Here is a 70372-nt window from a genome sequence, read left to right on the forward strand (position 1 = left end):
ATTATTTTGGAACGACCTTTTAATGGCTTCAAGCTGTTTGACAGACATGTACATCTGCAATTGGACAATAAAAAAAATCAACAACAAAAAAGTCCAATAAACGTTTAAATCCCTCACATTTTTTTGACGTTGCTCTTTCATCCTAAGCGTAAACTTACAGCATGCTTGGAAGATTTTCTGTGATTACCATGACATCAGCTGAAAGCTATTAATTACTTAATATCATTCACATGTACAAAGGTCAAAATGCCGTTTTTTTTCATACGTTTTCTTAATATAAGACATTCATAGTTTGATGATGATCTTCTTGAATAAATAGCTCTAAAAAAAATTGTCCATCCACATCAAGCGCATTAAAGTTAAAAATAAAAGAAAATTCACAGCTCCGGCGATTTCATGTGGACAAATCAAGACGTGTGAGTTGTCAAATTGTCAGTGAGGCCTGAATCTTAGACTTAAAACATAATCCACAGTGCAAGGCAGTCCAGTTCTGGATGTAAGAGGTGGTCCCAGTGCCTTCCTGAGCTTCTCGTCTAAACTCTGGAACGACAAGGTGCAAAAATGAGAAGCTGTTAGGAGGTTTAACGGTATAAACAAACATAACTCACTGCGCCATCCAAAGGTATCCAAACTCTTAGCTTTTCTTCCCCACATTGTGTTACCTGACAACCACAAACATCAATGTATTTTGGGAAGGACTTTATCTCATAGACAAAAACAAAGTAGTGCATAATTGTGATGTGAGCCACATATGGGAGAACATGTAGACGAATACGCTCTGGTCAGAGGGGACCTATGTGCTGCAGGACATGGTGGTGGCTGCATCATGTTTATCTGGAGGTAGGACAACGTAGCTGAGAGTTGATGGCAAGATGGATGAGCACTTTTCCAGTTATTAAATGTATATATACCCTATTTTTCACACTATAAGGCGCACTTAAAATCCTTACATTTTCTCAAAAATTGATGGTGAACCTTATATATGATTACTTTTGTACTTATGTGGTACAACGTGCTCACAAATTTTGTATATAGTCTGTATTACATGTTCTGTAAGTTTTTCCTCTTTGTATCTTACTGCTTGTATTTGTTTTGTTTTAGTGACCTGGTCTGCAAATTAGCCATTAGTTAGATGACCAATGAACATTGCATCGGTTGCACTTGTAACAATGTTGTTGTTTTTTTGTTCTGTCCCTATCAAATAAACGTATTAATAAATAGTTAAGTTTATTTTGGCCTTACGTTAGAAACAGGGCAGAGACGGATAGCTCTCCCTATCAGGATATAGCTGTGTGCGCGGAGGGGCGGAGTGATGTTACACACTTGGGAAGAATATTTAATGCGCCTTAGAATCCGGTGTGCCTGACAGTAATACAGTAAATGTTTCCGTTTTCACCCAAATATAAGCCACTTTATTTTGGCCAGTTATGTAAAATCCCAACAGATTGAGCTGTAATGCTAGCTTTAACGTGATAAATGTGTAAAAGTATAAAAAGGTAGGAATACATTTTTCAAGACGCCTTCATAAACCTGTTTATTTTACCTGTTTGGCATTTTCTGACCAGCAGATGGAGCCAAAGCTTCACTTCCTCGCAGCATCACTTTATTTGCAGGCCGAAGCCTCTTCCCATTACCATTGTGTTGTTCCTAAAAAAAAAAAAAATAGAAAAACAAAAAAAAGACATTTACTACTGTGTTTCCTAAGATAACAATTCTATATTTATACAGAAATGTCTTCAGAAGCATTTACCGCACTCTGCCTGCTGACTGGACAGGGTGGCGGAGGTCTCTTCGGGGGGTCTGGTCGCAGCGGCCTTTTGGGGTCCTGCGAGGGTAAAGATGGAGGGACTGGAAGCGTTGGAGACACGGGGCTCGGTCTCTGTCCGGTGCTCTGAGCTGCCTTACAGAGAGGCAGGTATCCCTGAGGAGCCGTCTGCTTCTGAGGAGGACAGGCGACCGGCGGGAAGGGGGCCGGCGGCTTCTTCCTGATTTCTTTGTGGTCGGCTGCGCAGGCGGGGACGGGAGGAGGCTTATCCGCTGGACGCACTATTGCCTGTCTGGGCCGAGCGGGGCACGACGGGCTGGGATGAGGTGTAGACTGTCCGCGCATGAAAGAACACAGCAGAAATCAACGACTAGTACCAAGTAACCCTACTTTACCCTCACATCCCTGTCATGATAGCTTATTGTTTATTACCGCATCCTGCTTCGTCGCACGGAAAGTGCGGTTGATGTGGCCGACGACCTGAGGCTCAGTCTCCATAGGTTTGCTTTCATCCGTTTCTGAACATCTGAGGTTTTGCACCAGAAGATCAACGAACCACAGTGAATACAAAACGGAGAAAAAAAACTTGAAGAGGAACGTGACATGTCAGAGCTGCCGCTGCAAATCCTTTGGATTTAACCCGATGAGATAACAATGAAATGACATACTTTGGCACTGGTGGAGGAGGAAAGCCTTTCAGCGGGCCGAGTCTGTGTTTGTAGCAGAACCAAAGTCCAAAAGTAGCCAGAACCACAAACAGAGCCAGGAGGAGCAGCACTGGAAGTGGAATACCTATTGGAGCGTAAAACGACAGCGTAAACAAAACGATCCAAAGAAGTAGGATCCCGTCGGGTGGCAGCGAAGTTAGACAATCTGGCAACACGGCAGACCTCAACGTGCGCCTCACCTGGACTCTTGGGGGGTCCGCTGTCCACACTTCCCCCTGACCCACTCTGGTTGCACCAGGGAGGAGCCCAGCCTGGCTCGCAGTGGCAGTTCTGGTTGTTGTTGCACAGCTGGAACGAGAAGAACAAGGCTGACCGTCACGGCAAATTGTTCCCCCGAAGAACCGGGCCTACATTCACGACACAGACGCACGTGCCGGCACCTTGGAACGGCAGAGTCCCTATGGTTAGGTCTGAAGTTGACTTAAAGGGCAGATATCGTCCTATTTTAGAGCGAGGTAACCTACAAATCTTAAAAGCATGAAACAAGTGAGTCACTGAGGGCCTTTCTGTTGCCTTTTAGAGGAGATAAGTTTTAAAACACTGTTTTCACACAAACAGAGGTTTTGAAGCAAACTGAAAGGGGCTGTATATGAATGAAGGTGTTTTATCTGGAAGCGCAATATAGGACTACCAGCTGTTTAAAATATAAAACAGATGTTTTTTTTAAATAAATAAAAATTCTAAATGAATTATATTGAATGGATTTATAGGAAGTGCGCACTTTTACTTACCAAATATATATATATATATATATATATATATATATATATATATATATATATATATATATATATATATATATATATATATATATATATATATATATATATATTTATTTTTTACTATGCAGGAAAAGCATAACCTGACGAGCCAGATGAATTTCGTTCCGCTTACCTCTGCCTAGCTTCACTCACATCCATCTGGGACATCTTCCACAGAGAGTGATCTCTTTAACCAATTTTATTGTCTAACCAATCAGGACGCAGGGCTGGATTTTCATAGATGTGACGTAGTGGAGAAGCGACCGTGACGTGAGACTGTTTTGATTCAGACAGCAATGGCGGCTCGCATTGAGGAAGCAAGCGTTAACATTGATGCTGTTATTTCTTCCAATCTACCTAATATTGTTTCATTAAAAGAACATCAGAGAACGGCTCTGAAGGCTTTTGTTGGTGGAAACCATGTTTTCGCCCTTCTCCCGACCGGATTTGGCAAGTTTTGTTTTTTTCCTGCGTCGCTCTCATCAGCGTCACGGGTTAGCTTCGGTGTGACTGGTTGAAATAGCACGTCGATAAAGATGACAGACAAGTGGCTTATCCAATCATATGCAAGGATTTTTGATAAGGCCCAGCCTTCTGAAACGCCATTCCTATGGAGAGGTCCCAGATGGATGAGTGGAGCTAGGCTTTCTCTTCACCGACCAAAAACAACATCTTTGCTCTAAGCCTGCTTTCTGCAGGATAATAAACAGATTACGGTGTTGGTCATGAGTGAACAGTTCTTAGGTAAGAGAATGTTTGTTTTTGTGTGTTTTCTGTCTCAGTCAGTACAAAACCCTTGCTAACCTGAACAAATCAATAACCATCCTGTCCAAACCTCCCTGCTGAATTACACCCACGATGATTAAACCGTCCCCGGTAACACAGAACGACTGCGAGACTTACAGGTGCTTCCGTTCACTGCAGCTACGTTTCACATCACTCTATGGCTTGCTAGAATAAATCATCACTATGCCACAATTCTGGAGTCAGATCCGGAGCAGACGTTCTGTCCACCTGAATGCTGGCACAATTTTATTTTGGTGTTTGAGCTCCATCTGTTGGTCAGAGTCGACCATCTATCACTGTGGTAGGTTACAGGTAGGCTGGGGCTCGCTGCGGAGCGCTTTAAAATTCCTGGGCAGGGCGTCTTTCTGCTCTCTGACACCATCGCTTTAGACGTTCTCCTCCCCAGGTTTCTTTCTTTCATGCTTTTTTCAAACATTACTTGACTTAGAACATGGACATTAGTGTGTAAGGAATATAATCTGCATGTCAACAATGATTTATGCCCTTTCAATGCCAATAAGAATAGACTGACAAGAATTTTATTTTTAGGATGTGTATTTTGTCTTTTCTCTAAATTCTCCTTTTTTCTTTGTTTTACAGAAGTTTGTCAGTAATCTTTACAGCACCGCCTTAAAACTGAATGGTGGTATTAAAAAAGCCACACAGGCCGTCCCAATCCATAAGCAAGCTCGCCTTTTGACACTTTAAAAAATTAAAGCGGCACAATATGAGGAAAATAATAATTGCCATATTATTCCATGTATTTTGCGGGTGAGCTCATAATAGTTTGGGGGTGGGCTTTCAGTATGAGAAATAGCATTTTTATATGATGCAGGTGAGCTCATCACATAAAATTTTATAAGGGAAATAATTCAAATAGCTATTGTGCTCCTGTTGCCAAAGATGGTAGCTTCCAGTAATTACAGGCCAGCCACCAGACATGTCCAACAAGCCCACATAAACCCACTGGGACCTACTCCGTGTCCGTGGCATTTGGCGTTGCACTCATCCGCCCTCAGAAACGATGCGTTGCGGCACTCTCCATTAAAGCAGATCTGTTAGAACAAAAGGAGCGTCGGGAGGAAGGGCGTTAGAGAAGTGGCGAAACAGAATGGAGTCACCATGCAGTGAAGAAAAAAAAACTCTCGAAAGAGGGACTGAAGTCTAATGAGAGGATTTCACATTTCACTACTTCTGTAAATCCCTCTTAGCATATGGTCACACTACTCACAGAGTTGTCGCCGCACTTGGTTCCCGTCATGACCAGGCCCGGGTCCAGAGTGTCCCCCTGCGGCTCCTCGTCCACTTGGCCGCGCCTGTACACGTGCGTCCCCAGGCACACGGTCCTCTTGCTGTTCATTTTCACCGTGGTCTCTATGCGCACCGCGTTGGTCTCGATGGGCTTGGAGGCTGAGGCGGAGCACTGGATTTTACCGCATTTGGCATCCCTAGAGTGGTCAGAACGCAACGATAAAGACATGCGTTAGCGATGGGGGGGGGGGGGGGGCGAGCAAAGGAACGTCTCCTGATGTTTTGATCTTCACCTGCTTCCACAGGTCCTGTATTTTCCTTCTTGGTTTTTGCCACAGTTGCCGAACATGTCGCCCGCTTTATTCACCTCTATGAAACACAGGTCGGGGGCTGGGCGAGCGTCTGCGGTTTGGAGAAAGAAAATCCACAGTAACGATACGGGAAAACACACACACACACACACACACACACACACACACACACACACACACATATCCCTCTGTGAGCAGGGTCCACCTGCTGAGGACCAGATGGTCTTCCTTCTGGTTCTGATCCAGCTCCCGGAGCACATCAAAGACTCTCCAGGGAGACTATAACACAACCTCAGGGAGGGACAACATCTCAAGTAGGGTGCCGATCAGCCCCAATAATTGAAAGCTTTGTAAGATTGTTAAACTGTATGAAGCAGACATAAATAACCAACCGTGTCCAGCATAGATAAGAAAATGTAAGATACATGCTGGTCCTTTAAAATGGTCTTAGACTTTGGCAGTGGCGGCTGGGCAATAGGGGGCGCTCGGGCGCTGCCCTCCCTAGATGTGGAGGGTAAAAGTCAAAATATATATAGATTTTAAAAGTATTATCAATGTCAGTTTTTACTTAATAGTATGTGGCTACATGTAATAAGAATTATTGAAACACTTCTACTAATTGACACTTCTACTCATTTAACAGTGCATTTCCACCAACAGAACGTATCATTTCTCTTCTTCTACACTTTGTGGGGCTGTGACTCAAGTAGCCCTACAAGTGTAGCGAAATAACTAATCGTATACTGTTGCTAGGGAAGATTTATAAATATTTGGCCAATCAGCATCGCCAAAATGAATGGCTTTGGAGCTCCTGGAGTAGTAGCCCTAGCTGCACAGTGATAGGTGCACTTCACGCGTGACGTCACGAGCTACATCCGCGCTACATCCGGGTCACGGTGGTTGGCAAAACACAGCACTGTTTTCGCTTACCAGCGTGACAAAACGGGTGAATTAGAGTGTAGTTTTAGTTTATTTTTGGAATCTAAACAATGCCTACGACTTGTTGTGCTCCCTGTTTCACACGGAGGCATTCCAAATCGTCGGATGTATGTTTCTGTCGTTTACCGAAGAAAGAAGAAAGAAATGGATAATTTCAATGAAAAGGATGCAGGATGCCAATCGACTGTGGGAGCCATCATATCATGACAGAATTTGCAGTCTACACTTTATCTCCGGTAAATACAACTTAATTTTGCACTAGTCATTGTTCTACTTAAATCATTATATAAATAAAAAATTAGGATACATATTTAAGTCAAGACGTAAACGTTTGTTTCGTAATAATATACGTACATGTACAATGTATGCAAACCCTCTGGCATGAGTCTGTGAAAAGGATTAGAGGATAGGACAAAAACACCAAAATAATCCTTTGTGAACAATGTTTTTTTATTAATTAAATGCTTATTGTGGAATCGTAGTAATTTTCCGACTTTTAATTTAAATGCATGTACTGGGTTAGGCAGGGAAATCTATTGGCCAGCCCCACCAAGATTTCTTTTCACCAGCCGCCACTGGACTTTGGTGATTTGGATGTTAGAATACCCTGTAGTTCATGTGTAAGATGATCAGAATCCTAGTAGTTAAATTAGGCATAATCCACCCACTGTTATTTAAGAGTCAGAACAAAAACACTTAATGTTGTATCAACAGTAGCTCTCTTAACCGCAGCAAATACAAAACCTTTCAGGGCCTAAAAGCATACTATATAAGCACATTTGTATCTGAGTAAGTCTAATGGAGCAGCGGTTTTGTGAGCATCTAAGAGCATCCTCTTGTTCCATGGAGACAGACACTGTGAAATAAACAGTTTTACATTTTAAAAACGCTTCAAAAAGTGGCCAACGATTGGCTCACGTTTTAGGACTCCTCAGGACTTTTACCATGAGTTATAAATGTGGCGAGGCACAATCGAACTTTAACTCTGTTTCTTTCTTCAAAACGGGACGGACATCCCAGCATGCCGCTTCGAGTAAAGCAGATGTAGATGTCTTTGCAGGCCAGTAAACGTCGAGGCTGGATCAACGTTGATCTCGCCACTGAGCTGTGAGCACGTAAGGGAGGTGATCAAAAATCTCAAAAGCTCAATGTCAAAGGATGGGCTGACGTTTCTCACCTCTTCTGGGAAAAGTGTGTTTTGCGTACAACAGATTAAGGATCTTTAAAGCAAGAAACACTCCAGATGGGTCTGGGCATAAACGAGGGATGCGTTTGTGGACACGTGTGACTGAAATCTGACGGCCTCTGTCATAAAACGGAAAACGGGTTGCCACTGGGTCTTTTAGCAGATGAGTAGCTCAACTTGGAGCTGAAGCGAGCATAAGAGACGATTCTGTCTGATCTGGAGAGGTGATGAGAAGAGGAATGATCAAAGATGCCCTTCTCCTGTGGCAATATCAGGCTGCATATTTAATTACCAGCAGCAGAGGCTACGGTTGGCGTTGCTTCCATTGCTAAACATATTTTCTCCCATTGTGAAACTTTAAAACTGAACTGAAGTTTTCCAGATGATGTTTACCCACCTTGTCCCCAGAGAGACTGACACTGCTGCTCCAGGGAGAGACACATGCCCGTGTAGCAGTAGGCCCGCCCGTGGGCGCACGACGAGCCGTCCGCCAGGTAGAAGTTGGAGGGACACGACTCCGACTTTCCGTCACAGTACTCTGGCAGATCACAGAGCCCGGAGGTGGCCCGGCACAGCTCTCCTGGGCTCTTTATCTACACAGCGCGACACAGAAAAGACGCTACGATGAGTCAGCAAAAGCCACGCAGGGCTTTCTGCCTCCCGGTTTTTAAAAACACCCGGTGGTCAGGAAGGAAAAAAAAGGAGATTTTGATTCATTAATGACAAATAGGGGAAACCATATTTCTTTCCCGCCTCACCATCCCTTAACCCAGGTGGTGTACAAAAAATAAGGATCCCTCTTTTACTCCTCCCACCCGTCGGGCTTCGGGTCCGGCCCGAGAACAATTTTAGTCGGCCCTGTGGCTAGAGCATTATCATATATAAAAAAAAAAAAAAAAATTTTTTTCCCCCCCCAGTGTCCTGTCTGGCAGATGGCAAATAAGGATGCCACAAAGAGCTCATCAGATTTGACTTTCACAAGTGGACAAGATAAAAGGAAAAGAATGATAAAACAATTATTGAAAAAAACATGTACTTCGTTTAATTGAAAATATGCAGTTCCTATATTGTCCACGAGGGGCGCTGTGTTTTAATTAGCAGATTAAGCTTCAGGTGTGGAAAAATTCAAATCATTTCTTAATTTTTATCTGTTTGATGTATTTTGTCATGCAGGACAGTGTTTTTAAGTTCCAAAAAAATGTGAATAAATGTTTTTCAACATTGTATAATCACTGTGATCAGTTCTTATGCATAATGCACAAGTAAATGTTTAACTGAGTAAAAGTATTGTTGAAATTGCACATACTTTTCTTAAAAACGCTGAGGTTATTCATAATATATTGTGTAAAAGTGAAATTAACTTAATATAAAAATCAACAAGTCCACATTTATTAGTTCTATTTAATCTTGCAATGAGTTAATTCGTGTGGCGCTGTTGAGATCAGATTAAGCTGAATGCGGCCCCTAAACCAAAATGAGTTTGACACCCCTGCCTTAACCTAAAGCCGCATACCTTGCAGTTATGGCAGCAGACTCCGTGGGCGCACTCGGCTCCGGCCTTCAGGGTGCAGTTGTTGGCGTTACAGCAGGGAGTGGTGCATTCCTGGCCGGAAAGGTTGGGCAGAGCAAAACGTCAAAAAAACCACGCGACAAAACGAAACGAAACGCGGCTGTGCACGGACTCCTCCTGACCTCCTCCTCTCCGCAGTCACACTCCTCTCCTTGCTCCAGGTAACCGTTGCCGCAGCGCTGCCCTCCGTACAGCGAGTTGATGTTCGGCAGGTTGAAGAGACACTTGCCTCCTCCGGAGCTCAGGTACCTCTTCAGCTCCTTCAGGTTGCAATCGTTAAAGACGCTGGGAAACGGAGCCCTGCGCAGGTGGAAAGAAGAAGGGGGGACGGGGGACACACACAAGCCAAAACCTTAGGTCCTGCTTCTTTCAAAGCGAAATAACTTGAATTCCCGCTGTTTCCGGTTTGTGCGTCATACCCAGTGGCGGCGGCCATGATGCAGCCACCGTCTTCCGCTTTGGCCTGGCAGCAGCCCTCTCTGTCGTGGTTCATGCCAAAGTTGTGGCCCATCTCGTGTGCGATGGTGGCGGCGACCCCGACAGGCTGTGGCGAGTGGTCCTTGGCACCCCCACATGACAGCAATTAATTAGAACACCATGAAGGCTTGTGGTGGCAATGACAAGAGGTTCATTTCCACTTATTTAAAAGCACGGTTAAAGTCGGCCTCTGTCTCTTACCGTGTTCACGCCACCCGATTGGTATTCGGAGCACATGGTTTTGAGCGGCGCCAGGCCAATGGTACTGCCCTTGAATGCCACGCCCCTGCACGCAAAGAGACCGCCGGTGGCTGGGGTTATTAATCTATAACATACAGCGTAGGCTAAAGACGCCACGGGAACCTAGAAGCAGTTGTCAAATGTATTGTTTCACCACAAACGCATAAATGAACAGAAGCGTGTTAAACAGGCCCATAGTGAGAACTTCGCTCAGTTTGGGTCAGGATGAGCATAGACATCACATACGTAGACGCCTCGTTGGGCGGGGTCTGCCTACGCTGCGGATGAGTCAGAGCGTCCGCCATGTTGAATGTGCCAAACCTGCTGTTAGACTCAGACACTTAAACAGTATCAGAGGGACTTTAATAATATAATACTAATATATTATATTGCTAATATTAATATATCGTAATATTAGGAGTTTATTTCGTATCCCTTTGGCTTCGTTCTCCAGACTTTATTCTCGTAATGAATAAAAATAATTAAAAGAATCTAACCTGGCCCTATTACTCCAGGACTGAAATAGTTCTGCAAACTGTGATAATTCTGGAAATGCCCCCCCTTAGTTCTCATAATATGACGCTTTTCTCATAATATGAGATATTTTGTCGTTTTTTGTTACTTTATTCTGCTGACTTTTTTCTCATATTAGTAATTTTATCTCTGTTCCTAATCTGTGTCTCTACCAGATCTTAAAAGGTTCACATGGTTTTATGAAATAATGAAGATCACAATGTTTAGATTAAACCAATTGATTTTTATATTCATAACACCTCTCTCTCTATATATATATCTATATATCTATATCTATCTATCTATCTATCTATCTATCTATCTATCTATATATATATATATATATATATAATTTCTTAAATATAAAACATATATGCAGGGAACATAGGCGTGAAATGCTTTCTGCCACATAAAATATGGCGCTGACGTCGACGTGCAAACCTGTGCACAATGAGGCGTCTACGTATATATGTCTGTGACGATAAGTACGCTGGTCAAAGAAATTAAAGGAACGCTTTTTAATCCGGGTATGATGTCATCTTAAATAAACTCGTGGATCATTGATCTGGTCTGTTCAGTAGAAGAGGGGAATGTCAATCAGCGTCGGCTGTTTTGGTGGTAATGACATTAACACCAGGGGCAACACTAAAGGGGCAACAAGGAGACGACCCCATAAACAGGGATGGTTTGGCAGGTGGAGGCCGCAGACAAATTTTTCCCTCCTCGTTTTTTAGCTGTTGTTCACTACTTTTAGTAGTGACTTTTCAGTTACAGTCACTACTGTACCAGGACGGAGTGCCTGGACCCTACAGAGGCTGCACAGGCAGTCAAGCTCAACCAGGAAGGTGCCACTGCCAGAACCTTTGCTGTGACTCCCAGCACAGTCTCAAGAGTGTGGAGGAGATTCTAGGAGAGATGGACAGGGCCGTCGGAGGTCCTTAACCCATCATCAGGACCAAAAGCTGCTCCTCTGTGCATGGAGGAACAGGATAACTACTCCCAGAGTCCTACAAAGTGACCCCCAGCAGGCGAGTGCCAGGAATGCCTCTGAGCGAACGGACCTCACGAGGGTGGCCTGATGGACCGGCATCCTCTAGGAGGTCTGCTGCTCACTGGCCCGCATCGCGCAGCTCGAATGGCATTTGCCAGAGACCAGCAGAATCCTGATCTTTTCACAGATAAGAGCAGGTTCACTCAGATGTTAAAAGGTCTGGAGAAGCCACAGAGAACGTTGTGCTGCCTGCAGCATTGGTCAGCGGGCCCAGTTTGGTGGAGGGTCAGTGTTGGTCTGGGGAGGCGTCTCCATGGAGGGACGCACAGACCTGTACAGGATAAACGATGACACCCTGACTGCTGTTAGATAACAGGATGAAATCCTCAGACCCAGTGATAGACCCTAACCCTTCCAGGGGGCAGTGGGTGCTGGCTTCCTCCTGGTGCGTCATAATGCCCGGCCTCATGTAGCAAGCATATGCAGGCAGTTCTTGGAAGATGAAGGAATTGATACCAATGGTCTCCACGCTACCCTGACCTAGATCCAACAGAACGTCTCTGGGACATCATGTTTAGGTCCATCTGACGCCACCAGGTTCCCCCTCAGACTGCCCAGGAGCTCAGTGATGAACCTGGTCAGGATGTGGGAGGAGACACCCCAGGACACCATCTGCCATCTCATGAGGAACATGCCCCGACATTGTAAGGGGCAGACAAACCACTGAGAACCATTTGGAGTTTTTGCAATGAGATCCGAGTTAACTGGACCAGCCTGCCGCACCAGTTTTTCAATTTCACTTTCTCAGTGACTGGATGAAGCCCTCTATGGGTTAATCGTTTTGGTTAAATGAAGTGGCATCCTTTGTTCCTCATACATTGCCCATTCCATATCGGTAAGGATGTCAGGCATGACTATTTTTCAATTAAGATCTGATGTGTTTTATAACTCTGTGCTTAAAACGTAGTCCAGATGTTACACCCCCTCCCCCGGCCTGTCTGTCGCAGGGTTCCTTTGCATTTTTATGTAGAAATTCCTGACCCTCCAGGTCTCAGTGTTCTGGGGGTCTCGGTCTCAATGAGGGCAGGAAGGAAGGAATGGGGGGAAGGGCACAAGGAATGAAGGACAGAAAGAAGTGAATTACAACAAAAGAGGCGAAGATGGATGGAAGGTAAGATGCAAAAAGTGAAAGCAGACAGGAACGTGACTGCTGATGTTCCAGAGCTACGTTACAACACCTCAGCTCTGCTGAGACCCACCGAGTCACATTTCTACGAGCTTCTGTATGCTGAACATTTTTTTTATATTAGGTTTAACTTTGCAGCTATGAGAAGAGGAGAATCAATGATGCGTAAACTTACAGAGTACAACTGCATAGCTAAATGACGGTTTGACACAGCGTTATTGAGAGTTATGTGACTGAAATGTTTTAGCCTTCCTGGTTAAATAGACTCCACAAAGCAAACAAAAAGATCAACGCTAAGAAGAAAACTCACTCGTCCAGTGTTCAGTGATCCTCTGACCATCGTCATTTACTGAAGACTCCAACAGGGCGTTTTACTAAAAACTTACAATTAATAAATAGAATTTCTGTGGATGATGTCTCCAGATAACCATTTAATCGCCTAAATTCTCCCGCAGCTGAGTTACATTTTTATAATCCTGTTTATTTATTATTAATTATACAGTATTATCCTTGTGCCCACTTTCAGATCTTTGTATGTTTTACTAGATTTTCATTTGATTTTTGATCGGCAAATCCAAAGTTTTTTTTTTATTTTTTTTATTTTCTCTTTCTTCTTGCTGCTTATTTTATTGCATTGTTTTTACTCAACTGTTTCAATGGAAATAAAAGCCATCTGAGGTTTCATTTCATCCAGTCTTTGCTCTGTCGCTCAGGGGGGGGGGTTCTTATTCCTTCTTAGTAACAAAAGCTCTAAATCCTCTGGCCTTCATCCAACTAGGTCATTAACCTTTGGATACTGCTGTGTTGGATTTATTTGAAATTTCGTCTCCAAAAACAGTACGCTAAATGTTCAACAGGTGTAAAAAAAAAAAAAAAACGAGATACAATGACCAAGCACTTCTAAGACTTTGCACAGGGGTGCGTTTGGTGAGGTCAGGACTCTTGGAGGAGACAAGGGGAGGAGAGTTCTGAGGAAAGACTGAAGGATTTAAAAAGGAAACACTTGCAGGAGAGTGACAGATACTGACGTGACAAGCTGAGCGTTGTCGTTGGGGAGAGTCTTGAGCATTTTCCGTCTCCAGGACAGAAACGCCGCCAGGGTGCTGTGTGGGTTACTGGACACGTTGATCTTGTCCTGGTCGGTCCACACCTCCAGCCCGATTAAAGCCACGCGGATATTCAAAGAAGCCTTGTAGTACTGTGGGGAGGGGAGGGGAGGGGAGGGGAGAGAGGAACGAGTGACTCGCAGTGGCAACAAGCAGGTGCATTTAACCTAAACCGTAGATCTTGTTCTGTAATGAAGTCTCATACGAGAGGCTACCTTGTCGACCAAGTTGGCCGCTTCCAGTAGCCAATGCTGCGTCTTGTGAAAACTCATTTCGTGTCTCTCAAACTGCAACACAAACAGGAACAGATTCATAAAGCCTCCGCTGCTTTTCTGTTACATCCATTTCAGGAATTAAAGGGGAATTTCTCTGATTTCTAGAAAAGTAAAGTCAGCGGATAAATATACATTCAACGATAGATTTATAAGAAGTGCGAATTACACGTATTCACCACCCCCAACTCCTACGTGTAAAAGGTGTGAAACCACAATTACCATTGGACGGAGAGGTGACCATATTGGGACATTTTACCATCTGCTTCCTCCTCACCTCAGCCCTGTCTGCAACCAGCAGCAGCTCCACATACTTCATATTCTGCATCACTTCCCTTTTCTCCTGCACAGAGAGGCGGTTTAATTAGTCAACAGCGTCACACACGGCCCTGCAACAGCATGCAAACCCTCTTTGAACCCTTTCTTCCTAATTTTATCACTTTATCACCACAAAACATCCGCTTACTTTCGTCAGGGTTTTTAACGTGACAGAGCAACATAAAATAGAACAATACTGTGAAGTGGATGAACACGGAGACGTGTTTTTTTTTTCCCGATTTCTCGAATTATTCAACCCCCCTTTACTCTGATATCGCCATTTGAACTACCTACAAGTCCCCTCGTTAGTACTTACCGAGTTTACCAGTGTTAGATTTAATCTCCTTATATATACAGCTGTATTTATACGGAGGTCTGTTGGAGCACATGGGTGAACCGACAGCACCATTAAGATGAAGCGTCACCCTGAACACACCATTCTCAGCATGGAACATGGGGGTGGTGGCATCATGATGTGGGCATACGTTTCTTTAGCCCCCCCTCAGGGAAGCTGGTCAGGCTTATGTGGAAGACCGATGGAGCTAATCCTGAGAGGACACCTTCCAGCAGTACATATGAGAAGCTGTATTCTCTAGGTCCGCAGAATTGGTAGAGAGTTGGCAGCAAAAGCTCAGAAGAGCGTAGATCGGTGTGCCGCTTTGCTTTGTATGTATTCCCATGAGTCAAGTATTGAGTCACGGAGCCTGAATAAAAATTAACACATTTTTTGAGCTTTTGGTTTGTAAAAAAAACAAAGGAATTCACAATCAGGAGCCACTTTTCGTTGGTACATCACATAAAGTCTCAATAAAAATACATTGACGTTTATTGTTATAATTCAAAAAGGGTTAGGAATGCTTTTGCAGGGACTTTTTTTTTCCTTCTTTCAAACGTGCAATTGTGTCGTCAAGATGGCAACCCACCCTCCCACTCCGTGGCCACGCCGCTCCTCGGATGAAGTCGCCGAGCCCGCCCTGATGCTCCTCGTTGCCACGGTGATGCGTGCAGCTTCCATCGGGCAGATGGAGACTCTCGGCTCTGAACACGGCGTGCTGCCCAGCGTCCGTGGAACCAGGAAGAGGCTCTATGAGGTAGCTAACGCTCGTGTTCAGGGAAATCAGTCCCCTGGGGAAATGACACAACACAGTCGGTTTCCTTCCTGTCACCTTGAGGAAATCAGTTCACGTCAGGTTTTGAGGTTTGTCAACACGGTGGAAAGGAAACAGAGCCAACAATAAACCCTTTTCGTTCTACTACTTTAAGTAATGACTAAATAGGTTTTCAGGCTGAAACAGTGAGAAAAAACAGCTGATTATATATTGTGGGTTTTCTTTTTCACGTTGCCAGCTTTACACGTTGGCAGAACGGAGAGGTGCGCGTCTCGGGTGATTTCCTACAGCTGACAAATGACCATCAGCTGGGACGGTCACAGCCAAACACAATCCTATGTTGTTCTTTGTTTGTTTTGGGTTTTTTTCCCTCCACAAAAGGAACGCGTGCATAAATGTGTGCACACTAGAGCAGGTCACGCAGCTGCAGAGAACATCTGGAGAAGCGGGACGCCTACACGTCGGCGTCCCGCTTCGTTCTGTTTGCATTCCTGAAAAGAATCTAGATGAAGATGTACTCCTCCTCTCACCCTCCAGATGTACAACCCTGTATAAACACTTGATTTATGGTTCCTACTCTGCAGAAGGTCTCTCCAGCGAGCGCCTCCAGCGGGAAGCATCAGCAGCTCTGGAGCCGCCGGAGGAGAAAACACCAGGCTGTACTCGATGAACCGATTCTAGAGCCAATAGCAGAGTGACCCAGCGGACTCCACGGGTATTAGACACACTGTGTGCCGTTAAGAATTTGGCCTCAGTGGAGTTGTGCAGTCTTTGATAAGTAAAATAAAAGTAAAAAAATAAGATTCACAAACAGTCTTCTGGGAAATGTCCTCCGTAACAATATCAAAATGGTCCGTTTTTAAAAAAACAGAGCTAATGACTTACAGTGCAGACATTTATTCTAAGTTAAACGGTTAATAAATGCGCACATTTATAGCTCTTATAAATTGAGTACTATCAGTTTTTAGCACTAAGCATCATTCATTATACATGACCTAAAACACACAGTTGCATCTGGAAGGAAATCCCTAATTTCAGTTTTCCAACAAAAAAACAAATCCAATATCACAGAGAACCAATTAAAAAAAAGGGAAGGTAGATGTCGGCCTAAGGTTGCTTTAATATGGGACTCTAGCTCGTCTGCACAGTTGGTTCTACCGGGTCTCATACACTCTCTATGGGGTTTAGATCAAGTGAGTTTGCTAGATCAAGCATATTGATAGCATGTTATTCAAAGCAGGTGTCAGTACTAAGAGTCTGGGTAAAGGTCTACCACGGTTTTTGTTTCCACTCATCTTGTCATTTAATATCAGAACTAAAATTTCTAGATTTTATCCTGCAGTTATTGCATTTATGTACAAAAAAAAGTCACCTTGAATGGCTTTAATGTCATTTTTTTGGTTCCACAAAACACTATATAACACAAAGCATGAAATGCTGGCTCTCATTTTCAGATTGTGGCATTGCTCTATTTCAAAGCTGTTTTTAGAATCTGGGTTCATTTAGAGCAGCTCTAGTTCAAAACCGTGGTTTTAAATTTTTTAATGACTTGTAATGAAGTCAAAACCTAGAATGTTGAGGGAGAAAAAATTAAAATCAAGGTGGGCCATGTCAATTTAAAGAGGAAAAATACTTCATACAGGCTGAACATGGGATCTATTCTCATGTCTTTGGTACTTTTGCATTTATCATCTTTCATGTTTTTCATTTGTTCAAAGACGTTTACTGTTGCCTTAGTGAAAAACTGCATGTGAATTGATGCTTTGCTACTTTTGTTTCTACTAAAGCAAGGTTTGCAAGGTTTTTTCAACATTTCCGTTGCCAACCAATTTTTTCTTTCCATTAAACTCACATCTTTGTTTAAGTATGACCTGCAGCTTAGGTAGCTTATTTCACTACTCAATTACACATTGGGCTCATGGAAGAGAGACTGGAGAGATGTCCGTCTTTTTCTTGAGCAAATATTTTCATATAGCTTATATATAATAACATGCTTTAAACATTTTGATTTTAAATAACTGTGATTTTACTATTTTTTAAATAATAATAGGCAGTTATCTTAAGTGGGCCGGTCTGAGGCATGAAACTCCAGGGCTGAAAATGAGTCTCTCTCCGTCCCTGGTGACAAAATTCAGATACATTATCACTGCATAATCTGATCTGTTACAAGTAGCTTCCTGTTGTTAGAGGAAGGAAACCGTTTTTTGTTTTTCCTGCCAGCCTCAACTGAGACCCGAAGCATTTCTCATCAAGGAAATAACTTGAAATAATTAGGGGAACATTCAAAACGATACCCGCTAAATGAAGGCAAACCTGAGTCTGCTTTTGTTTCTGAGTCTGAAACTGCCCACAAATAAAATTGCATTGTGCATGTATTTAGGGAAAAGCCCAGGGGAGACCAGAGCTCCACGCAGACTTTGCTGAAAAGGCACTAACATTTTTAACGTCAATAAATTATCTTTTTTTTAATCCACGAACGAATCAGTAATATAGGTGGATTTTTGCAATCAGCATCATGACTTATTCATTTGGGAAATCTGCTGATATGTTTTCTTCCTCAGGTCAGGGCCCAAACAATAACAAATAAGTAGAAAACAAAATCTCTACCTCTTTGATTGCAATGACTCTGTTGTGTTTGTGGCTGAACAGACAGACGAGAAGAGCTGCAAGAAATAGGTGCACGCAGCTCCCATCAACGGCTTTGATGAGCAGGCCTGCTCCTTCATTTATTTAGTGCAATCTGCTTTGTGAATCCAGTGCAGCAATACAACAAACACCAGAAGGAAAACGTCTGTGGAAAAAAAAAAGTATTCGAATAAAGGTTAGTTTCTTTACCTGAGCCCTGAACAGGTGCTGACAGCGACGCTGGAACCTTCCATGCCAACAACCTCGCCATGGTAGAAACAATTTGCCTGGAAAATAAAGTTTCATTTTAACCTGCAGCTTTGCGTGTGCCATCTCACATTTTCTGTTTCTTGGAAAGGAGCTATAACTTCCCCCCGGTGTGGTTTGGGAGCAATAAAACTGTTGCTTTAGACTCACAGAGCTGGCGGGGGGAGAAGCAGACCGGCGAGCTCCATCAGGGGTGTACCAGATTTCCTGATACCCAGGGGCCAGCAGTTGTCTGGAGGCAGTCGACACAAAGAGGATATGCACATTCAAGACACAGCGGAAAAAAAATAAAAAATACAGTAATCGCGGACGTGTACCGGGATGGCTATTTAATAAGTAACAGCTGAGGGAACAGAGATAGTAAAAGAGAACAGGGAATCTCAAGCAGTCCGCAGCACGTAAACTATTCATTCTGGTAGATAACCTCACTGAACCAAACTGCTTTAAAGATTTTCTAAGAAAATAGACAGATAGTAAATCACACAAAGATGCATACGTGTTTTTGAAATCCTGCTTGTATAACAAAAAAAATAAAATAAAAGAAAAAGAAATGATAACTTCTCCACACGGACCGTTTAAATGCCAAAATACATTATTTAGATGGAGCTAGCTATTGATAAATGTTCCCCATCTCTTTCCCTGCAACTAAAACATTTCTCAATCCCTACACAAGCCTGACTCCACCACGGAGGGTGAGAAATCAGCGGAGCTTGCATGCATGTCTGGACAAACATCGGTTTTATTTGGATGGAACATCGCATCTGTCTTGTCCTGCATCTGCGTGTGTATCTGAGCAGGGCCCGTTGGACCCAGACCAGCGTTGATGCTTCTTTTCCTGTAGAGCTGCATCCAAATGTTTCTAAATCCATTCTTCCTGTTTTCATTCATAAACTTTGCCTGCCCTGCAGATGGTTTTCGTTTGCTCTGCCTCTGTCTTGTCTTCTCTCCTTTTAAGATCTAGCTAAGAGATAACCATGAACGGGCGACTAGTGCAGCAAGCTCAAATTAGAGTAAAGGCTGCATTTTCCAAATCAAGCTACATATTAAACTCAGACCTAATAGTGTTATCAGGACTCCATTAGGTGTTGTGATGTTTTGATTTTTTTTATGTTCAGTACGTGTTTTATACAGCAGAACAAAAGATTAAAAAACACTTGTCAATCTCTCATTTTGAACACTTTCTTTAGTTATCCTAATTCATAAAACAACCTAATTTTGGAAATGGACTAGTTGTCCTTTCACGTTAGTTTTAGATAATTCAGTAGCATAGGCAAATAGCTTTAGCATTGCTTAAAGCTAAGCAACTATACATTTCCCCAAAGCTGTAATTCAGTTAAAATATGGAGGCTTCTTTTGTTTATTTTTTTTGTTTTGTAGCACAAGTGTCTCATTTTTACAAAGTAGGCTGACAGATAGGGGGTTTGAGAGAGGGGGAAAACATGCGGGAAAGCACCCGATAAAGGCTTCTTTAAACTCAAGTATAGCCGCTAAGCTCATAGCTGCCTTGCTAACTGGTTTTCTTGCCCTTCTGGTACTTTGTGTCTCAATGAAGCAGCTGTACACTTACTGTACCTTTGTTAAAGAATGTGTTGAGAAATTCAATGTTATCGGTTTGAGTTTTTAAAAGTAGAATAATTGGACTTAAGGAGTTTTTAACCAAGTCTGCTTACTATAATCAGCTATAGATGTTAGCATTAGCATGGTATTGGCATGAAAGCTCAGGCTGCTGGGCATGATAGCTCATTTCAACCAATGAAGTATACAAACACTCCACTTTTACTTTATGTTGTGAGGAATTTGAAATTCCATTTGAGAGCCAAAGACTACATCATCAATAAATCACCAGCAAATGAGGGAATAATGCAAACTTTGCAGAAGTCTTTCCTGGATTCCATAAGTTTTAATTTTTGGCAAAAAACAGTTTATGAAAAGCATCTGAAATTTCAGTTTGAGGTTTATCTCCAACCCAACCTCAAAATCCAAAATGTCTGCTAAGCATATAACAGATAGTTGGATGAGGGAAACTGGTTTGCGCCGCGGCGGTCCTTGCAGCTGTGTCACCTCTACTACTGGACGTGCGGAAACCATTGTACCGCAAATTGGTTACGCCATGACGCAAAGCGTCCGTACGCGTGCGTTTCAAGAGTGAGATTTTCGTTGTAAGATTGAGCTTTTCAAAGTAATGCGTGTGAGCGTGTGCAATTGATGAAATGCGTGTGTCACACGGTCAATGCGTGACAGTTGAGAGCTATGGTTATGTATTACATAAAGTCAACTACGTTCGCAGCGCTGCACAACCTCGGTTAGGGACTGCGTTGCTATGGAGTTTGAATGCATAAAACATCAAGACATGGATTGCTATCAATTTATGCTGTAAACAGAAGAGTAAATGTGCTAAGGAATATTTTAACATGTCTGAAAATTTCAATGAGAACATTAGCTCAGCATTAGTCTACTCGGGCTGCAGGGTATGATGGTTTACCATGTGATGAATTTCTAGCAGGGGAGAGGGGGTGGATCCAGTTAAAATTCAAACACCAATTCAAAATGACTGACTAACTGTAAAGACTGTATCAAACATAGTTAAAGTGTGTCTGCAAGTTTCCGGCCTTTACGTTTGCTAAGTTGACACGCGTCTCATAAGAACCGAAGTGAGCAGATCTCCCAAACATAGGAGTTCCTTTTCAGCATGATGAGGACAAACGAGCAGAAGTCTGTCCTCCCCCCCGTCAGACGCCCTGAGGGAGGTGAGCCACTTGAAACAATGACAGCCTGTTGATGCAAACTGCAATAAAGGGAGTCAAAGACAGAAAACAGCCACTCCGTCCTACAAAAGTTGACCGTTCACATACGGCCCCACATGTAAACCAGAGGATTTAAAACTGATCAGTCAGTGGTGATGGGTCCGTCTGACGTCCTCGTCGGCAGCACAACCCCCACCGCGTTTAGATTTGACCTCCTGACCTCATCCTTTAGTTTTGCAGCCGCTTGAACTCGGATTCCCGTTGCAGTCTTGGCTTATCTTTAAGACTATCGTGTTATCTATCGGGCGAATCAATGACTGCCTTAACTTCACCTTGCTGCTATTCCACAGTAGTTGTTGTTTTTTTTTTCTCCACATGAAGGGCAATGACTTCTTCTGGAAAAGAAACAAATGACTCCATCTCACTCACACACCAATCAGCAGCTCTGTGCCTGAGCGAAACCACTCTGACATATCAGTCCCTGGGGATAAAGCGTTTGTGTACACTAGCAGACTGATGGCTATATAACCTGCCCCAGCGTGACATGCGGTCAAAACACGCCATCTACGAAATGATAGAGGGAGCCTCTACAGCCAGAAATACTTTAACCCCACCTTGGTGCCGCTCCTGTTGGTTCTACGCGGGGGGTACGGTACACTTTATTAAAACTATTTATGTCACCCGGTCAACAGAGTGCATCCACGTTCCATTACCTGTATTGTCATTTGCATGCATGATTGCAAAAACCTGTACGCCCATTCTTTTGATCGACTGGGTATGTGTCAGAGATTAGCTCGTTTAAACCGTGAATTAAAAGTGGTGAAAAGGGCAAAACTAAAACCACCAAGCGAACCACAACCATAGATGCTGTGGGGTGGGATCAAACTGATCGGTTTCACTTTGTCTCAGCAGCTGACAAATCCTTCGATGTGCGGCACACCTAAACCCCCCCCAAAAAAAGATCATCCTGTTGAGCAACCGCGCAAACTGGCACGGGGCCTTTGAGACGTGCTCTCCAAGAGCACAAAGACAACTGCGCTGCTTTCAAACGCGGGTGTTGTCTTCATAAGAGCACCAGATGTCAACGGTGCGACCACATACGAGCGCCGCTCTTTCAGAGCTCTGTGCGATAAGCTCGTTTTCCTTTCTCTTCAAGACTAAGTGCTTCTTTGTGCTCCTCCAGCGCATAAAATCTCAAGAAAATACAATGAAGTTTGTAACTTGAGAGAACGTAAAAAAAAGAAAAAGGTTAAAGGGGGTATGAAATACTTCTGCAAGGGCGCTGTACGACAAGGCAAACGCAGACGTCATGAACTTTACTTCACTGCCAAGCTTTGAGTCAATCAGGCTAAAACACACCACGTCTCTTTTAGAAAAACTCGGAGCCTTTAGCTTATTTGCATTCCAGTAATCACCATGAGAGCTTTCAAAGCAGGAGTGCATAAGTTCTGCGTGCTGGCCCAACAACGGCTGGATGCCGTCCAGCGCTTGGACAGAAGCTGTGATTTAGCGCGGCGACGCCGCTGGAATCGGGGCTGTCCAGCAATGAAGCCGAGACAAAGGGCTGGTTCAACACTGGCAGGAGAAACACGGAGTGGGGGAGTAGCGCTAATGTACTTTGGAGATAGTGGCGGGTGGAGGGGGGGGGGGTGTGGGGGAGCGTAATGCAACAGGGTCAGTGGGTTGCATTCTCTCATAGTATCAGATGACATCACAGCACAGTGGCTGGAGAGAGACGGCTGACGCAAAGTAAAAATACATTTCTGCGGTAGATGCTGGAGAGGCTTTTACTGCAGAGGGAGGACGTCGGGGTCGGGGCGAAGCTGGGATGCAGCGGAAACGATGACATTGATCATCTGTCCCCCCCCCCCCCCCCCACCCACTCCGTCAGGCCTTCCGTCTCTGTTTGTTGTCTCTCCGGGTGCCGAGTCGGTAGAAGTTAGTTTGCGGATGTCATCCGTCTGCGTGTGGCCGCTGCCTCCCTCGGCCTCGCTGTCGGGGTCGGTTTATTTATACTGGAGCCCTGGGGAGCGTCAGGCGAGGCGAGAGAAGCCCGGTTTCCGAGCTGCTCCAACGGAACCATGCGAAGTGAGGACAAGATAAGGGCGGACAAGAGGAGAGGGTAAAGAGCAGAGGAGAGAAACAATGGCCCCCCGTCTCCTGAGGGAGCGCCTCATTCAGGTCCCTGCACTTAATGATGTGCAGGAAGGGCATTGGAGTGAAGAATAGAGAAAGTCAGGCAGGGCAGGAAGCGGTAATATCCACACAAGTCACATCTGAAGCGGAGCGATATAACTCACACCCAAACTGACCCCGGCTGTCACAACCTTCCTCACACCTCGTCCCGGCTCCACCACTCTCCTCCGGGGCGATCACACGCCCTCTCACACGGCTTCCTCTCCATCGTGCTGTGTGTTTGAAATTACCTTTTCCTGCACTCTCTGAGTCAGCACGCACTCAGGTCCGTGCCTCGCTCTTAACTGAATCAGCCCCGCGCAAGTGCGCTGTGCCCTTTCATTTAGATAAAGGCTCCATCAGACACAGACAGGAACACTAAGAACGACTGGCCGGGACAGAAATGGATTGAGTTTGGACTCCAGCCACGAAGAAGAAGAAAAAAAAACACCCCCGTCGACGTTTTCCTCCGCGCTTTGTTGCTGTGATTCTCTGAGTAAAGAACAGATGAGGTAAAGCGGGACGAAAAGACGGACAGCTGGAGAAAGACAGCTCTGGAACGTCACGAGAGACAAATTAAAAAGCGATGACATCAAGGCCGTTTCACAGCTACTTTAGGAGTCCCGTTCGTCCGTTGACCGGGTAACACGGTTTTGGGCGCACACAAAGACGCAGCTAGGATACCACCACCAGTATTTACTGCCGGCATTTCATCTGGCTGCTCCCGCAAAACCATGAATCTACCCCCCTGGCACAAACTGCAGTCCTCGCCGACCGAGCTTTTGGTCTCACAGCAGTTTGTGTCTTGGCGTCAGAGTACAAATCATGACAAATTATGGCACTCTGGGGTTCTTTATTAGGCAACAACTGGGGTAAACAGTGGTTGGTGATGGGGGAGAAACAATAAAAATGCTACTATGAATGGAGCGGAGTGGACAGAGGAAAACTGACTCTTTCTCGAAAGCATCGGAACTATTCTGTAAGATGCTGCACACAAAATATTGAGGTGGAGCTTATTTGAAACTAGCCGACCACGTCATTAGAGCCGCCTTTTCGTTTGCCTGTTGACACAGATGGTAAATCAGCCAGAAACACGGCAGCGACTCGATGCATTCAAGTATGGAGATGTGGTGAAGGCTACTTGCCGAGTATTTCAGAAACCGGTGATTCAGTGGGATTTTTTCATGCACAACCGCCTCTCTGGTTTAAAAAGCACGTTCAGAAAAAGAGAAAATAATCCTCTTATGTGGATGGAGATACCCTGTCGATGCCAAAGGCCACGGTAAAAATGGCAAACTGGTTCAAGCTGAGCCAAAGGCGACAGTTTTTGGTTTTCAGTGTCAGCACATACCATCAAGGGAGGCTGAGGGTTGGAAGATGCCTGGAATGACTGGAGGTCAATCTTTATGTAAACAGCAGTGAAATCAATCAATCAATCAATCAAACAGTTGATCACAAATCTCTGTTTTTCGGGAACGCTCTGGCCTAGCTAGATAGCAGCTCAGAACAGCAGGAGTTACAGTACTCAGAAGTCTTTGGACTCTCTCAATACTGGAAACAAACACTTTTACAAACTGGTACCTAAAGGCCACATGTCACAGAAATGAATCACCGTCAGTCTTTCCATTTATTAGTCAAAGCAAATAACTAATATTAAAACATGAGCCTCTTGGGTCATGCCTTCAAAAGTAAAAAAAAAAAAAGCTCTTCCACACACAGAACGGATACTGACATCATGGACGGACGGACGGATGGATGATGATGTCATCAACCACACTCTTGCCACTGTCTACCGCTGGTTTTCCCCACAGACGATCCCTTTCTAACAGGAATACGTCAGATGGACGTGGGGTTGCTTATTAGCAGCACAGACAGAGGAAATCAGGAGCACTTCTGCAACAGAAGGTCCTCCTTGCAGGAAACACGGGTGAGCTACGTGAAAATAAACTAGTCAAGGCGCTACACTTCCCCCCCAACAGAAGGAGTCTCTTTGCTGGAAAAAGGGTATTTTCCCCCTAAGGATTGGGGAATTAAATAAATATTGGATTTAAGAGAAGGAGCGTAGCGTTTGTACAGTAACAATACAATTAGCTAATATTTTTAAATATTTATTATTCCCTCTCTTAGTGCAAAACGTCTGCTGATGCCTGTAGATCACAATAGGAAGAAAAATAAATCACTAACCAATGTTTCAATTCATGTTATTGTTATTTATGTAGACAACACAAAGCAGTGCAGTGGTACGAAATGGAGGGAAAAAGGGCACCTTGTTTATTTAAAAAGAATTTATATGCACATGCCAGAATCATCTTTAGCTGCAATTGCTGCTACAAGTCTATTTGGGTTTGTCTCTTTCAGCTTTGAAGAACTTAAGCTCTTACGGAGCCGTTCAAGTATGGAAGTCCAGTTTTCTGCTCCGTACCGGTCCGTCTGGCTCCGGCCGGGCCCAAGCTCCACAATCGCAATCGTAGCAAACAGGAAATAGAGCGTCAACAACCTCTGGTTTGTCAAAGTTAAATGTTGTAAACAGAGATCGTTAACCACAAAAAGATGTGCTGAAAGAAAATAAGAATTTTAGCTACATTAGTATTTCAAAGTAGTCGTTCCCGATAAGCTTGCAGTCACGAGAACTTAATGGTTATCGTGGTCGCTAGGGTCGGTTCTGGACATGGCGATAACCAACGACGGGCAGCTACAAGCCCGAAAGCAATTAAAAAGGATAAGTGGTAAAGCTGATTATTTTTGGCGTCCGACTGCGTGTGATGGAAAGCTACTCTGCGCACAGAGCGGTGAGAGCGTCCAAACTGTAAATCACAGCGGATGCAGATGGACCGCAACACACCGTAAAACTCTCAAGGATCCAATTAGGCGTTGCAAGTTATGACGAGCGTGGATTTTTGCCAAATATGTTCACATAAAAACACTGATTCGGCATCCAAGAGAAGTGCAGCATTCAGGCAATCATCATCACACACACACACAAATTACAAGACAAAACCTAATTGGATTTTTCCTTCCATTTAAAAATGAGAGTGCAGCACAAGTGAACCGCCTAATAAATGTTCAGAGCCCTTCCTGTTCTAGAAAAGATATGAATTGCACAAAATCAATTTCAAAATCCTTCCTTTTTTTTCCTCTTGGTGGGTACATTTTGGATTTCCTCTTTCTTAGGACAGTTTGTCATCATCTCTTGAGTCTATCAACACCTCCTCCATCCTGTTCTGAGAAACAGAGTGTACTAGTTTTATCTAATCTATGTCAGGACCTCACACGCCACCTCATCAGCTATCGTTGCTGCTCTCTTTTCTGACCACGCATGTACGGACAGGTTGCGTGATTGATGAAAATCCCGTCTCCCAGAGGAGGCCTAATGCTGCGACCACCTGCCGGGCAGACAGAGCGGGGGTGGGGGGGTGGGGGGGGGGGGGATAGGGGGGTTCCCTCAGGGGGAAGTTCAGTCAGACTCACTGGAGACGGGGATCAGTGAGAATGCAAATGCGGCATTAGACCCGAGGGTAAAAACAGACTCCAATGCTGTGCTGAGGTACATTAAAGCCGTTGCTGGCTCAAATCCAAGTGATAACCCTCGACTCATTCATCCTACGCTCCAAACCCTGTGTTTGTGAAACCGGCCGAGACACTCGCGCTCTCTTTCTGCCATCATCTCATTGTTAGCGGACAGGAACCGCTCCGCCAGATCGCAGGATGTTCGTTGGGGAGGCACAATCTCACTTCCTGTTAGCTCAAGGCGGGCAGATCGGGTGTCACCCGTCTGTCATCCGGGCAACATCCCCCTCTCATCGCCACCCCCAAGGGGCGCCGACCTCGTGGATGGGTCCGTGCGACAGCTAACATCTGGTCAAACAGGCCGGGGTGCGCCGGTCGTCTGTCTGGATGTCCAAGATGCTGTAACCCCCCCGGTTCTCAAAGGGGCGACGCTCAGGCTGCCGTCAGTGGGACTTGGCAAAAGTTAGTAAGTAGGTTGTAGAGGTAAGTCCAAAAACCAGCAGAACACTGATTTCGTCTACAAACCAGCACCACTCAAAATGGAACTGCTGTGGGAAAAGGTGCCTGTGGATATTCAGGCCCTCTGAAGTTATGACTTGGATAGACCAAAGACACCAAATCCTACTCATCAGTGGCGTAGTTGCAAGTGGAAAACCAGGATTAGTTGTAATCAATAATCGCTACTGACAAAACAAGCTGATAGTACAATATGTCCCGCTATTTTTATACATTTAGGCTCTGATCAAAGACATTTAAAATGCAACAACAGCAAACAACATTCTTTATCACTGGTGCGACTAGATTTTGAACGCCGCGCGGCCGTGTTGAATTTTAAAGCCAGGGTTGGTAAGGACCCAGTAGGAGTTCGGACTCGGGAGGCCCTCCTGGTATACTTTTACTGCACACACGTCTTATTAATCAATATGCTTTCTTTTCGTAACAAAACACAAATAATGGAAAGAGTTCAACTGCTGTTGTAGCAGCAGTGTTTTAGAATGTCTACAAGTTATGGTGCTACCTGAAAAAACTGCAGCATTTAGTGGAGTGGTACTCGTCAAAAAAAAAAAAAAAAAAAAAAAAAAAAAAAAAAAAAAAAAAAAAAGTAGAACCACTTATCTAACCCGACCGTTCCTTAACTTTTCAGCTTTGGACCCAGAAATTAAGCAGCAAAAATGAAATGTGTTACCCAAACTATTTGTAATAGAGATCAGAACCATGCCTTACAACCATAGCCTTCACAAAAGTGCAGAGTTGTCACTTGGAAGAAAAATTACAGATGATCTTTAATTTTTTTGGTCAAAATGAAAACCTGTTAAGTGTGACCTCCATGTATATTCCTGCCATCTTGATTTAATACTCTGGTTGAAGTAAAATATGGTTCACAGAGCTTTCCTCCAGCTTTACATGTTTGGAGAATATTTTTTTTTTCCTTTTTTTAAATTACTTAACTGGTCAGATTACCAAATTAAGCAATTTAATTTGGTAATCTGGCCCGTTTCTTCTATGGCTTGTGGTAAACTGTAAACAGGAGTTCTAATGACATTCTGTTTCACAAAAGCCAAAGTTTAATAAAGTGCACACAACTAATAGCCGTCATGCCAACATATTCTCTCCCACCTGAGCCGTGCATTTCTGCAGCTCTTCCACAGTTACAATAAGTCTCTTGGCTGCTTGTCTTGGTCGGTTTGCAGTTGGACCACACCCTCTCTATTTTCAGATGATGGATTAATCGGTGCTCTGTAAAGGTGAGCTCACACCGAACGTGAACAAAATGAATGAAGCGAGTGATTTGCATGTTATCCCAAATGACGTGCTTCAAGCGTGAATTGGACGAATGGAGTGAAGAGAAACTGCAAACAGTTCATTGGATGCAACTAGAAGGTAGGGCTGGGCAATCTATCGAGATTTTTTAAAAAGTGATATAATATGAGATTATATCGTTTCTATCAAGATGGTCTATGCTGCATCATAATTATACTTTTATGTATTATAAGCCTGGTGGGCAACCACCCTTAACTGCCCCCGCCGCCAGGCTAAGCATCGCTTGTTTATTTTAAATGCCACGATGAGAGCTACATAAAAGGCTCATTAAAGTTCCTGTCCAGGAAAAAACCTTCCAGTCTAAATAGCTAACAGGCTAGCTGTTATTAGCTCTACGAACACTACGTCAACGCGCTGGGCCCTTCCTTCGAGCCGCGTGACACAATGCTTTGATTCAGAGATGCCTTTTTATAATTACTTTATTAAAAGCAAAAAGATATCGAGATAAATATTGTACTGTATCAGTTTACTTGCTATTATTTCACATTGTATCAGAAAAAATAGTTAAATTTTTTATGTGGTTTTTCTATGCTATATACGGTTTTTGTTTGAAATTTTCAGTGTCTGTTTTTTAAATTGATTTTGTGTTTCCTCACTACACAGCTGTGTTAACCTCAGGTTAGCATTGTTTATATTTTTGGCAGTTATTTGACCTTTATAATAATAATAATAATAATAATAATAATACAAAAAGATATCAAGATAAATATTGTATATCGGCATGCAGCCAAAAATATCAAGATATTATTTTTGGTCTATATTTCTTCCCCTATTTGATGGCGCGGTGAAGCAAGTTGAAAGAAAATTTTTGCGCGTTGTCCGCGCTGAATTGTTTGCGAGAGAGAGAGAGAGAGAGAGAGAGAGAGAAGATGGTATATCATTGAGGTACGTTCAAGTAAATAGAGATGCCACACTTTTCAGATTATTTGTAAAAAATAAATAAATAAATAAGAATAAGAACAGCAAACCATGACAAACACGCCCTGTTCTGTGTTGATCTATCCCGTAACATCTTAATAAAATACAGTAAGGTTTGCGGTTTTATTGCAACCGAATGTGTAAATGTTCAAGGCGTACGGATCATTTCACAAGGCAATGTACTCCCAATAAGACAATTACATTCAGACCTAATGGCTGCAGCTCTAACCTGATTGAATCAGATAGAAAAAAACTGCTCACATCTGTCACATCTGTCGCATGACGAAGCTTTTCTCAAGTTCATCTCCAGTTCTTTTCTCCCATGAAACTAAAATAGGCTGTTTTTTTGGTTTTTTTTTTACTGAAGGTACTCACTCATTCTTTTCAAGGTGTATTCTTAGCTGCTGGCCCTCGGCTGAGATCAGAACCTGGACCTCTGCCGGATGCTGGAAACCATGAAACATGTGGGATTTTAGTCATAGCAACACACTCTGGCTTCACGTTGGAAATAAATCTATTGTTCTATAAGTCAGGTAAGTATCTCTCTCTCACACACACACACCTCTTTGCTGGCAGATCTGATGAGCCTAAGAGGATCCAGCCACACAGGAGAGGTAATCTCATAACTCTGGACGTGTTCGAGGACCCTCCTCTGTCTGCTCTGATTCTGTTCTCCTGCAGGGAATAACAATAAAAAAAATGGTGATATGCATTGCTATTAAACAGTTTTAACAAACCAATGCATATTTGGACTCTCTCTCGTCTTCAGGAGAAAATGCTCTGAAACAGAACCCGCACTGATTTGCTCCAACAAAAGCACCCAAACAAACAAACAAGCAAAGCGGCTCACCGTCAGAAACGGCGTCTCCAGAGCCGGCGGCGGAGACGCGGTGCAGAAACACTGCGAGGAGAAGGGAGAGGGAGAGAGAGACGCGCACGGCATCGACAGGACGAGGACGCATTCTACCAGCTGACCCGGTCCAGAAGAACCGAGCAGAAAGCAGCCTGCCTTTCGTGGGATGGGGTCGGTGTTTCACATCAGATGGAGGGAGCTGTCGCGCCGGGGAGACATCGCGATAAGCCGCGCCGCTGTCGGCTGATGCGCGCAGTCTGAATGGGATGCTTGGAGAGCAGCGTAGCAGAGGAAGAGGGGAGGAGAGGGGGTGGGGGGCGCATCTCTGTCATTTGCAACCCCTCCCCTCCCTGCACACACACAGCGATCTGTCGAAAGGCGACCCAGGATGTGATGAAAGGATGTTCTGGTGGACCAGGGGCCTGATATTAGACAATCACGCAGGACGACGGGAAACAGAAGAGCTGCTTGAGAATACAAAACAACTACCACAGCTGTGATGAAGCATTCTGGTTATTTAGGTTTCTTTCAGGGAGAGTTACTCCAAGTCAGAGCCGGCCAGATGGAAATGCAAACCAGGTGGCTGCTTAGGGCCTCCAGGCCGGCAGGGGGAGCTCATTTGCACTTCAATAACTCCGTTCATCTTTATTTGTAGAGCCATTTCTTACAAAAGAAGTATACACATACAGATTACAACAAAAACAGCAGACATAGCCAAACTACATAAATTATCATAAATTATGACGATGTTGCTTTTACCACTTTATGTTTTTACCTGTACAGTGTCCTTGAGTGTTTTGAAAGGCACTTGAAATACAATTTATTATTATTATTATAATTATAAAGGTCAAATAACGGCCAAAAATTTAAACAATGCTAAACTGAGGTTAACACAAATGCGTAGTGAGGAAACACAAAATCAATAAAAAAAAATAAATAGGACTCTGAAAATTTCAAACAAAAAACGTATATAGCATAGAAAAACACATAAAAATGTAACTATTTTTCTGATACAATGTGAAATAATAGCAAGTAAATTGATAAGAGCATAAAACTCATTTGACTGATCATACAGAATATACATTGAATTATTCAACTGGTTCTATACTGGTGTTTTTTTTATTGTTGTTGCTAAAATAAAGAAAATAAAACTAATTTGACTACAATTGCTCTTTAATAAATGTTGGGGTATCGAGCCTTAAATTCATTTCCACTCTTCTCTTGGATTTCTCTGATAACTGGTTCATCCTGGCTCAATGGACGTACTTACTATTTTAAACACGATGGAATCAATCCTATCATAGATTATCTGACACGTCTGAACCTTGAAACATTTTTGACGTGTTAGAATTGGCCACCAAGCCTGGTGCGAGGCGAGAGCTGCTTGAATCTCACGAGCGATCCAAGCCCGGGACTAAGGAACGCAAATAACCAAAAAGTAAAGAGCTGAACGTAAATAGAATCATTCCTCAATTTCCTTCTTTTCCAGACAGTAGCACAAGGCGATTACGTTTTGGCACAGCGTGCACACCGTCTTTAAATAACCGCACCGCTAGTCTCAACACGCTTTAGTTTCTGGGGTCTCCTCTGGTCTATTTGGCCATTTGCCACATCATCGTCTGCAGAGAAAGCCGTCGAAGCAAATGGAGACGCAGCTGGCTCCTGTTTGTGTCTCAGGAAAACAAACGATCCTTTTCTGACGGAATTCATTAGCGGTGATCAGCAAGACGGTTCACTTCCTGTTACATGAGCTACGGCATGGCGGCCAGTAACACTACAGTACCGACATACAGTAGGCGTCCAGCAGCTGCTCATGCTGGTGCCGCTCACTGGAAGTGTGATGATAAATATGCCACGGGGCCGACATGTCAGGAGGGTAGAGTGGATGCAGGGTGTGGGAGATATTCTTAGCCCTGATGACAGCGCAGACCGACAAATCCATTCACGTCTCCTAATGGGTCCCTCGGCTACTTTTACCCTGGTGTAGTCTGGTTAAGGTCTACTCCCTAAAAAAAAAAAAAAAGCATTTTTTTTCTGCTACACGCTGTGATTTTTAGAAAACCCTTCGCTTTCCGAGAGAATAAATCCCACCCATAGTTCACACTGCGAATGAGGCGCCCCGTCAGAGGGCCACAGCGATGCTAACCATGCTGAAGTGTTGGTAGTATTTTGAATGCCATTCATGATATCACATGAGAGTGTATTTTTAGAGAAGTAACCCCAGTAGAGCAGGATGCACAGGACAAGAGAAGACATGCACGGCCCAGAATGTCCTCAGCACCGGCTACCGATGATGGAAGAAACTGTTATTCTATTGAACTTTTTATTGACCCTTTTTTCCCCCTATCATCGATAAACGTCTATTGATCGATATATATTGTTATTGAATTATCGTCCAGACCTAGGTACGTGCTGACCCCAACAGGAAAACGAAGAAACAATGATTATTGGGATCGTAGAAATGAACCAAAGCATGATTAGACTTTAACGGATTATTAATGGAAGGAGTTTAATAAACGACAGCAGGATTATGAATCACCTGCGGGAGAATAACAGCACTGTCAGCAAGAAAAAGAGAACGGTCATATTTTGGTTTCAAACACATTTTCCAGCCAGTAGCTCTTCCAGCTTTATACATGCAGCTCGCGGGAGCTCGGAATCGTTTCTTCGAGTAAAAAGCAGCCGTCAGCAGTCGTCCTCTAGGATGTCCGGGTGCTCCTCCCAGAACTGCTCCCCGATAATGTCACAGTGGTAGGCCTCCACCGTCCTCCTGCTCCGCGTGACGGGAACCTCCTTCTCCTCTTCGTTTGGTCGCTTAACGCGCTTGTTAACGGTCTCGTCCCGCTGGATAAAACAGAAACGGGAAGAGTGAGCGATGTTGGAGATGCACCGATCGGGCTGGCAGATACCGATTGCCGGTTTTCTCCAGAATCTGACCTGCTGATTCCAGCTTGGGATGATTCCCGTTTTCTCTCCTAAAACTTTAACAGTTGGGAGCTTATGAGTCTTCATTACAATCAGATTTAACCAAACAACCCAGCTTCCCATAGTTTCTTTAAGTCAAGATTTCAAGAAGTGGGTAGTAACTACTTACATGTACTCATTTTGAACAAACAGTACTTTTAGGAGTAGTTTTAAAGCACTGTACTTTTATTTTTACTTGAGTAATAGACTTACATGAGTAACATTTGTGGGTACTCCACCCGCCGTGAGTAACTTCACTGAATAAAGAGACCTTTTTTAACCAGAAATATACCAGAGACACACATCTACAGTGAGACTGTTTTACACAAGCTTTGTTGTTTTCCGGTTACTTTCTATCTGCTGAGCTCGTTGAGACATTTGGAGGTCAAGTGAACAGTAGATATTGTCACTGGAGCTTCTAACACACAGTATATACATTAACTGCTGTATTTGTTTCAATGGTGTTGTGTTGAAAAAAGAAAAAAATTGTTATTTTCTAATTGTTATTTGTGTATTTCTTATTTATTTTAGCCTTTAAAATACCAGAATTTGCACTTCTGTCTGTTCGTTTACATAAAAAAATGAAATAATTTAACCTGATTAGTTACGCAGTGCTCATGTACCCTTACCTGACTCCGCCAGATAGATTTGCTCCGCATATCCATCTGGAAACCTTCCGTTGAAGTAATTTTGGGAAGGGGCGAAAATACTGGTTAGCTGATTGGCCTATGTTGGTGATAGACGGGCCAAATGAACCAATCAGATTCCTCGTCGCTCTGTTACGAGCGACGACGAAAACACAACCACAAGCCAAGCTACTCTTGCTGCTGCAGGTAAAGGCTCGTTAGCTCAGCAAATAAATACTCTGTAATTCCGATAAAACTTGCTCGATAGCCACGCTAACGCTAGTTTCATCGGCTGAAGCCGCCATGTTGTTTAGACTGAACTGACGCGCTTCCCGTTGCGTCACACCTCAACCCGCCTCAAAGCCAACGCTGATTGGACGTTCGTTTGGTGAACGGCTCCAAATTTTCTTCAACGGAGAGTATCCAGACTGATCTGCGAGTGAAACCTTGAAAGCTCGCGGGATCAGGATGGTCTCACGAGGCTACATGTACCCTACTTACCAAATACTTTTTTACTCTTACTTGAGTAAAAATATGTCGAAGCTATGCTTGAGTACACTTTATATCTACTCCACCCACCTCTAAAGATTTCACCCATTTCCGATCTCCATGTTCCAGAGTTCTCAACTCCTGTTTTGTCTGCTTTAAAGTAAAGGTTTAAGGTTTAGCAACCCTACAACATCACAAAGAAGGGAAGGAAGGATATTAAAAAACACAGATGGATCTTTCACAATGTGGGATAGAGAATGAAGTCAGGAAAAACAAATATTATTCCCTATGTCCCTTGACCTGGAAAACTCTTAAATCAACTGATATTCTTTTCCAGGCTCCATGTGTCAAACGGATCAAGCATTGACCATAAAAGGGAAATAAACATGCCTCAGGCTCTTAGATGAAGGTAGTATTAGGGCTGGACGATATAACATATTGATAAAATAGAAACCATATTGATCGATATCGATAATTATCAACAAATTCAAAACATATAATTAAAGTGCAGCCCTGGCCATTTTATGCTGTTGCTTAGCGACTTATTTTTAGATACAGAACACACAATGAATTAAAACTCAACCTTTTATTCAACCAACTTTTTACCAAAACTGCAAGTTTTTAAAAAAAAAAAAAAAGAATGCGTGCTCTCTGAACCCTGAAGAGGGAGGAGCTTGGTGACGAAGCGTTAACGGGTCTCTGTTTGTGATTGGTTGGGAGGATGTAGCGACTGTAATGTATGTAACATGGCTAAAATGCAAAAGGGGCAAAAAACTGTTATTCTATTGAACTTTTTATTGACCCTTTTTTCTTCTATCATCGATAAACGTCTATCGATGGATATATATTGTTATTGAATTATCGTCCAGACCTAGGTACGTGTTGACCCCAACAGGAAAACGAAGAAACAATGATTATTCGGATCGATTTGATTATTCCATCAAAGCATAATTTTTGTCTGCAGTTTAAACTCAAAACGAAAAGAGCATCAGGACCCCCTGCCGTTGGTTACCTTTTCTAAATTACAGCCAGGTAAAAGTGAATGTTTTAAATGTGGATGGAAAGAGGAAAACAATCCACTTTTCCAGAGTTTGACCTGCTGATTAGAGGTCAGAGCGCATGATTTGAGAACCATAACGTGCAACCAAACTGCAGTAGCTATTAATTATTAAACTAAAACATCACAAACGCAGCCTGAGCTTTTTTTTTTCGCTTCTTTTATTATAACTGGATAACAAGCTATGATGTTCTGATGTTTTAGTCGTCCTGATTTCTCTACTTCTCGTTTTTGTACAGCTCTTTTCTCAATTTAACCCGATGCCATTTTAAATATGCTTCATAAATAACTTGAACTTGAACCGTCACACAAACACTGGTGGAAAGGTGGACAGTATTTAGCTCAACATGCTTTCATTAGGCCTTTATATTAAAGGAACTGCAGTTTATATATGAAATTAGCTCCTTTTGTCCCGCGATAACATTTAGAAGCATATTAGCCAAACCAGATTTTTTATTTTTTTTTTATCATGGTTGCATGTTATAAATAATTAATGCTACAAACAGAGTAATTTGATATTAAAACAATTATTTCCTTAAACCTAAAAAGGGGATATTTGGAGGGGTCAATCTGGTTAAGATGTGGCAAATACACTCATTTGGACCTTAAAAAAAAGTAGTTAAACCCTCTCCAATAACGCTAGATTTAGCATGCATGGAGCTTGGACGTTTTTGGATCTGTTAAAGGTCTTAATCAGACGCTGTTCAGGTTTTTTTTTGTGTTTTCTTTTTCTTTTTTTAACTTAGGATTCTTTTTTTAGTCTCTTTCTCTGGAATCCTAGTACCTGCCTATAACAGCATATTGTGCTGAAGGGGGGGTCGGAAGGAGAAGTGGTTTGTGCTGAAAAAAGAATCCTGAATAATTTATAGGTCAGACATAAGTTACCTTGAACGACTGACTAAACCGAAATAAACATCACAGAAATGACGCCGGGGCTGAACATGAAGGAAAAAATCAGCCCCCATTAAAAGAAATTAAAGATCAATGAAAAGATCTGACAATGGCCACACTAAGATATACTTCTCTACATAATATTAAACATTATTCAGAAATTCAGAGCAGGAATGCCCTTGAGTCCGCGTTTGCGGAAGCTGTGCAGACCTAATGGCGCCACACCACCTTACCTTTTCCCAAATGAGGGCGGTGCCTTTCCGGTGAAGGGCCGATTCGTTGTTGTAGTTGATGTCGAACTCTGAGAACAAGATCTCGTTTTTATCCGCCGCTAATGTTCCCTGTTAAAAAAAAAAGTGAACAAAACACAGACTGGTTAGTTTTTGTTGAGCTAATTATTAATTGAAACCAGAGGTGAGTCTAGTAGCCAAAAATTTGTACTTAAGTAAGAGTAGTGCTACTTTAACATATTTTTACTCAAGTAAAAATATGTTAAAGTACTCGAGTAAAAAAGTATTCAGAACGAAGGCTACTCACGTACTGAGTAACTAATCTGACCGATTCAATATTTAAAAATGATGAGATCATACAGACAAAAATATAAAGTTATATACAAATTCAGGTATTCTAAAGACTAAAATAGGAAAAAACACAACAATTACATGATTACAAAATAATACATTTAGGCAGAAGAAACACTTTTTTAAATAATTTTTTAACATAAAACTAATGAAACCAATACTTACGCCAGAATAGTGCTAGTTACTTCCAATAACAATATCTACTGCTTACTGTGCGTTCACGTGTTCTCCAAATGGCTCAATGAGCTCAGCAAATGGAAAATAACATTGAAACAACAAATCTGGTGTACAAACAAGAGTCTCCCTTTAACATAAACTGTAGATGTGTGTCTGGTGCATTGTGGGTTAAAACGAGTATGTTCTTTAGTCAGTGAAGTTACTTGCAGTAGCTATAGTAGCCAGAAATGTGACTCAGTAAGAGTAGCGATACTTCTCAATAATATTTACTCAAGTAAAAAGTACAGTGCAGTAAAACTACTCCTAAAAGTACATTTTGTTCAATGAATTACTCAAGGATAAGTAACTGAGTAAATGTAACTAATTACTACCCACCTCGGACTGAAATACTTAATACACAAGAAGCAGGCATTGGCTTTGATGTAACTGGATAGCACCACCTGCTGGTTGTCTTGTGTCATGGTGTTTCATTCATTCCAGGAAAGCAATCGCCAGTGATAATGTTGCACTTAATGACAGTGCTGAACCATTAAAATGTGTTCTTGTTGACTTTAAAGCTTTATAATATTAAGTTTCTAGGAATGAGAAGAATTTCATGAGCTCTAAATCAGTCGACCGCCATAACAAACATTTCTGGACACTGCTCACCGCTTGATCTTCAAGCGACTTAGAGAACAGCTGCGCTGGTCCCAGGCAGCTGCTGCCATTAAAGTCTATTTGTGTCAATCGATAAAGAGCCTGTTGAAATCTGAAATGTATTGACTTTTCCACGACTCAACCAATTGTTTATAACAAAATGTCAACAAAGAGTCAGGCACTGAGGTTGTGGCTTTAAATAACCACATTTTCTTTGAAAGAAAAAAAGGAAGAGGTTGGAAATACGTCTGCCTCGGGAGATGTGTTTTAAAAACCTTGGAAATTTTCTTCATACATTAAAAAGAACTTAACAACTGTGCAAATAAAAGAAAAGAAAAAGAACTAAGACTTTCTAATATCCTAAATTTGAAAAGTATTAGGTATGTAAATGTCAAGTTACTTTCAAAAAACTAACTCCGCACATCAACCGCTACACACCATTCCCATTGTGAAAACAAGTCAGTGGTGACGTAATGCAGAGGGGATGTTGTTCTTTACCAAAACAGGAGGGTCATCAGGATTTATGGGTGGAGCTAAAAGGGGATTTAGGAGGAAAAAAAATGCTGCTAACGAGCTAAGACTGGGATTGAGGTTCTCTTTGCAGGAGTATAATGATCCTAAAACATTAAAACCAGGTTCAATAGGATGACTTAGGTCAAACCATGTAGAGCTATTAGAATGGCCCAGTCAAAGCCCAGATTTAAATTCGATCAATAAACAGTCAAAATACTTAAAAACTGATGCTGGCGAATGGTTCTGACCATTCGGACTGACCTGAATGGTCGATAAATTGGCAAAAAATAAAGAAAAAGTTTCAATCACTAGATGATGAAAGGTGGTAGTGACACACCTCAAAAGACCTGCAGCTGTAACTTACTGCACGGCAAAGTGGTTCTATAAAAGCCTGGACACATACACATGCAACACTTTTCCGACTTTTCTTTGCGAAGCATTTGAAAACTATTCAGCGTTTTCTATTCACTTTGAACGTACTTTGTGTTATTGTGACAGCCGATTTCAATAAAACGCACAGCGGCCGGAGGATGTAACGTGAACGCGTACTTTTGCAGGGCATGGAAGGGAAAAAGAGAAAACAAATAAACAACACAATACAACTGGAAATCTGAAAAATATATATATATAGATGAGAAAAAATTTGTTTATGCAACATCAAGAGAAATAAAAAAAACAGCAAAAATCGTTTGATTCGACTTATTAAAGAAGGTAAATTAAAGGAGAAGTCCGGTCAACAAGGAAAAATCATTGGATCATTATCTATACCTAAAGTTAATATGTTTGTGGTGATTTAATTAATTTAGCATTAATCAGTAAAAAAATAAAAGCATAAACTGTCATCTTGATCACAGAGTCTGGGGGCAGCCATTATTGCCCAAATATGGCCAGATATGTTACAATTTTATATTTAAAGTACTTTCAGCAGTTTGAACTCTGATTTTGACCGGACTTTTCCTTTAAACCAGGAATGACCCAAATAAACCCAATACGCCTGTAAGGCCTCCCTGCACTTTAGGCTTGGAGGCGTTCCAAAAGGAGGATAATTGGCAAACCTGGCAGCCAGACACGCCGTTAACAATTGTGATAATAAACTTATTCTGAAAACCTTCTGCAGTAACTCTTACTGTCATGCTCTCACCTTTAGCCGATCCTCGGCCTGTGTCGTAGTGAGCCCTCCTTTTTGAACCAACGTCCAAAACACGGTGTTGTACAAGTTATTGATGTGACCTATAAATATAGTAAAGCACAGCATAAAAACATGTCCGCTGTGGATAGTTCCGCTGACGCGCCCGTATGGATCCCACTCACAGTCTGCTTGCCTCCAGCTGAGGTAGTCCCTGAGGTTACGGTTGGTGGGGTACAAAACCACCCGGCCGTCGAAGCCAGGGGGGTACAGGAGGGGCTGCTCCCCGAAGAACTCCTTCCAGTAAAACACGTAGGAGGAGGAAAACTGGGAGGCCACGTGAGTCATGAGCTTACTGCAAAACGAGCAGAGGAGAGGGGGGAGAAGAAGGAGGTGAAACAGAACCACTGCCAATTGGAGATGTGTATGACAACGCCAGGGAATGAGAGGAGTACCTGGCTCTTCTTTTGAACCAGGTGGAGGTTCTCTTAAAAACGAAGCTGAACTCATCGCTCTGGCCGTAGGCGACCACGACGTCCTCCAGCTCCTCCATGACGGAGCGGGCGCTCCTGCTCATCAGCCCCAGCGCCCTGTCGTCGTTGGGCTTGGCGAACCGGTGCTGCTCGGCAAACCTGCAACAGAAGGCGGTGCCACATTGGGGAGTCCACGGCGGGCCGGGCGGCGTCAGACCGCGGCGCGGCGCGGCGAGGGGAGGCGGAAAAAAACCCACTTGTGGAAGTTGCGGCCGTCCAGCCTCACGACGATGTAGCAGTTCCTCAGGCAGGTGTCGTCCGTCTCGAAGCTGCGGACGTACTCGAACTTGCTCTTCGCCATGACGCTGGAGCTGGAGAAGGGGCGAAGGGCGCAGGAGCTTCCCGCTGCTGCACCGAGTCTGCAGACCCTTCCTATCAGCATGAAGAGACTGCGGGAGGGGGGGACGCACATCAGTAATCATCAATAATAATAATAATAATAATAATAATACTACAGGTTGATTTATTCTGACACGGCAAAAATGTTAGTGTTTATACAGTAGCTGGGTTCCTGTAGTTATATTTACAGCAACACAGTCGCGAAACGCATCCTGATGTTTAGTAATGATATTAGAGGAGCTAGCAACTGAGCTGCGGATTTGTTCACAGCCACACAAGCTAACGACACTTCTGGCCCGATTATTCAAGCTCCCCGACGTCCGAACCTGTCATTATTATACCTCTTTAAAAGCACAACAATGAAAACAGTTCTCCGGGAATCACTCACGTTGGTTTGTGTACAGTCCGTCGACCAAATCTGTCGTAGTCGCACCTCTAGCTCCGGAACTTCCCCAACAAAGGTTCCGGATGAACAAGATTGTGTTTTATTTTTTATGTTTTTTTTTTATTATTATTATTATTATTTTATTTTATTTATTTATTTTTATTAAGCCTAACACGTTCTTTGCTCCTTCTTGGATATATTTGACAACACATGTTGTCATCACGTATGTTATTCATCTGCCACTGAGCTGAGCGGAGTAATCTGATTGCGAATGGCGTTGTGTGTTAGCGCCATCTTGTGGTGGTGTGGGGCATGAAACTAAGTTTGTAGACCAACTGTTTTTAAAATCGTTAATATTTGCTTTTAGTTTCCATTTCCCTCTGTTTTATTTTGTTTCACTTTTCCTACATTTTATTGAAACTGTTTTTTTACTTGCCTTTGTTCTGTTTTTATTTTCCGATGTTTTAATCATGTACAAATCAACTGTAATAAATTGCATACAAATAAAGCTTGCCTTGCTTTGCAACAGAAATAAGCACTTTTATTTAACCATATTCCATTTTATAAGGTGAAAACACATTTGGCTAAACTGTGCCAAAATCACAGCTCCGCCTGGCACACTGCCCACCAAAACCTTTGTGGACCTAATATGCTTCAGCTGAGTAAGTCCAGATTTGTTGCAGTTATAGTCTAGATATCGGTCTGTTATACCCGATGCTTTTCTTGGGTTTTCAAATGTGTTTTCACGGTATTTTATAATGTTTATTTAGAAAACACTTTGTACGACACTCGAAATTTTAGATTTTTCCTTTATTCAATCAGCCATAGTAACAGTTTGGCTCAACTGGAAAAATATTATTTTATGTCTCATCATTACACAGGTAATCAAAGTTTGCATTTATACTTGATATTGGGTATGTAATTTCAGGCGGAAATTGCTCCCTAACCCCTCAGGTTCATTCAGTTAAGCTGCTGGCCTGAACTGCCAAGTTGATGCATACTAAGGAAATAATTTGACTTCAGTTCAAATTTGCACCTAATGAAGACATTTTAAGTACAAATATACAAAAAGAAAACCAGAAATAATTATTTATTTTGTGTGTATATTTATATATATATATATATATATATATCTTGCATTGGTGCAAATAAACATGACTTGACATTGAGACCCCACATCATTTTGTAGCAAACTGGATTTAGGCTGTTGTAATAGCGCCATGATTGGGTAAGAGATCTTTGAGTGTTGGTTGCTTGGTGTCCTGACTGCATACTTTGTGAAGTGTGGTTAAACCTTTTCTTTTCTTCCTGTTTTAGTGCAGTGGTGTGCTTACGGTGTCTTCTTTATGAAGATGTTTTTAACATGAGTTTCAAGTAAGGTTGAGATCCCAGCCGTTGTTCCAGAATTCAAACTTAAAATAGGGTGGAAACTAATGAGAGACAATCTGTCTACACTGCATGAAGGACTGCACACACACACACACACACACACACACACACACACACACACACACACACACACACATATATATATATATATATATATATATATATATATATATATATATATATATATATATATATATATATGGACAAGAGCTCTAAGCGCTGTTATCTGTTCAGATTCATGTTCATCATTAGTCAGTTTAGAAATAAAAGACTTAGAAGGCCGTCTTGTTATTCTAGACGTCTGGCGAAACGTGTGGACTCAGATGATGTGGTTAGAACTTGTGTTTCTCTGGGTACCTGCACATTTAGGGGTGAAAGGAAATGAAGTAGCAGACAAGAAGGCCAAAGCTTAGCTTTTGTTATTTGTTGGTGACTATAGGCTAGTAAAAATAACCATTTTTGTTTCTAGCGCGCTTGACTTGATTTACATTCCTCGCCGCTTGGTGGCGGTAAGGCGGCTAATAGTTATTTGCACACTGGCCATAAGATTCTAGGAAGAAGAAAGTTGCTTGGGTTGGGGTTGTGGGTTTTTTATTGAGATGGGCTGTTTTTGCTGAAAACTGTCAGTCACATCTGGCAACCCTGAAACCGAGGAGCAATATTTTTTTTTTCCCAGGATCCCTCGCGTCGCCTCGTTCCGCTTCTCACTGCGGTCGTTTCAAACATGGAGGAGCGGGAGAGGAAAGGCGTGAAGCCGCGCGGTGAACGGACCGCGTCGGGACCAGCCGGAGCGCAGCCGGTACCGGAGCCGGTACCGGAGCCGGTACCGGAGCCGGGCTCAGCGGACAGCGGGGCGGACGAGTTAAACGTCTGCTCGGAGAAGTTCGACCCGCTGCTGGCGCTGTACTCCCCCGCGGCGCCGCCGCTTCCCTTCCCCAACATCAAGTGCTTCAACAACGTCTCGGAGTACGAGAGCTTCCTGAGGGGCGGGCCGGGCCGGGCCAAGCCGGAGAACGTGGAGAAAAGGCGGCGGGAAGCGGCCAAGGGGGTGGCCGACCCGGAGCGCATCGAGAGGCTGCGGAAGCTGATGGTGAACAACCCGGCGTCCGAGGAGACGCCGAGGCGACGGCGGCCTAAAGCGGCCAAAAATGTCCTGACCAGGATGTCCCGTAGGTCCAAAATGTCTCAGCTAGGAAGGCTTATTGTTGTAGCCTGTTGCTCAAAGCTTGTCAACCACAACCGGTTTAAAGTCTTAGGCTGAGGTTCGGTGTTTCACACCAACACACAAAGCGCTTAGCTGCTATGAAGCAAGTCATTCCTGCACTTTATTATGTCTTCCCATCACGCCACCACAGCATGATGCTGCCACCCCCGTGTTTCACAGTGGAGCTGTGGCTCAGACTCCTTGTGCAGAGCGGCGGACCTCTGCAGCTCCTCCAAAGTCACCACAAAGATCAGGGCCAATGAACTTTAATGGTTTAATTGTAAAAAAACAACAAACATGAAAACCAGCACTTCCGTTTTGCGATGTGTTGGTTTGTCTCATTTAGAGGATCATTTGCGGTTGTAAGTAGGGGTGGACGGTTTACATATTATCACGATATGTTGTGATAACGATAATCAACTATTACCGGTTTATTGCAGTCTTTTCAGGTAACTTCGTGGCTGTGGCTTAATGTCAATTATAGACCCATACATATTAATACAGCCCTTTAAAAACACATTTAATAACATAACATTTATTGAAACAAAAATTGAAATACGTTGCATCAGGACACAAGTTACATAAAGAAGTGTGATTTTTTTTATTTTTTATTATCAAAACTGCACACATTAACGGCGTTTGACTACAAATTTGAATTTATTGACATTACAGTGGAGCGAATAGCTAAAATAACAATACCGGCAGTTTTTGGGGTTTTCAGACGTAGGGCTGGACGATAATTTAATAACTATATATCAATCGATTATATATTGGAAAAAAAAAGGGTCATTAAAAATTATGACTGTCATTACATCCTCCCAACCAATCACAAACTCAGACCCAGGAATCAAGCTCCGCCCCCTTCAAAGAGTTCAGAGACCGTGAGCTCTTTTAAAAAAACTTTTTCGTTAAAAGTTGGTTGAATAAAGGATTGAGTTTGAATTCAGTGTTTGTGTTCTGTATCTAAAAACAGGATGCCAAGCGAAAGCGTAGGAAGACCAGGGCTGCACTTAAAATATCTGTTTGAATTAGTTGATAATTATCAATATTGATCAATATGATTTCTATTTTATCGATACGCTTTTTTCCCCCTGTATCGTCCAGCCCTATTCAGACATCCCTAATGGATGCTTACCGTCGTCGAGTTAAACACGTGGTTAGCGATGTTTCGGGATAACGATAAAACAACGCGACAAAGGCCCGGCCCTAGCTGTAAAGGGACAAAACGGGAACGAGGGGTGTGAATACTTTTGAAGGTGTAGCACGTGTGTCTGTGTGGAGCCATGTAAAAGCGATACCTGCGTAACCCGCTGCTGCCGTGTCTCCAGTGTGCCAGGGCAGCCCTCTGGGGGAGCTGCACCGCTGCGTGGAGGCCAGGATCAGAGTCAGAGTTCACATCCGCACCTTCAAGGGGCTGCGGGGCGTGTGCTCCGGCTTCGTCGTGGCCTTCGACAAGTTCTGGAACATGGTGAGTACGGGACCACGCTGCGTGCGTTCTAACCGCTGGCTGTTTTTTTTTTGTTTTTATTTATTTTTTCTTTCTTTGGCAGGCCATGGTTGACGTGGACGAGACGTACAGGGAGCCTCTACTCGGCGAGGCGCTGCACCACGAGAAGGCCCTCACCGTTTCACGGGTCAGCCGCTTCATTTCTAGCTGTCCGCTCATATTCAGGAAACGGAAGCATTGTTGGAAAGTTCAGTCGCTTCAGTAACCCAGTTCACTAAGGGAAACATGGAGGATGGTTTAAAGCCTTTATTTCTGTTATGTTTTTATTTTTCCCTCACCCTCAGCTAGAAAAATCCCAGCGTATAAGACTAGAATGTTGCATTGACCAATTAAAAAATAGCAAAATTTTTTAGGCAGAAAAGGGGGGAATAACACGTCTAATAACAGCTTAAAGGTTGTTTTTTTTATTTCAAAGGGTGTCTTTTAGTCTGACAAATAAGCCTCTTAGAAACGAGAACGACTGTCTATAGAGGTTTGCTGAAAGCTATTCACATTGTGAGAGTCTTGAGCTCTCTGGCATCTTCACTAGTTTTTTTTTTTTATTCTCTGGAGTCAATAAAAAGTCCCACTCATTTGTTGGGGTTTAAAACAAGGGGTGACCAAAGTGAGGCCCGTGGGCCATTTGTGGCCACTGGAGTGACTTTGTGTGGACCCAGAACACAATAAAAAAAAAAAAGTCCCTTTAGCAGAGGTGATCGATGCAAACGGACACTTTTTAGGTAAAACAAAGAGATTTTTAGAGATGAATTGGTTGGGAATAACATAAAGAGAGAAATGCTGATAATGTCCTCTGTGGGGGGGATAAAATCCATCAAATGATTAATTGCACACGTGAGGAAACGACAGCAGAGGAGGTAAATCTGTGAGTCGGTCTGAAGCAGGAGTCCAAAGAAGCTCCATGTCTACCTCCAGTCCAGCTAGATTTAACTCGTTGGCGTTACACGACCTATTGAACGCAGACGCATTTTTTCATAAATATCTACTATAGGATTTATTTTTATTTATCTCTATTTCTAAAATAAAGAAAAAAAAACTCGTTCCATAAGAGAGATGGATACAATTTCTAGTGGAAATTGTCTTTGGTTGTTGTTTTAAAAAAAAAAAAAAAAAGAGAAAAAAATCGATCTAAAGAAAAATGACTACTAGTTCTAGCGTCATTCTGTTGGGGAAAGTTAAGGCGATTGTTCCATGAAAAAAAACTGGCTAAACTCTGCATTTGTTATGTCTACATTTAAAAAAGCTTAGCTGGTTCTGTATGGTTTGAGCCCCTGTGGGAGGTCCAAAGAGCCACAGGTGGTCCAGACAGAGAAAGCCACAATGGCGGAGAAACAAGTCAGGTTGCTGAAAAGGTCAAACACAACCCAACCTTTTACATATATAGACAGATCCAGATGTTTTTCTTCACTTACCATCTGCAGACAAAGTTCTTCTTTTATTTTAGACTGAGGATGAGGATGCTGGGAACGTCTTAGCCAGATACACCCTGCACTTCCTTACTCTGGCTTTTATTGACAATTAATCCAAGCCAAATCTCTTCTATTGTTCCAGCTCTTTGAGAAGCTGAGTCTTCAGGACAGCTCGGGACGCAGCGACCCGGTGGAGAAGCGGGACGCCAGAGACAAACCCAGCGAGGGACAGGCTGACGACCCCAAATCCGCGGGGACGAGGGAGGACAGCAGGAGGGCAGGACCCGGGCTGTCGGAGAAGGGCGGGGTCTCAGGGAAGGAGCGGGACCCGGCGGCCAATCAGAAGACGTACGGGAAGGTGCGCTCGCGCCACATCAACCAGCTCTTTGTCCGTGGTGAAAACGTCATCCTGGTGAACCCACAGCCCCTCTGATGCTTTCGGCTTCCTCTGAATCAGCCCAGATCAGCAATGCCGCTGTAGCCGTCATCGCAATGCGATTAGATTCAGACGAATCGAGCACCAGCTGTTATATCATATTGATACGATCCACCACAGGGACGGTCCTTTTTTATTATTATTATTATTATTATTATTGAGAAATAAAAGCTTCCTAATTGTGATTAAAGCTGCTTTTTTTTGGGTGTGCTTGTGGTCTGTGATGGTTGGTGGCCAGCAGGTGGCAGCAGAAACACGCCGGTGGCGGCGTTGGAGGAGCTTGTCCCTTTCTGTTGCTTTTCCCGTTAGTTTGAGCAGGAATGACAGCGCAGTCTCCGCGGGCTTCATAAATGCATTATGAATAATTGAGTTTGTGAAGCTGGAGATTGCAGATGGCACTCAAAAGCTGTCATTTGTCTTGACGTCTCCGATTGCTTTTTACTCTTTAATGGGCACATTACCCATAAAAGCACAATTTACTGCATCTCGTGGAAGTTGTAAAGATGTTGCTGCCCCCCCCCCCCCATCCTTTTCTTTTTAAATGACAGAGCTTTATGTCGGATGATAAGTGGCACTGAGTGGATGTGCGTTACATCTGCAGTTCTGCAACTTTTTCTTATTTGGGTTTCTCTTATTTTGTCTGCAGAGATTAATTAGACCCCCCCCCCCCCCTCCCCCTTTATTCAGTATATATTCTTTTTTAATTTACAATTGGGGCATCTTCTATCATTAGTTTGGCTTTTGTTCATCTACTGTACGTACTGTTAGGCTTGGTGTAATGCATCAGAATATTATTAGTGCAGCCCATTTAACAGGCCTCTCCAGAGAGGGAAAACGGGGTCAATTGTTTAATGCAAGCCGTGTTTGTCACGCAAGTGTGCTCAAACAAATCTTGACACAATAAAAGAAGGGCACGCCGCTGATTGTAGGGTGACCCAAAATTAGAGTATCACTTTTTACGCGCGCGTCCTCCACACTTACACCAGAGAAATCGGGGCCGTCCTTCTCGCTATACAAAGGAAAACTAGAACCTTGAATCCAAAGCGCCGAAGCCTTCGGAGACGTTTTAGGTGCTTTTGTCTTTCGCCTGTTTGGTAAGTAGTCCTTTAATCTCTGTGAAGCCCCAATGTCTGGTAGGAAACATTGGCCAGCAAGCAGCTCAGCACTCAATCCATCATCATTGAGCTGCAGGAGGCGCAGCCGAGAGGCCCCGTGTTAACTCTGGAGGAGCTGCAGAGAGCCGCCGCTCAGGTGTGAACATCTGTTGGCAGGACAGCTGTTAGGTCTGCTTCCCGCTAAGCTGTCCTTCGTGGAATAGTGGCAAGAAGAAAGCAGAGTCATAAACCCACGCGCAGTTAGGGGACGGCAGGTGCTCGGGTCAGATCGGGCCAACACTGGAAGTTCGCGGCCCAATCTGAGCCGGCTGTCAGGGGGATAACGAGGATTTGCTATTTGAGCTGGTGGCTGGATCAGCAATATACTCTTTGATAGCATTTCTGCCTTCATTTAAAGCCAGAAGGAAGGCAGCTTTAATGGTGTCATCTGATACCGGGCTGACGGCTGCTCGGTAAGCTCCGACATCAGCTTTCAGAACCTCAAACCATGCTCATGCTTTCACTTCACAAGTTTTCCTTCCTTGTGTTGGTCTGAATTTCACCCCATATGCCAGTTCTGCTTCCCCAGCTGTCCCAACATGTTTTTTTTCAAAGAAGCAAACAAAAAGCAGCCTTTGCGATGCGTTTTTGGGGTTACCTGCGTTATAATGTGGCTGGCCGTCATTTACCGATGCCCCCCCCCCCCCCCCTCTTTGTCAGCCAAACAAGTTTAACTCGCATTAAGTCGATTCAATTTAGAAGCCAAATGCGTTGGCTTCACTTCTGCTGCTTGAAGCACTTTTGAATGAGGCTAATGACACAGCACACCAAATAACACACATCATTAACAAATTTAAATCAACTGTTTAATGTTGTCCATAAGGAATCTTTGACATTCAAATCAAATCAGAATGGGAGCATTGCAAGATCTCATTTTCTCAAAAGGGTTCTCTCGTACATTTGCATATACTAGTGTTTCAGTAACAATCCCGTTTTAAAAAGGAGGACCAAAAAAAAAAAAAAAAAAAAAGAGGATTTAAAGTAGAAAAGAGAATGCATAAAACAATTTTCTGATATACATTAGAAAAAACAGCAAACAGATTTTGGTCATTTTTAATGCTTCAGACATCAACGCAAGGCTACTACGTGTTACTGCGCTCTGGAGCTGGAGCCCTTAAGGAGAGTCGGAAAGCACGAGTTGAATCCTCCTGAGGGGCTGCTGCCCTCTTCTCTTCTCGCTGAATTATTTATCTCAGACACATGCCTTAAAAAAAAAAAAAAAAAAAAAGCCAGGCTACCTAAGTTCAGTTCTGATTATCAATCACTCATTGCAAGGGTCAAGAGACAGGCACTTGGAATCACTTAGGACCAACCGTGTTCACACGTTAAATTAAAAGGTGGTGGTGATGGTGGTGATGCTGAATTCACTCAGCAAAGCGCTTCGCCTCGTCCTTTTAATCCGTACCTGACAAGCTGCAAAACACACCGACTTGTCGATTGTTACGACGGTGGAGGATTCATCCGCGGCGGTCGTAACGTGCAACGATGATGTTGGAAGGCACCGCATACCCAAAAAAAAAAAAAAAGAATAATAATAATGCACCAAACATTCACCGTTTGTGAGATGCAGCTCACAATCTGAACAGTGTGGATTATCCACCCGAGCGGCTGAGGAAATACGCCGCTGTGGCTGGAACTCTGGCCTGAATAGTCTGGACACACTTACAAAAAAAAAAAAGAAGAAGAAGAAAAAAGGTGCATGGGATAGACAAAACAGAGTTAAAAAGAAGGATCTCATTTGCATGGGACGTGTGTGCAGACAGCACCGCTTGGCTTCAGGCACCAAGTACAAACATGTCCTGTTTGAGGTCCGCTGCCAGGTCTGTGCTGTAATAAAACCCCCATAAGCCCCCCCCCCCCCGCCGCATGGGGCAGTCCTCTTTATTGATTATCACACCTGGACGCAAACTGATTATAATATTCTTCATAGGTAAAATATATCGATATATTCTAATAAGAAAAGGCCACAAATTACAGTTGAACCAAAACGCAGGAGTTCCTTGAATGAATCGACAACTTTTTCACTGCAAACAATTAATAATCATCCCCCCCCGCCCCGCCCCGCCCCCAAGTGTAACACTTAAAGCCACATTTGGAGCGGCGACACTTTTGTACAAAGAGAAAGCATCGGCGTGCTTTGTCATAGATCTTCATTCGTAGCAGATTTGGTCTGTGTGATACAGCTTGTCGCGTCTGCGCCGCCTCTCTCCGTGAACTTCATAACTTATTGCAAAGGGCTCCACATTTCTATTTACAGGAAGACGGAGAGCGAAGGACAACTGAAGAAACAAAGAGGTAACTTGACATTCTTCGACGTGTTAGAAAGTTAAAAATGGCTGATCGGGTTATCCAAATGATTCATTAAAGTTATTGGAGTGGATTTTTAACGAATGATGTAGCTACTAATGTTTTTTTTTTTTTTGCTACTCTGATTTTGGGTGATTGAGGTTATAAAGCGACGCTTTCCCAGTGGCACTTTCTTCTCAGTTGGACAATAACCAAAACAAGGCACGCCGTCTCAGCGTCCAACATGACCGCACACATCATTGGTTCAATCGGCACACATTCATTCAGATCCATTTCACCAGAGAACTGTTAAAAACAAATGACAACAGGGAGATGGCAGGGCGTGATAGTATAGTTGATATTTTTCAAGTACTCTTTGTTTGGAGCTCATGATGATCCTTTACCCGTGGACGGCCGAGACGCTGCCACCGTTCCTGACGGCCTCCGCTTTTTCCGGTGCCGTCACTTTCCGAAGTTGCCAAAGTCAGCGAAGGCGTCGTGCTTGGGCTGTTGAGCCATCGCAGGGTTCATCCCCATCCCCATCCCAGCAGGCATTGCCATGGTCATACCTCCGTGCGGCATCCCCATGTTCATGCCCATCCCCATCATGCCCTGGTTAGGAACCAGACCCATTCCCATGCCAGCGCCGGGCTGCATCATGGTATTAACCGGAGGTCTGACTGGCGTAGGTCCAAGAGTCATGCTGGAAAATCCCTGGGCGAGCATGGTGGGAGCCGTCGGACTGCCGGGGAATCCTGGGAGAGAAGCAAATACGAGTGTTTAGCTGGAGACACCTTTGACCGACGAGGGGGGGGGGGTTTGGGAAGCGACGGGGGTTAAGCTCACCTTGCTGGAGGGTGTTGAGGCTGGGCTGGCTAGGCTTGGGAGGCTGCACGCCCGGCCCCAGAAAGTCCAGGCTGATGTTCACCGAGGGATCGGACCAAGTGGATGGAAGGGCTGCTTTGGCTCCGGGGCCCTGCGAGGCCATGCCCTGCTGCATGGGCTGCGGCTGCAGAGGACCCCCCATGTTGTGGAAAGGCTGCGAACAACCACACCGCTACGTTAGCTGTGCGCACAAAACAACACTTAAGCTGATTCTTAACAGAAGCCACACACACAAACCACAATAGGGCACCAAAAAGAGCCAACAATGACGAACCTGTGATGATTTGCAGTTTCATTTATACTTAAACGGCCTAAAACCTACAGTGTGACGCGTTTAACCCCCCCCCGTCTTGTCAACGCTGAACTCTTTGGAAGACACAATCTATAGTGGAGATAACGGGTGGGTGTCGGTTCAGCAAGACCAAGTTTTAAGTAGGTCACCCTTCAGACTCAGAACTACAGTCGACATCTACACGGTTTTGTTAAATTTGTAATGTTTTCATTCTGACTGAGCTCACAGGAAGAGTGGGCGGTGAGTGGGCGGTCTCTGGAGGAAATGAACATCTGGCCATGCGAACGCTCCACCGCCGTGCGGGTCAACGCGAGGCGTTTAGGCCCTGCTTAACAGAGGCAAGGCGAGGGAATCCTAAATGAAAGGATCAATATGTAAAACGACCGATTCGGGTTTATCTGCTTCTCGCTCCTTTAAAAAAGGTGTTTATTCATCTATTTTACAGTCAACATACAACACACCTCACCGTTTTCATTCTCCTGACCAGAAAGACGGAAGCTGAGCTCTTTAATGAGCTGACTGGCACCGCGCAGCAACAAGTGGAGGAGGGGCGTCAGGCCTTCTCGTTTAGTGCAAAGTCTGGGCACTTTGGCACCTTTTCTGGCATCTCATCAAAAACTTTAATGTGTGTTCGTGTTTTTTAAATAACTAAAACTTTAATGACAGAAAGAGGAAGGATTTCACTTTGTTTTAGCATTAATAGAATAGGTTTGCGATAAAAAAATAAAAAAAATCAGAAGGTTTGGAAAGAGCAGAGAGAAACAAAAACTTAATGTTTTTATTTTTTTAAACATGTACCATATTTTTGGGACTATAAGGCACACTTAAAATCCTTAAATTTTCTCAAAAATTGATGGTGCGCCTTATATATGATTACCGTAGTGCTTACTGACTGATTTTATGTGGTACAATGCGCTCAGAAATCTGTTACAACGTGTAAGTACGACTTTGGTAGGAGGCGGTTCAGTCTTCAAAGAGACATTTGCAGCGTCTTCTTTACTCGTCAGCATCTTTCAGGTTTACTAATCTCTGCTCCTCCACAGGCCGACCCGTCGCTGCAGAGACAGGAAGCCTGTGGAGTCTAGAAAAGGTGTGAACGTTCAATTTTACCACAGCAACAGAAGAGGCGCATGGTTAAAACAGCGTTTAATCACCAGCAGTCTGGCTCTGGTTAGCAGCTCAGAGCTCCGCTAACTGACCCATTACTGCCTGGAGCATGAAGCCATGAGCGAGCTGCAGAGGGGATGGATATCTAACGTCTTTATATCCTCTAGTGACTAGAAACCATAGATTTTCTAGACCGTTCTTCAGCGGGCACATAAAACTAAACACATTACACTTTTTATTACAGCCTTAATGACTAAGGTGTCTGGAGATTTTTGGATCACAGCCATCCAAGTCCATCATCTCCAAGTTACGCTCATGTCCTGGCAATGGATCACTCCTAATGGGGAGTGGTGGCGATGAGTGGCAATGTTCCGGAGGTTCTGGGTTCAACTCCCACAGACTGCCACTCTGGGTCCCTGAGCGTGACCCTTAACCCCAGACTGCTGCACAGTGGCAGCCCACTGCTCCCCGAGGGAATGGGTTAAATGCAGAGAACAGATTCAACTGGAATGTACGTTGCAATGACATTATTATTATTATTTATCCAAACACTGATACTGCCATGCAATGAGGAGGCGTGTTTTACAGCAGCCACCACTACTTCCTGTGATCCCGTGTAATATTGCTGCCGTTCTTCCTTCTTCTGATGTTTTCACACATCTTCGGTGAAACACAGACGGGGCGCAATGTTCCCTTTCTATCCCGTTTAGTGCTTGCATGACTCAGCGTTTCAATCCAGCGACAGAAACCTTTTCCTGCTCCAAACCCCCGTGCGGCCTTGTGCTGTACGACGCCCCCCTGCTGATTTACCAGGTTTGCCTTTATCTGGATAGATTCTCAGTGTCTAACTCTTTATTTTCTTTATTAGTCCAGCCTAAAACATCAGGAGATTGTTTCTGCTAGGCTTTACAGACTGATAAGATTCAGCGGCTCCTTTACTGAAGTTCTCTCCTCTCCTCGGTTCTTGTCTCGGCACGTCAACATTCGCACATCGTAGTTCCAAATTGGTCCAAATGCTAGGGGTCCATGTGGTTTTACCGCTCAGATTCGTGTTATATTGTGTGTCTAAAGGCATTTGCCTCCAACTTCATAAAAAAAATAGAATAATAAAAAGATTTTCTAGGTTAGACTTAATTTTTGGTAAACGGGACATTTAGAGACTTTTAGCAAAGAAAGAAAAGATTATTCAGAACTGGGAGCATCATCCACACCATCCTGAAAATGATTGTAAAGCTGGCGATATTTCCCCGTCTTTCATCCCAAATAAAAAAGTTCTACTTTACATATTTGTCTGGTCCGTACACAATCCTCTGAGAAGGGATTTTCCCGGCCTAAGAGCGTAAGCCTCTGTGGTCGATGCGACTTCCTTTACAGAGTTTTAGGAAATGATTTTAAAAGCGACGGCGCATACCTGTGACACGGGCTGAGGCATGACGTTAGCGCTCAGCGTCTGCGTGCTGCTCATGCTGAAGTTGAGGCTCTGGGAGGAGGTGAGCGTCTGGGTCGGCGCCATCAGGTCAAACAGGTCTGCAGAGGCGGCGGCGGGGGCGGCGGCCGGTGCGGCGGGGGAAGCTGCCGCCATGGCTCCGAAAAGGTCCCCCCCGCTGGTGTCGGCGCTCTGGGCAGACGCTGGAATCTGGCCTCCAGGAAAAGCGTTCCACTCTCCAAACTCTCCGTTGGGGCTGGAGACGGCTGCTGGAGACGCGTGAAAGGGGAGAAAAAACAGGAATTCATGTTGAAGCTCTCATTAGCGGCAGGAGCTCAGCCTGTTCTTGTTCTCAGTGACCACTGGTGCTTCCTTTTAAATTTTCATTAAACTGACCCAGCTTGTTGTCTCTCACAGCCCCCCTCCCTCCCTCCTCCCCCCTCCTGTCCCCGTCTCCTTGTCATCCATAACCGGAGTTGATGTGTGTCTGTTCTTATTATGCAGAGCAGGTAGCAGGCTCCATATGGCCAGGGCTGCCTCCCAACATATCTCTGAATATTCTAGCAGCACGGCTGCAACAGGACAGCCTACTCCGGCGCGCACCGTGGGGGAGGGGGGGGGGGGGCTGAAAACTAAAAACTACTGAAAACTACATACCGGATCCTGAGACCTGTCCAGCTGAGGCGGCGGGCGAGGCGAAGTCAGCAAATCCGCCAAAAAGATCTGCGACGAAAAGACAAGCGGCGATTAAAAATGCGGCCCTGAGCGGGCGAAGTTGCAGACGTCGATCTGGAGTTGTTAGCATTCCTTCGCCGTCGAGGTGTCAGACGGAAAAAGCTGTGAATAGGTGGAGGAGCCCAAACATCTGTTTACTGCTCCCTCCCCCTCCTCCAGAAAACATCTGCTGTACTTAGTTCCTATAGATCATCTCCCTCCCCCTGCTGTCCACCAGATCTGAAGCCGAGCACCGGCGGCCGGGCATCAGCGCTCCCAGCAGCCTCTGCTGCTGCGTGCCTGCAGCAGCTGTGGGGCTGCTGAATCAGGTTAGTCCAGGTTTCACTGCAGGTTCCTACTGGCATGACTGGTTTCTCTGCTTGTAATCTACCAACAAGCGCTGCGGATTTAACGCAGACGGGACGGGACTGTACCTGTGGCAGCAGGCTGGGTGGGTGTGGTGTCCACCATCAGGAGGTCAGCCAGGCCCGTGCTGGCAGGCTGCGGCGCTGCAGCCGGCTGGGTCTGCAGACAGAGGGCAAATGCATTGTTAGCATGAAAAACAAAAAACAAAGTCAAACCCAGAGCCGCACTAAAAATGGGCCTTTTATGGCGTGGCACCTGTTTGGCGGTGGTGGCCGGGCTCTTGTCGCCCGTGTAGTGGGCGGCGGCCCCCAGGTCCACCTTTTTGGACGGTGCGCCTCTCTTCCGTGTCGCTGTGGTCTCCGTCGCCTGCACGATGTGGACGCTCTTGGTTGTAACCGTCTCCTCTTCGTCTTTGAAGTCTTTTTTTGATTGCCCGTTGTACGAAGAGCGGTCCCGGTCCTCCTCGTTGTCGCTGCGTTTGGGAGAACAAAGACGGGTTTTTCTCTCTGTATGCAACCAGTTCTTTAAACTAGATTAAGCTGGTAAACGAATTCCTGCCCACCAGGACCGCACCAATGCCAGAAATCTGTCTGGTTAAAGCGAGGAAGATACAATGCCTTCTACTGCGTCTAAAAACCCTGGCTGACCTGATCTTAGCCAGGCAGTAAATGATTTATGCACACAGCTGTTTGGACCTGTTGTGCTGCTCTGAGCTCTTGAGTTAGACAATCATTTTCTAAAGGCCCAGAAATGCTTTGGAGAACATTTCCTTTCTTCCCCTGAAACATCATCCCTTCTTAAAGAACAAGACAGTGACTAGTATATGAAGTGCTGCAGCCACACATTTAAATATCGGGAAAGTTGAGCGGAGGGAAAAAATATAGCGCAAGAAGAGGATTTATGAAGGGTGATATGGACTTTAGATTTTATAACGATGTGTGGTGGCTCTATTGTGAGAACAATAAAAAGACCATCACCTGCTTCTTGCAGTCTTTTTAGGCAACAGTGTGGCTGTGACTTCATGTCAGCTATGGCCTGATAAACAAATATTGTCCTTAAAAACATTTATTTTTATTTTTTTTTAAATTGAAATACATTTCATCAGGACACTAGTTACATAAGAAAGTGTGATTTCAGTCACTAAACTGCACACAGGAACTGCATTTGATTATATTTTTTGAATTCATTGATAATAATTGATACTCTAAAGAAACAAACAATAGAGAAAATAGCAAAAACAATACTGGCAGTTTTGTTTTTTTTATTAGACGCCACTAATTGGACATTATCGTTGCTTAAATAAACTCTGATTACTATGATGATAACATATATTTCACGATAAGGATAAAACGACACGATAAAGGCCGAGCCCCAGAAGCAAAGTCCTTTAAAAGAGTTTGGAGAGATTCATAGCAGGACTTCAGCTGCTCACACGACTAAAAGCATCAACGCCTGCTTTACTGACCATGGCATCAGTGAGCTTACCTGACTCCGCCAGATAGATTTGCTCCGCATATCCATCTGGAAACCTTCCGTTGAAGTAATTTTGGGAAGGGGCGGAAATACTGGTTAGCTGATTGGCCTATGTTGGTGATAGACGGGCCAAATAAACCAATCAGATTCGTCGTCGCTCTGTTACGAGCGACGACGAAAACACAACCACAAGCCAAGCTACTCTTGCTGCTGCAGGTAAAGGCTCGTTAGCTCAGCAAATAAATACTCTGTAATTCCGATAAAACTTGCTCTATAGCCACGCTAACGCTAGTTTCATCGGCTGAAGCCGCCATGTTCTTTAGACTGAACTGACGCGCTTCCCGTTGCGTCACACCTCAACCCGCCTCAAAGCCAACGCTGATTGGACGTTCGTTTGGTGAACGGCTCCAAATTTTCTTCAACGGAGAGTAGCCAGACTGATCTGCGAGTGAAACCTTGAAAGCTCGCGAGATCAGGATGGTCTCACGAGGCTATCACTGAGCCTGATTGGTCAACAAACCCACCATGAGGAAACTAAAGGACACCAACAAAGCAAACGAGCTGAAGGACTGCTCACCGCCGTGCTAAAGGATCTAGCACCGAGCGCTGACTACATCTACTGTACAGAAAAATACTTATTCCTTCTGGCTTTTACACAATACTCAAGACTTTTCTGTTTTTATTAGCTGTAAGCCATTGTCATGTAAACTAAACACTTGAAATACACCCTTGAGTACATCTGTGTAAGGCTTCCCCTTTTTAAACTAAATAATTGAAATAAATGGACTTCCTGATTAAATTATAATTAACTGACATAAATCGATGATGTTCTCCATTTCTTCTTTGTTATCTAAATCTGTAATCTGAGGCGACTGGTCCAAATCTATCCAGAAGTAACATAGCCGTTTTATTTTACTGCATTGTTGCCATTAAGCACAAAAAACACAACTATTTCTAATAGCAGGTGATCTATTGAGCTACACGCTTGTTAGAGACAACAGAAGAATGTAACCGCGTTGATTAGCTCCTGCTCTGAAGAACACCACAGATCAGATCTTCCGTCATCAGCCACTTCAGCCCGACACGTTTTAACGTCCGTAAAGGTTAAACGCGCTCAAAGTTTTCGTGTACCTGAATCGATCTGGCGAGTCGTCTCGCTCCTTGTTCCTGAACCTGCTTATCGTGTCGTCGATGGTGCTGCCGATCTTGTCGCTTATCTCCCCCAGCTTCTCGCTGAAAGGGAAAGGTCCTTTGTTCTTCTCCCAGTCGTCGTCCCATTTTCCACGGCTGTCGCTGGAGTCGTACCTGTCGCCCGCTGACGACAGAGAAACATGAACACCGTGGAACACGCGGAACACAAAAAGCTACACTATGCAGCTCCGTTTTTGTTTTAAAACAAAAAAAAAACAAAGTAAGTGTTGCACAGAAATCTGACTTCATGTAAACGTCAGACGTTTGTCGCGTTACTTACCGTAACCTCGAAATCCCATACTGTCAGAGGACACGCCGATGAACTTGTCTTTGTTCTTTTTGGCCTTTTTCCGTTCTTCCCTCAGCCTGTCGTCATCCTGAACAAACTCCACGAGCTCCTTCACCTTCTGCCGAACATTTATTCCTTGATCCTTCCCGTTCTCATCTAGCGACGGAGATAGAAGACGAGACAAACCATGCGATGAATCCACACCCAGGGCTGTTAAGCTCATGCAGCAGATACACGACAAACAACGTCCATACACAACTTTATATTAAGAGTGAAGGCAGTAAAGGCAAAGCAGCGTTTCCTCCATCATTATCTGAGGATGGGGGGGGGGGGGGGGGTGTAAATCATCTAAATGTCTGTACGTGTTTAATTAAATTCATTAAATATATTAGCCTTTGTAGATTTCTGTCATCAGATCACATCCTGAGCCGTTTGTCTCTACGTGGTCGCACTGCGCTTCTTTCACTCTCTCATAGGGCTGGACGATAATTCAATAACAATATATATATCAATCGATAGACGTATATCGATGATATAAAAAAAAGGGTCGATAAAAAGTTCAACAGAAGAACAGTTTTAGTTTCTAGCCATGTAGGTTAATATTACAGTCATTACATCCTCCCAACCAAGCAGACCCAGGAAATGCTCTGTCACTAAGCTCCGCCCCCTTCAAAGAGTTCAAAGAGCACGCGTTCTTTTTCCTTTTTTAAAAACTTGCAGTTTTAGTAAAAAGTTGGTTGAATAAAGGGTTGAGTTTGAATTAATTGTGTGTTCTGCATCTAAAAATAAGTCATTAAGCAGCAGCATAAAATGGCCAGGGCTGCACTTAAAATATGTTTTGAATTTGTTGATAATTATCGATATCGATTAATATCATTTCGATTTTATTGATATATGCTATTTTTTCTATATTGTCCAGCCCTACTCTCTCACTAAGGCTCACACCGAGTCACGCGTGTGTTCTCACGCGTGCAGGTAAACACGCTCCCACCAGGAGACAGTGAGAGCTCAGAGGCTAACATATCTGTGTTTTTGTTTTTTTAAGCGCACCTAATTTTTGAGGATAGCAGCACTAAAAGCTCACAGAAACGTATTGCGTGTCGACTGTGAGCCCAGCGGACGTCGGTGGGGTCTGTTCTGTCGGATCAACACGTATCGGATGATTGGCGTGCCTCAGAGCACGAGCCCTGGGGTGCCAGTCTGGATCCTCCGCACCCAGCAGGAAGGTCGGACTGCGGCTCATGTGAGCGCATCAGGACGCGGAAGTAGAGATGTTTTACTTTTGTTAAAAACCGAAACAGGAGTGTCGTCACTTCATGGTTACAGCAGAAAAGCTTGGATCTGTTATTCTCCACATGCATTCGAACACGCAGTGAATGATTGCCTAATACGAGGAGAATCGCGTCTCTTTGAACTCGACTCCTAGAAAGCGTAACGCTCGATATTTCCCGCTCTCAGCAAGCGAACGGCTCTGTGGACGTTTTCTGACAACCAACAAAAATACCATTTGCTCCGATTGTCGCTCATCTCCAGAGGTTCGGTCTGCTGCAACCAAAAACCCACCTTCCTGAGTCCATCACTGCTACGGGCTGTCTGCTCTGCGTCAAAAGACACTTTTGTTGCTCGACAAACTCGCATGAATGGATCATAAACGTGATAAAATAAAAACTGAATAAGGTTACACGCCGAGTTATTCTTAACTGGCAGATCTAGATTGCAAGACGTAGGAAGGAAACAAGGCAGGTATCTTTCAAAAACATAACTTTAAATAAAATTGGTGACGTGATGGATAAATTGAGACTGATAAAGATAAAAAAAAAAAGAGTAAAAAGAAACATCTAAAGAGACAGAGAGAGGCTGGCTGCTCATGTAGAGCTCTATCCAAGGACACTGATGAAAAGTTGAGTGGAAGGAAAATCTTTGAAGATGCTTAGCCGTCCTTCCTACTGAACAAACACCCTACAACGTACAGTGGATTAAAACATGCAGAGGAACGACCCGAGGGAAACCCAGGCGGTGTGGTTCCAGTCAAACAGAGCCAGATAAATACTTGAAGGACTCCTTACCCACACAGTGATAGCTCTCCAGCGACCTCAGGTCATACAGATGTTCTCTGGCACTGGTGACAACCCTTTCGGACCCATTCCTGATTAGATGTGCCAGCAACAGCAGCGACTATGAGAGGAAAAATCCCATAACCGTTTAAGCAAAAGGTAAAAAAAAAAAACGGTTTGATCATGATAAGTGCATTTCATCTTCTTGCGTCAGGAGCCCGCCGCTGGTCATCGGTGGTGTGAGGGGGAGGGGGGGGGGGCAGCTATCCCGTCACTAACCTTGTAGACTCTCCTCCAGTTCTTCTTGTTGTCCCTCAACATGCGGGCCCACAGCATGTTCATCACCTCTGGGAACTGCTCATACATGAAGGTGGCTCTGTTTGCAAAAAAAAAAAAAAAAACATGCAACAAAAGGATAAGAGGAAGTCACCGGTCTTGAACAAATGTTTACATTGCAATGCGTGACAAAGGTGTTTCAGGCACTTCTGGGCCATTTGCATCTGGACTTTGTCCCGTTGAAAATCAGAACTTGAAAAACAGCACATTTGCAGGCTTCAAGTAATTGAAAACTTAATGTCTTTTGTTTCCCAGTCAGCATAAGCCAAATGCATTGTTCTCCGAAGGTTCCCGTTCATTTGGACTTAGCTGGATTAACAGCAAGTCCAAACAAATTATGTATACTATAAATATTAAAAAGTACATTTCTCATTGAGTATAAACGACCTCTCTGCAACAGTAATTATATTCTGAAGCTATAAAAGCCTTAATCAGCATTCAGCTGACCCAATAAGAGCGAATTAGTTGTAGATTTTATGTTATTCATAACTCAGAAACCATTTTAAAGGATCAGTCGCACCCATTCATTGGAAGCCTTGGATTATTTATAGTTTCATTTACAACATACATGTTGCACAGAGAGTAAATCCTTTGTAAACGCGGCTCCAGGTCGTTTCCTGAACAGCCAAATTAAAGCTGTGTCTGCCTGGTAGGAATAGTTCACCTCGATAACAAATACTTTTGTGAGAAGGATCAAAAACGTAATAAGGACTTCATAAACAACTTAATACTAATCAAAGCGGAGGCCCGTTTCAGCTCAAAATGAAAGTAGCAGGAAAAGGAAATGCTACATGCCTGGAAGAGGCTGGTAAAGGTGTGACGATCGTGACATTTTTCAGCTCTCCTTACCTGGAAATTTCAGTCATTATCTGTCCCGATGGTCCCCAGGGATCGTCATTGGTGGCTTCTCTGACTTTAGACTCCACCTCTGAGTAGTTCATCACCACGTTGGTCCTGGATATGAAATGAATTAAAAAAAAGAAAAGGGCAACGGAGCTGTGAATTTGGCCATTTTATCTCAGCATACGGCCACAGCTGAAACCACGCAGCAGACATTAATAGAGTTCGCTGATGGCCACACCCGAGCTTTTGTCCCCGTTTAAACCAGAACCGCAAGAAGGAGCGCTCATGAAGAACAAAAAAAAAAAAAAACAAAGACGAGGGGCAAGAGAAGCCTGCAGTCACACCCCGGGTACCGGACTGTAGGACATAAATGTTAAGGAGTAAAACATGGCTGCACTTAGTCTGGGGATGAGCTTTTCTATTATAACACTGTGAAAAAAGTAGCTTTGGCAAGAAAGTGAAGAAGAAAAGAAGACATACAAGACTATTGCTTTTTGATTCGTTTTTTCATCTGATAGAGCACAAACAAAAACAAATCCCCTCTACGACACATATCCAAACAAGCCATATGTCAGGATTTTATCATTTGAATAGCTGCAAAATGGAGAAAGCATAAACGGAGGAAAGATGCAGGGATGTTAACAAAAAAAAAAAAAGACTTTTGGGGCGAGGAAAGCTTTGACATATGAAAGAGTTGAGCACATTGATGGTAGAGTAACAACTGATAGACAACATGTGACACTTTTTTAAAAACAAAACAGGTTATCTCCACTTTCAAATCATTGCTGGCCGAGTCAGCGTAACACGCAAGCCATCAATTATTGTCCATTATTAGAGCCGTCTGTTACACGGTGCTAAGAAAAAAACGCATCAAAACCAGACATTCGGTAACATGTATTTAATTAAGGCCCGTCACAGGTTCACTGGAGGAAAAAAACAACGACGTCTTCGCGCCTCGTCAGAGACGAGCGAGGACTACAACACAGCTTGACCCTGGAATGGACCCTGGAGCGGCTGCGTGGCTTTGAAAACTGTCCTAAAGATCAGTGAGCGCCTTTACAGTCCTGCTGCCTTCTTTCAGGCGTTTAAACTCAGCCTCGGGGGTGATCTTAAGTAACCGCTGGAATGCCTTGCAGAGTCAGGAAACCTTCCTGGATTTTAGGAAGGAAGGAAGGAAGGAAGGAAGCAAAGAAGAAAGGACGCAGGGAAGGACGGAACAGAGGGAGGAAGCTTTCTAAAGCTTAAAAGTTCAGTCAGAGAGACTCCAGGGAATGACTGGAGCTCTGCTCACCTGAATGGAGCAGAGCAATGAAGCGCTGCCCCTCCCCCACCTGTTACTGCCCACCACCTGTCTCCTGCTCGATTGGTTTCTCTTTATTGCATAGAAAAGAAATGACTAGAAATATTTAAAACCCAGATAGTTATGGCGTGGAAACTACAATTGTAGGCAAGGCTAATTTAAAACTGCAGTCAGCGCGCTGCAAGGGGCGCACAAGCAGCAAGACGGCTACTGAAACCTAACCACTTTAAGCAGTTAGCCATTACGGGCTAGCCACGCTGCTGCCTTGAAAACCTTAATAAGTCTATGTATCAAAATGATTATCAAAACTATTAATCAAAACTGCAGTCTTGTCCTTCAAGGCCCAAGAAGGCCAATATCTGGAGTTACTGAATTAGAAAGTTTGGTTCCTGAATGAAGTTCAGAAAGACACGAGACAGCGAGAGAGAGAGAGAGTGATGCAACCTTTTATCTCTTCACAGAGGTGGCTGCTCTCCTTGTTATCTGTGCGATCAAACAGAAGTCATAATGCTTCCAGGGTGACACACCATCACGCAGATTTCCGCTTCTACCCTGCAGAGTCAAACGGTTTTTTTTCCTGGCTGGGGCTCGTGGCTCTTAGTGAGTTGTTGTTGTTTTTTTTATCCGTCAGGTTTCAAATCTGCCCTTAACAGCCCAACAAGGCCACTGCATGATTAACGTTGCTGCACGGTTAACGTCGCCAGTTTGGGGACGCTTCTTTAGTCGTTCTCTTAAACGGGAGAAAAACCGGCACGACAGAAAGTATGTTTTACCGGACGGCTTCGTGAAGCCGTCTGGCAAACAAGATGCATTACAAGAGGTCACACTCCAGGAAGGCGAGTGCATCCACAAAGGATAAAGTCTTCAGCAGACTCAATAACATTCTATTGTCTGGCTTTGCTAAATTAAACCTTTGAAGGCAGGACGTGTTGCGCAATACCCTAATGCAGCGCCCGGCACAGGACAGCACAGCAAGCTTTGTTCAGCCAGCGGCTCAAAACAAATTACGGTGCAGAGCAAAAACACAATATTGCCCAACTTTAGAGGTGACAGGCAGAAAAGTCAAAGTGCTAAGTAACTGGCCTTCCTTAGCACTCCTATTAGCTCATCAAAAAAGGACTTATTCTTTAAATGCTCTTAATTACTTTTGGCCCCAGTTGCTTAGCACTTACTAAAATACTTCCAGGGTTCTCAAAATAATCTGTACTTGAATAAAATCAATTTTAATTTGCAACAAAAGTTTATAAAAAAAAAGAAAAAAAAAAGTGAGCAGTTCATATTTGGCCAAATTTGCGTAATTCTTCTGTAATTTCCACATGCTAGCTGCTCTGACGCTGCAGCATTGCTGTTAGAGAGCAGAATGAGCGCACACCTGTCAGAACAACAGCCGTAGCACTCTTCATTAAATTTCAACTACGTTAAATTCAAACTGTCAAAGCAGCATGTCATTCTACTTATAAAGGTTTATTGGCCTTTAAAAAGAAACAGTTTTGTGTACTCTGACGCTGCAGCAGCCCTGATTCAATGCATAGCTTATGGGCCATGTGTGTCGCGCCGTAGCCGCGCGATGTCCGATCCAGGAACAGATTAATGCTCCTGTACCTGCAAGAGTGAAGAGCGACGTCGCTCCCTTCCCATTCATTTCCTGTGCGATGAGGCGACCGTCGTGTTATCCAAGTTGATGAATAACCTTGTTAAATAATCGAGATCTCAACTTTAATCCAAATAATCGTGATTATAATTTTGTGATAATTGAGCAGCCCTAATCAGTAGTAACATTTATTTGTATGAACACCAAATCAAAAGACACAGGGGCACACTAAAGAAGAGCAATTATCATAAGTTAAAATAATTGCATGACTGAATAAAATACTTCCATGAAGGACATTAAAATGTATACTAGGAAGAGACTCATGACCTCTCTTATTAGTTACGTCCTAATTAAGGAAGTTTAAGTATCGTCATATTGTACTTAGGCATATTTTTGCTCTTAACTAGAAAAAATATTTAATAGATATATTTATGTGGTATCAGAAATGGCACTAAGAATTTACTTGTCCAGTTTGAAATTTTAATATTTCAATACTAAAATTGCTTAAATACAACTCCTCACCCTGTGCTTTGAAATCAGCTAGATGTCCACTAATGAACAGCAAACACAGCAAAGGACTGGACATCAATCGTAAACGCTCTGGCCTTAATCAGATATGGCAAATCAATATGCTGTGACAGTTTAAAGAATACATTTTAAAATGTTGTCAAAAACTGTATTCTTTAATTATATATGTTATTATCAGAGTTTGTTTCCACCATTTTTGCTTCAGTCTCTTGATCGGTCATTATGCAATTGGCTGCATTCGAATTTACAATTTTTTAAGATTTAATTTTTGGAGAAATGGGGATCTTATTTTCCCAATGCACACACTGGGCTTCAATGGAGAGAATAACACGCAATGCTGAATATATATTTAGGAAAATATATTGTCCAAATATTGTAAAGGGGAAACTATTTTTACCATAATACGAGGCACCTTAATTTACTGATTTCCTTATTTTTTGATAAGTTAGTTTGAAGTTACACAAGTGATGTGAAGCCTGTTCTTAGCTCACCGTGTAAAACCACTAGCAGCAAACCTTTAGTTATATTTCCATTGTTTAGAATGCCGGGGTCAGCCATCTTTTACAAGCATGTTTCACAGCCTGTATTTAGCTGCCCTCTGAATTCAGGTCAACTTCCAGACGAAAAAAGTAAGTTTTAAAACAAGTTAATCTCTTTTTGTGAAACTAAAAGGAGGGGGGGGGGGGGGATCAATTAATCAGATTTGGTAAAATAAAAGCAGAGACTTTATTTCTAAGCCATATTCCCCCACTAAGACTATCATTTTGAATTTCCAAACCGAGGAACAACAACGAATGTTTCTGTTTCTGTCCAGACCGAATGTTCTGTGTAGATGTTAATCGCTAGACTAATTTTATTCAGCACTAACGAATGAGACTTTTTGCCTGTTGCGAGTCAATTACCAAACACTTATTCAGGAGACGGAACATTTTTGGCATTTACTTTTTTAGGAGAGTTTGCGACAATATCAAAACAAAACGAAGAAAACATCCTAATTTAAGTGATTTCGTGTAACAGGTTTTAATGTAAACGTTAAACGTAAATTACTTAAGAATCCCATCTTTTTTTAATTGCCTGGGTTGTTTTAAATTTACCCATCCAGGGTCAGTCACCACATGCTGGCTCAGGATTAGGGATAGCTGCAGAGCCAGAGAGACCCAATGCAATCATCTGGGCTATAAATCGGCACTATAAACTAAACTGGAAAGTATTGTTTTATAACTAGGGTTGAATTAGAGTGTGTGTAACTCAAACAGAATCTGGCTATACGATTGCACTGATCTGATTATATAGTTCTGAATATAAACTTTACTTCATTTGTCTTGAGAGGACTTTAGTTATGACTTTGCCCTATATAAAAACCTGAATCGAACTAGTTTTTTAACCAGCACACTTGGCCGTGGAGTGAAGTGAAAGTGTTTCGGATTCTCTTATAGGCGAGATCGTTTATTTTGATACATGGTTCCTCAGAAAAATGTACCAACATGCAACATAGGGGATAGATTTTAACCATACAACTCGATCGACAGTCCATTTAAACACTATCTGGGCTGTAAGGAACTGCGAATCGTTTATGGCTGTAGCCGAATCCACTTTCCGAACAAGCGTGTTGGGTTGTGTCATTTGCCCTATGATAAACCAACATAACTTACAGTAACACCTACTGTAGCCGTGGGATAACTCGGCTACAAACACGATAAAAACAAAGTCACCTAAATACGTTCCCGGTCAGCAGAAACTAAAAAAAAAAAAAAAAAAAAAGCGACAGGCAGGACAAAAGGTGAAGTCTTTAAAAGTCCCTGTTGATTATACCGCCGGAGTGCTGTCAAACTAGCTTAGCTGGCTAGCCCGGTGAGCTACATAATTAGCTTGTTAGCTAGCCAAGTTAGCTTGCACTTTCGAGGGGGTAAAAAGCCCGAGAACGGCCAAACAACTCGTATCATAACACTGCGAACGTCACAGCAAGCAGACGGAGAGTCCTTCAAAAACAACAAACAATCACAATGGGACCCGGCGCGGTCGTAAAAGTCACGCTAATCGCTGGTTAGCGTCCGGGCTAGCTAACTTGTTAGAGTGACGTCAAAGTTTTGGGTACGTGTCTCTCTCAAACAGGTAGGGACTGCGGGGCACAAACAACGCCAAGTTAAGAGAAACGTCGCCGAGAGATATACTCACGCTTTGTCGACCAGCTCCCGCACTTTCCACATGTTCAGCATCTTGGCTATGTGAAAAAGGGGCTTTGGTGCCTCGGTTAAAAGAAACCCTTCACGCCGGACGAACGCCGAAACCAAACCTTGAACTCTGGAAAGTAATCTAGTCCTCTTCACCTCCCCTTTACAAGACACAGGAGGCGCAAACGCACCACCAGGCAGACAGGAAAGGTTACTGCGACGAATGCAATGCCCTTGTCACGTCATCGAAACTGCCCAGAGCAGCACTGGAGTTGTAGTTTTTAATGAGTGTGAAACCAACATGTCAGTTAAATATATGTAAATACATGGCAGGAAGTGACTATTATAGCTGCCGGCTTCCTAGGATGGCGTTGACGGACAGACGAACCGACGCAAAAAGGAAAGAGTAAACCGGCAATAGTGAGAGAAAAGGTGAATTTTCACCTTTGAAGAATCAAACGCGTGACCCCTAAACCTTATAGTCCTCTGATGCGACGTTTATCACAGGAGCTGGTGGAAAAATGTCCATCCCTGTTTTTCTTTAGGCTAAGATTTCATCGATAACAGCTTTGTATGCAACTCTTAACCAGACCTGAGCTGGTTAAGAGTTGCATACAAAGAACAAATATGCAGAACAAATATTGGCTTTTTACCTATGTTACATTCCAATCAATTAAGAGACAATAAATCTTATTTATTTTATGTGATAGTTCTGCACGAGATGGTCGTAGTTGGTGATTGGAAATGAGACAAATCTATATAAAGAATAAATAAACATAAAATTGGCATGTTTATATGGGGCTAAATTGGGGCCAAAAGTTTTGTTAATTTGAAAAAATATTTTTTTAGTTGAAAAACTACAACTTGAAATTGAAAACTTAATGACTTGTATACAATTTTATCCTGACAACATAAAAACTGAACTGAAATAAATTAGTCCTCAAATATTGAAATATGGAAAAGTGAATCATAAAAATTGTAATTTCTTCAAAATATTTCCAGAATCAAATCAATATATTGTTTAAACTGAAAAACATAGATATAGTATAAAATACATATAATATGTATATATATATATATATATATATAGAGAGAGAGAGAGAGAGAGAGAGAGAGAGATTTTATTTCAGTAATTTCATTCAAAAAGTGAAACTTTTATATTATAGTCACTCATTACACACACAGACTGATGTATTTAAAGTGTTTATTTCTTTTAATTTTGATGGTTATAACTGACAACTAATGAAATGAAAACCCCAAATTCAGTATTTCAGCAAATGACAATATTGTGAAAAGCTCCAATCAGCTAATTAAGTCAAAGCCCCTGCAGAGGCTTTTAAATTGTCTCTCATTCTAGTTCTGTAGGTGACACAATCATGAGGAAAACTGATGATTTGACAGTTGTCCAAAAGACGACCATTGACACCTTGCACAAGGAGGGCAAGACACAAACGGTCATTGCTAAAGAGGCTGGCTGTTCACAGAGCTTTGTGTCCTAGCACATTAATAGAGAGGTGAAGGGAAGGAAAAGATGTGGTAGAAAAAAATGTACAAGCAACAGGGAAGACTGCACCCTGGAGAGGATTGTGAAACAAAATCCCATTAAAAATGTGGGGGAGATTCACAAAGAGTGGACTGCAGCTGGAGTCAGTGCTTCCAGAACCATCACACACAGACGGATGCAAGACCTGGTTTCAGCTGCTGCCCTCCTGGAGTCAGGCCACTCTGGAACCAGAGACAGTGTCAGAAGTGTCTCACCTGGGCTAAAGACATAAAGGACTGGACTGCTGCTGAGTGGTCCACAGTTATGTTCTCTGATGAAAGTAAATGTTGCATTTACTTTGGAAATCAATGTCTCAGAGTCTGGAGGGAGAGAGGAGAGGCACAGAATCCACGTTGCTTGATGTCCAGTGTAAAGTTTCCACGTCAGTGATTGTTTGGGTTGCCATGTCATCTGCTGGTGTTGGTCCACTGTGTTTTCTGAGGTTCAAGGTCAACACAGCCGTCTACCAGTAAGTTTTAGAGCACTTCATGCTCCCTGATGCTGACCAACTTTATGTAGATGCAGATTTCATTTTCCAACAGGACCTGGCACCTGCACACACTGCCAAAGCTACCAGTATCTGGTTTAAGAACCATGGTATTCCTGTTCTTAATTGGCCAGCAAACGCATCTGACCTTAACACCATAGAAAATCTCTGGGTTATTGTGAAGAGGAAGATGCGACACACAGACCTAACAATGCAGAAGAGCTGAAGGCCACTATCAGAACAACCTGGGCTCTAATAACACCTGAGCAGATCCACAGATTGATGGATTCCATGCCACGCCACATTGCTGCAGTAATGAAAGGAAAAGGAGCCCCAACTAAGTATCATACTTTTGAAGTTCATGCTTTTCAGTTGACCAACATTTCTGGAAATCCTTTTTTTTGTATTGGTGTTAAGTAATGTTCTAATTTTCTGAGATACTGAATTTGAGGTTTTCATTAGTTGTCAATTAATCTTCAAAATTAAAAGAAATAAACAGTTGAAATAAGTCTGTGTTTGATTAATGAATATAAGTTTTTGAATGGAATTACTTGAAGAAAAAAAATTACATTTCATGATATTCTAATTATATGATCAGCTCTATCTATCTATCTATCTATCTATCTATCTATCTATCTATCTATCTATCTATCTATCTATCTATCTATCTGTCTGTCTGTCTGTCTGTCTGTCTGTCTGTCTGTCTGTCTGTCTGTCTGTCTGTCTATCTATCTATCTATCTATCTATCTATCTATCTATCTATCTATCTATCTATCCATCCATCCATCCATCCATCCATCCATCCATCCATCCATCCATCCATCCATCCATCCATCCATCCATCCATCCATCCATCCATCCATCCATCCATCTATATATGTATGTATGTATGTGTATACATATGTGAATCATTTGCAAACTTGGTATAGTATTGTTATATTGAGTTTTTAAACTGGTTTCTGTACATTAATGATAGGTAATTAATAATCCAAATGGTAGAGGATGCTTTTGTTCTTCCCAAGAAAAACGCAAGACATGCAATTGTACATAATATGGGATGCTTATTTCTAAAATGGCAAATATCCCCACCTGTCCTTGCAGTTTCTTAAAATCTACCATTGGCGTGTAGCTTTATCCTCTGCTTGTTTTTTTTTTTTTTTGATCACAGCTTTCACTTGGGCCCTCCCTTCCGAAAGACTCTCTTTTTTTGTCCAGATCCGTCCCAGCCGCCCCTGGACCGTAATCCCACATCAGAGTGAGCAGGTCATCACCCTGCGTGTGCACGCCGTCCCTCCTCATCCGGCATTCAGGCATGCTACAGTGACCCAGTGATGCTGTGTGACAGGCCGGGCAGGGCACTTGCTGTTTGTGTCAATCCAGATCAATCACTCCCTCTTCTGGACGGACAACGTCATCAACGGCCAGAAAGGTCACCGAGTGTGCTCGAGCCGGGCCCGATGTCGTGAGCAGGGAGGTCAGGGGCAGCATCTGCGCACCCTGGAATGGGTGGGTGTCGTATTAAATATATATACTTGACTGGGTCGTTGATAAAATCAATGTGAGTTCCATCTTTGTTACTTTTTGAAAAAGGGGAGAGTTGAATCCCCCGGCAGTGGTCACTCGATTTATTTATCCTTTTAATATTCTCTTGTGACTG

At 43.3% G+C, this 70372-nt stretch overlaps 4 protein-coding genes across 8 annotated transcripts; 1 reads left to right on the forward strand and 3 right to left on the reverse strand.

Moving 5' to 3' along the window:
• Positions 1-309: 309 nt before the first annotated feature.
• Positions 310-32804, reverse strand: adam19b (ADAM metallopeptidase domain 19b). Its single transcript, XM_012870626.3, has 23 exons — positions 30417-32804; positions 30129-30241; positions 29942-30012; positions 18552-18633; positions 18345-18421; positions 15324-15525; positions 14360-14425; positions 14026-14097; positions 13733-13902; positions 9976-10060; positions 9717-9856; positions 9420-9597; positions 9241-9330; positions 8125-8320; positions 5585-5693; positions 5272-5488; positions 5018-5095; positions 2673-2781; positions 2434-2557; positions 2198-2291; positions 1751-2098; positions 1544-1647; positions 310-540 (listed from the first exon to the last, which is right to left on the reverse strand). The coding sequence occupies exons 1-23, from the start codon at positions 30526-30528 to the stop codon at positions 534-536; spliced, it is 2844 nt and encodes a 947-aa protein (XP_012726080.2). The 5' UTR covers positions 30529-32804; the 3' UTR covers positions 310-533.
• Positions 32805-32906: 102 nt separating this feature from the next.
• On the reverse strand, positions 32907-40837 carry thg1l (tRNA-histidine guanylyltransferase 1-like). Of its 3 annotated transcripts, none has more exons than XM_036127171.1 (7): positions 40693-40837; positions 40210-40401; positions 39935-40111; positions 39665-39834; positions 39495-39583; positions 36680-36787; positions 32907-33263 (listed from the first exon to the last, which is right to left on the reverse strand). In XM_036127171.1, the coding sequence occupies exons 2-7, from the start codon at positions 40392-40394 to the stop codon at positions 33105-33107; spliced, it is 888 nt and encodes a 295-aa protein (XP_035983064.1). In that variant the 5' UTR covers positions 40395-40401; positions 40693-40837; the 3' UTR covers positions 32907-33104. The 3 variants fall into 3 exon arrangements, with proteins under 3 accessions (XP_035983064.1, XP_035983062.1, XP_035983063.1); XM_036127169.1 differs by having other exon boundaries at positions 40740-40829; XM_036127170.1 differs by lacking the exon at positions 40693-40837 and adding an exon at positions 40511-40652.
• Positions 40838-42704: 1867 nt separating this feature from the next.
• lsm11 (LSM11, U7 small nuclear RNA associated) lies at positions 42705-46863 on the forward strand. Its single transcript, XM_036127574.1, has 4 exons — positions 42705-43294; positions 44658-44797; positions 44880-44963; positions 46385-46863. The coding sequence occupies exons 1-4, from the start codon at positions 42850-42852 to the stop codon at positions 46673-46675; spliced, it is 960 nt and encodes a 319-aa protein (XP_035983467.1). The 5' UTR covers positions 42705-42849; the 3' UTR covers positions 46676-46863.
• A 1761-nt stretch (positions 46864-48624) lies between these two features.
• clint1a (clathrin interactor 1a) lies at positions 48625-66963 on the reverse strand. Of its 3 annotated transcripts, none has more exons than XM_021321151.2 (12): positions 66689-66963; positions 61101-61205; positions 60195-60291; positions 59928-60036; positions 57853-58017; positions 57513-57696; positions 55164-55380; positions 54977-55067; positions 54486-54551; positions 53814-54094; positions 50965-51157; positions 48625-50873 (listed from the first exon to the last, which is right to left on the reverse strand). In XM_021321151.2, exons 1-12 carry the CDS (start codon positions 66727-66729, stop codon positions 50581-50583), a joined length of 1842 nt encoding a protein of 613 aa, XP_021176826.2. In that variant the 5' UTR covers positions 66730-66963; the 3' UTR covers positions 48625-50580. The 3 variants fall into 3 exon arrangements, with proteins under 3 accessions (XP_021176826.2, XP_012726397.2, XP_021176878.2); XM_012870943.3 differs by having other exon boundaries at positions 53814-54097; XM_021321203.2 differs by having other exon boundaries at positions 53814-54097; positions 66841-66956.
• Between the last annotated feature and the right edge of the window lie 3409 nt (positions 66964-70372).

Source organism: Fundulus heteroclitus, chromosome 23 (assembly GCF_011125445.2).
Source record: "Fundulus heteroclitus isolate FHET01 chromosome 23, MU-UCD_Fhet_4.1, whole genome shotgun sequence".
Classification (NCBI taxonomy): domain Eukaryota; kingdom Metazoa; phylum Chordata; class Actinopteri; order Cyprinodontiformes; family Fundulidae; genus Fundulus; species Fundulus heteroclitus.

Excerpts from the sequence above, each read along its gene's own strand:
- adam19b (XM_012870626.3), bottom strand. The coding sequence starts at position 30,528 with ATGCGTCCTCGTCCTGTCGATGCCGTGCGCGTCTCTCTCTCCCTCTCC. Across the intron at positions 9,598-9,716 it reads ATCATGGCCGCCGCCACTGG|GGCTCCGTTTCCCAGCGTCT; the intron begins GTATGACGCACA and ends CCACCTGCGCAG. Across the intron at positions 9,331-9,419 it reads GTGACTGCGGAGAGGAGGAG|GAATGCACCACTCCCTGCTG; the intron begins GTCAGGAGGAGT and ends CTTTCCGGCCAG.
- thg1l (XM_036127171.1), bottom strand. The coding sequence starts at position 40,394 with ATGCTGATAGGAAGGGTCTGCAGACTCGGTGCAGCAGCGGGAAGCTCC. Across the intron at positions 39,835-39,934 it reads TGGTTCAAAAGAAGAGCCAG|TAAGCTCATGACTCACGTGG; the intron begins GTACTCCTCTCA and ends CTCGTTTTGCAG. Across the intron at positions 39,584-39,664 it reads CAGCTGGAGGCAAGCAGACT|GTCACATCAATAACTTGTAC; the intron begins GTGAGTGGGATC and ends CTATATTTATAG.
- lsm11 (XM_036127574.1), top strand. The coding sequence starts at position 42,850 with ATGGAGGAGCGGGAGAGGAAAGGCGTGAAGCCGCGCGGTGAACGGACC. Across the intron at positions 43,295-44,657 it reads TGTCCTGACCAGGATGTCCC|TGTGCCAGGGCAGCCCTCTG; the intron begins GTAGGTCCAAAA and ends CCGTGTCTCCAG. Across the intron at positions 44,964-46,384 it reads AGGCCCTCACCGTTTCACGG|CTCTTTGAGAAGCTGAGTCT; the intron begins GTCAGCCGCTTC and ends CTATTGTTCCAG.
- clint1a (XM_012870943.3), bottom strand. The coding sequence starts at position 66,729 with ATGCTGAACATGTGGAAAGTGCGGGAGCTGGTCGACAAAGC. Across the intron at positions 54,552-54,976 it reads CACCCAGCCTGCTGCCACAG|ATCTTTTTGGCGGATTTGCT; the intron begins GTACAGTCCCGT and ends TTTTCGTCGCAG. Across the intron at positions 50,874-50,964 it reads CCTCAACACCCTCCAGCAAG|GATTCCCCGGCAGTCCGACG; the intron begins GTGAGCTTAACC and ends CTTCTCTCCCAG.